This window comes from Prionailurus viverrinus, chromosome B4, assembly GCF_022837055.1.
Source record: "Prionailurus viverrinus isolate Anna chromosome B4, UM_Priviv_1.0, whole genome shotgun sequence".
NCBI lineage: Eukaryota > Metazoa > Chordata > Mammalia > Carnivora > Felidae > Prionailurus > Prionailurus viverrinus.
The window spans coordinates 76,084,674-76,154,352 of record NC_062567.1 but is presented as its reverse complement, the minus strand read 5'-3'; the positions used below and the strand labels follow the sequence as shown (position 1 = coordinate 76,154,352).

Genomic DNA, 69,679 nt, shown 5'->3' with positions numbered 1-69,679 from the left:
AACATGTGGGCGTAACATTTATCTTAAAAATTTTTTTTAATGTTTATTCATTTTTGAGAAATAGAGACAGAGTGCGAGCAGGGGAGGAGCAGAGATAGGGAGACAGAATCTGAAGCAGGCTCCAGGCTCTGACCTGCCAGCACAGAGCCCAACGTGAGGCTCAACACATGAGCCATGAGATCATGACCTGACAACCAACTGAGGCACCCTGGTGCCCCATCCATTCTCTTGAATGGTTTATGTAACACCTTAGTTAAGTAGCAAGAACAGATGTTATTGTCACCCCATTTGGGCAGGTGACAAAACCGAAGCTGAAAAGCCCACAGACACGACACTGGGAAGTAATGGGAGTGGAATAAAGAACCGGAGGTATAGATCTTACATCCCACGTCACTTCCATTATACCTCACTCTGTTTTCCTCCTTTGCCTGGATCTCCTCCCGGTGATCAGATTAGGGTTGTTTGTACAATGTGGTGGGGCCTGGCCGAGCAGGGAGGGTACAGGGTTAGAGGGTGGGGGAGACATCTCAGCTTCTCAGTCTGGGTCTGGAGAGGAAGCCAAGTGGGAGAGATCGCTGAGCCCTGCCTGTGCATGTGTGAATGCTCACGTGTGCTAGGTGCCTGCTATCACACCTGCAGATTCAGGGGGGAGAGGGGAATTAAGGGCCTGAGATGGGGCCGCTGGTCAGTGTGGTAACCTGCATTTTCCTGGCCTGGGTGACAGGTAGTAAGAGGAGCCTGAGTCCACATATGCCCTTGGGTGGCTGCCCTCATAATTACGGGGTGACCAAAAGAAGAGACCAGTGTCCTTGGCCTGCCTGAGCATTTGCTAAAGGAAGGGCTGTTTCATTTCCCGGCAGAGGGGTTTGGAACATCACGGCGCTTGATACTTTGTATTACAAAAATAACACCTGCTCATTATTTCAAACTTAGAAATGTAAAAGGTGAAAGAAATTTTAAACCAGCCATTACATGAAATAACTATTGTTGAGACTTTGAAATATAGGTATAATATTTTGAACATATTTTTCTAAAGTATTTAGCTTTAGGGGTGCCTGGGTGGCTCAATTGGTTAAATGTCTGTCTGACTTTGGCTCAGGTCATGATCTCACGGTTCATGGGTTCGAGTCCTGTGTCAGGCTCTGTGCTGACGGCTCCGAGCCTGGGGCCTGCTTTGGATTCTGTGTATCTCTGTCTGTCTCTCCTCTACTCACACACACTCTCTCTCAAAAATAAATGAAGAAACATTAAAAAAATAATAAATGTATTTAGCTTTAGTTAGTTAAAAAAAATATGTATATATAGCTGCTCTCAGACTCTATCTCCAATCTTATTCCAGGTCTAATTCCAAGATTATTCAATCTTGATTGCCCCTTTTCTCAGTTAACAATAAAACAGAAAAAAAAAATTCTTTTGCATAAAACCTGTAACCATCATTTAAATTATCTAAATGATATTCCATTTATGGATGCAGCTTATTTAAATACTTTCTATTCTGTTTTGGACACATCTGTTTTGGGAACACCACACACACACACACACACACACACACACACACACCTGGCCGGGTGGGTGGAGAAGCAGAAGTGATTCCCACCAATTATCGAAAACTCCATCGAATAGGTCTCTCTGAATCACCATTCTTTCCAGATCAGTTTCTAATTCAGTGTCACTGTCTAAAACCTCTAGAAGATGTACCTTGAGCTTCAACACCACTCTTCTAAAAACTAAAAGGTTGAAACACGATGGTCTAAGAAAACACCTTATCTGAGAGCTTTTTGCATGTAATCATACGCCCCTTGTATTGCATAGGTCAACAGATAGCTGATACTTAAATAATAAGAAACCCCTGCTCACTAAGCGAAAATTATCTGACATACTGTCCCCAAGTAGAGGGTATCGGTTTTTTTCTTGTCACTTTCAGCTTCAGGGGAAACAAATCGAAGAACTTTTCCTTGGCCACCTGGCAACTCGAGGAGATATATGAGGGGATCCCTCTGCACCCTAGTGGAGAAACATTGAGGCAGCCTCTTCCCGCCTCTTCAGTGCCACTCACGTCCCTTGTGTCACCATGAGCTGGCAGGTCTATGCCTTGAAGTGTCAGAGCAGAAGCTTTGGCAGAGGCTTGGCCATCCTGCCAGGATGGTGCTAGAGAGGGACAGAAAGCTCACTGTCCATCTGTAAGAGTGGTGGCTGTTGCCAAGGCCATGCCAGTCTGCAAGGTTACAGTAGCTGGAATCTCGTTAGCTTTGGTGGGAGCAAGAGCATCTCCATCAGTATAGCTGGAGGTCTGGGCCATGGCCGCAGTCTGGGGAGCTATGGGGATAGGCGTTATGGGGTGGGCAGCCTCGGTGTTGTTGGGTTTGGCTTTGGTGGTGGTTTTGAGGGGCTGAGGTTTGTATGTCCAACAGTCTTCCCTGGGAGCATCTCAGAAGTTGTAATGGATCACTGGATGTGCAGATTGCCCCTGAGGCCCAGGAGGTGAGCAGCTGGAGAGGGGGCAGATCAAGGAAGTCAATGACAAGTTCACAACCTTCATTGACAAGGTGAGTGCTCATGCCTGGGGGGTCAGACAACCAGCCCTTGATAGCTTCAGGGATCTGCAGAAAGATCTTTCTCCTAGGACAGAAATGGGCTAGTGACTACCATATTGGACTGTGCTGGTCTAGATTATTTGAGGTCAGCTAGCCCAGTTTCTGTCTCTTTTAACTGGCCCTGGAGGAAGGTGTTTACTTTATTCTTCATGTTCTCCAAGCCTCCCTAAGAGGTTGGATCTGACCTTCAGCTACTTGTCACCACCCCATCAAACTAGGGCCTTATGGTGTTACCCTGAAATAAAGCAAATCTGTTCTGCATGTATACTGAATCAGAACAGGCTGACAGGTTCAGTTTTAAAGAAGTCAAAATAGTCAATGGACGTCTTGTAAGTGGACACATTGACTTTGGCAAATGGTTTCTTCCCCATAAGTTGCCACGTGATTCTGGGTCTTGGAGTTTCTTTCTCTGCAGACCGGCATTTCCACTCTGAAAGCCAGTGAGTGGAGACCACAAAAAATCAGATGTTGTCCAGTTAATGGGCTCTTGGAAAAGGAGCACGGGGCCATTGCAAATGATTTGGCCAAGTGTTTTTCAAATTCTGTTGGCCAGGCTGTAAGTGGTGAACTATATTTGTAGCCCAGAAGAATCCTGACCTTCAGATCTCATCTCGTCTTAGCACCAAAAGGAGGTCAGACTTCTTATACTAACTGCACCAAACAGTGCGCTCCTAGAGCAACCTTGGATTGAGGTTTATTGTGAATAGCCCTGGGAAAGATGAGGCAGGCAGGGAGGTTGCATCTTGGGTTTGTGCCAATGGGACGCTCAGGATTGTCTGGAAAGAATGCTGTGGTTCTGCCTGGCCCCACCCTTCTCCGGGTGCTCTTTCTAAGGGAGGAACAACTATGGATTAGCACTACTGCATAGACTGGGAGCTGGGAAAACATAAGAAGAAGACAATAAGAAGAAAAGTAGAACTGGTGAATGTGCCCAGAGCTCTGGATTTAAGGCTGTCTTACCAGCGTAGATGGTACAGTAAGGAGCTATGTTCTATCCTGATGATTGTAGTTGGTAACACTGTGTCTATCGTGTAATTGAAATTTGCTAAGAAGGTGAAACTTAAGTCTCTCTCTCTCTCATTCTCTCTCTCTCTCTCTCTCTCTCTCTCTCTCTCACACACACACACACACACACAAAGAAAACATGTGAGGTGAAGGATGTGTTCATTAACTCAAATGTGGGAAATCCTCTCACAATGTATACATAAATCAAATCATCATGTTGTACACTTTAAATACATTACCATTTATTATATCTCAATTATACCTCTGTGAAGTTGAAAAAAAAGGTGATAAGTTGTATGGGGCTCCTGCGTGATTAAACCTCCATCTTGGAAAACATTAAACTCAGCTATGTTCTTCCTTCATTGCCTGATAAGGGCTGCCGGGGTGAGAGGTAGGGGCAGAAACTGAGGGATGAATAGGGGAGGAGGTTTGCTGCAGGGAGACAGTGTCTCGTGAGCTTTACCAAGAAGGTGCTCAAATTCAAGATACTGATTATCAGTGAAATTTTTCTCTTTTGCTACTTATTGTGGCTGTCACTTGCAATGTCAGAAATACAGACAGAATCATGGGAAAAAGGAAATATTTTGTCCACATCAAGTAACTCTGGCTATGTGGTAAAAGAATATTCCCGAAAGTGAGTTATTTTGCTGGCTCATTGATGAGCCTTTTCCTGACATCTCTTCCAAATGATGCAGGCCAGTGGTTCTCAAACTTTGGTGCAAACAAGAATCAACTAGGGAACTTGGTAAACATCCAAAGGCTCAGTCCTTATCCTACGTCAGGAAACCTGGGCCTCTATGTAAACATACCAGAAATCTCTACAAATAATGGGGTGAACTAATCTCTAGCATAGCATGTTGGGATTAACACCAAACTGGAGTCACTTGTCACTCTCACCAAGCCCAAGCCCACTGTGGCTGTCTTGTGGAGCTGAGCCCTTGGACTTACTGTTTTCAGGTGCGGTTCCTTGAGCAGTGAAACCAAGATTCTGGAGACCAGGTGGGTGCTGCTGCAGCACCTCCAGCCTGGAGCCCAACTTTGAGGGCTAAGTCAAGGTGGACAAGTTCACAGCAGAGAAGATGAGGCAGGAAGCAGAGCTGAAGGTCACCCAGGGTTCCATGGAAGAATATGAGAAGTGAGTGGTGGGGGGAAGGTGGGATACTTGGTGTTGGGCCAAAATGCATGTGGATGTCTGGTGTGAGAGCAGTGCTAGGGCATAGAATTGGCCTCTCCTTCCAGGAACTTGTGAATCTGTTTGTGGATGTGTGTTCAGAGTGTAGGAAAGCAGAGAAAAGGGAATGTCTTGAGACTAACAGTCTCCTCTTCTATAGACTCCTGCCAGATGTGAAGCAGAGGTCAACAGCAGGACAAAGGCTGAGGGTGACTCCATGGTGCTGAAGAAGGTGAGAGGCAGCTGGCTTTGTCCCTCAGGTCTTGAGGGACAGGGCTCTTGCAACATTATGCTCTCCAACCTTCTCTGTACTGGGCTCACTTTCCTCAGCTGTGAAGCATCCCTGGCCAATGCAAATGACCTCCAAGTCAGCACTGGGCTTCAGGCAAGACTGTCAGAAGTAGTAAGAATGAAGGCAACCCTGATTTCTGGCTCCAAAGTCTTGTTTTTCAATTTCATAGGATATCAAATCCACCTGGCATTGTCTCCACTTTGTTAGTCTCCCCCAGTGCCTGCCCTGTCAATGTCACTTTCCCTCTGGCATCTTGAGGCCACTGGACCCATTGCTTCCTTTCTTTCAGGATGTGGACAGTGGATGCTTGGTCAGAGTGGACCTCAATGCCAAAGTGGACATCATGCAGCAGGAACCTGAATTCCTCCAAGTCTTCTATGCTGCTATGAGTTTGGGGTCTGAGCTCCCTGGGAGCCCCTGGGATAGTTGGAAAACTTAGAAAGAGAGAAAAGTTCCCCTGGTCTTCCCCTGAGGACATGGCTGCTGGCGAGGGCACTCAGGGAACCTCTTAATGTGGGTACTGAGCTTTTCCAGAGGATTGATCTCTGTTCTGCTGCACAGGAACTGGCCCAGGAACTGCAGACAGTCTAATGGTACCAATGTGGTGACAATAACCAGCACCTGGACCTGGACAGCATCCTCTCTGATGTCAAGGCCAAGGCATTGTACCAGACCAAGATGCCCACCTGGAGAACTGTCCTGTCCTGGGTTATGCCCAGAGAGCATGTAGGATCCTCATCCCTGACAATAGAGATTGACCTGCTCCATTGGCCTTGTGGTTGGTAGGGCCACCTGCCTTCATATGTCCTGTCCTGGAGATTAGTGGGGAAGGAGCCCATGAAATCTCTGGCTCAGCCATCACTGGAAGTTTCTAGGCTTCCTGGGGTCTTACCATTCCTATGTTGGGGGAGCTGACCCAACACCGCAGACCCAGATGCCTTTAGAGACACCAAGGTTTTCAAACTTGCACAGCCAGCTCTTCAATCCATGCATCGTTGTAGCCCGTGTCTTACCCAGGCTGGTTTCTTTCTACCAGCACATGCTCCCACTTCCTTTCCTGCCACATGTCTGTGGGAGCACGTCTTCAGGGAGCCTGATCTTCCGACTACCTCCCTGAGTGGAACATAGTTGAAGGCAGTTCCTTAACATCAATAATAATTCCAGGTCCACACATGAAATAGTTGCTGCCTTCTTCCTATTGTGGGTTGCCTGTTGCAACTCCCCTATCAGAGTCTTGCTGGGAAGGACAGACCAGAGATGTGTTCCTGTCCAGGATTTGGCTCTGTGATCTTTGGCAGTTGCATATCTATGGTGGTAGGAATGTTCTTTCCTCAGCTAGACCCTGCATTACCAGCAGACAGGAACATGTCTCCTCTATGGGTTGGTTTCGTCCACAATGACCAGACGGAGCAGGGCACAGGAGTCCTGGTTGGGTGAAGATTTGAGGTCTGGGGTGAATTTCCCTGGGTTTGGTTCTCCCTGTGCTACCTTTCACTCCTGCCTTTTCCTGGTTTTAGGGTTAGGGGCTCCAGGAAGCTGCCAGGAGAAAGGGTGATGACCTCAAAGTGATTAAGGTGGAGGTCAACCCAGCCATCCAGAGACTTCAAGCAGAAATTACCAACCTCAAGAAACAGGTGGGACACCAGCGTGGCAGTGGTAGCTTTTGAGGGGGTCGGGTTAAGATAGATTGTCTTATTTCTTTATTTTTCTATATTTGCACATCTTCCATAATAAATTATGAAAGTGGACAAAAGAGAAGCCCAGCAAGGAGGTAGGTATCTGGTCTTCCGTGTCCCACTTACTGTCTGCTGATGGGTCCTGGCAGAGTGCTGCCCTGCAAACACCTTCCTGGGGGCAGAACAAAAGGGTGAGGTGGCCCTCAAACATACCCAGGACAAGCTGGCCGAGGTGGAGGCCGCCCTGCAGCAGGCCGAGGAGGACCTGGCCCGGCTGCTGTGTGACTACCAGGCTGCTGAGGGCCAAGCTGGCCTTGGATGTGGAGCTCTCCACCTACCACAAGCTGTTGGAGGGCGAGGAGGGTAGGTGGGTGACTCAGAGGAGAGAGAATGAGTGAGCGTCCATCAGCAGTGACCTGTGTCAGCCTTACCATCTGGATGCTGGGCAATTATTTAACTCACTTCTTCCTGAAACACAACCTGAGCTTTGTCAGGGGTGGGGAAGGGGGGTGTCTGGTTACAGTGTTTCACCAGAGTGTATGTGATAGTACAGGCCCCAGCCCTGTATGCTGGAGTCCCTACCTCCTCCGAACTTTCCCTCTGGACCTCTGGACCAAAGGGCAAAGTGGGGAGGTTGCCCTACCATTGAGAAAGACAGAGAAAAAAAGGACTAGTTTTCCTTAGCTTTGCCCAGTCCGGGCACGGCTGCCCTGAGCCCAGGCTGGGGAAGGGTCAGAGAGGGATGCTCGGTTACCTCTGCTGGCGGAAGCATGTGTTATTTCTATTTAGCTTTGGAAGGTGGGCAAAAATGACACTTCCTTCCCCTCCTCTTTGAAGAAGCCCGGCTTCCGTTTTTAAAACAATTAACTTCAGGTCCCTGAGCCTTGCTTGGCAGCCAAGCAGGTGTCATTATTGCCCAATTAAGGAATAACAGTATTATTATCGTTATTGTTATAAGAATTATTATCAGGTAACGGCCAGAAGGTGTAGAGTGGGAAGCCGCAGCCTGGGGGCTCAGGTCACAAGGGCACTCTGCACCAGAATGTTGTTCCCAGCACAGCACACATGGAGTCCAGTGGAGTGGGATTGGGAGGACAGTCTCATCAGTTCCCTGTCATGAGGTCTGTTGGGAGCGCTGAGAGGAGGGAACATGGCCAGGCAGGGGATGGGCATAGCTCCTCGTTTGAGCAGGCACTAGGTGTCTAGAGAGGCAGCATTCATTCATTCGACAGTCATTTATTGAGCACCTACTATGTGCTACATCCTGTCCTTGATACTGATGCAAAAAAGATGACCAGGACCTATGTATGGGGAAGGCAGGCAAGAGAATGTGCAGAGTCAGGGATGTAAGTGTTATCTAGGGGAAGTCCCTATCAGGAGCAAGGGGCCAGATTAGCAGGATGGGGGGAACTTCCTTGATGAAGAGTCCTCAAGCTGAACCCTCAAACCTAAATGTTAAGGAGGAATTAAGGGAGTGTTTTAGACAGAAGTGCTATCTTCTGGCGATGGGAGCAGTACCCGGCACATAGTAGGTGGTCAATAAATATTGGTCGAAGGATTGAAGGAGCTTGACAAGAGCTCGGCCCTTCGGTCTCTTTCCCAGAAGTGCAATCTGGGGCAGCTGGGAGGAGGTGTGGCAGGAGAGGTTGATGAGGACCTTTCTGGGTAGAGTGACCAACTTGCTCTGTTTTCCTGGGATATTCTGGTTTTAAAACTGAGCATCCCATGTCCTAAGAACCCACTATGTCCCAGGCAAACCAGGATGGTGGCTCATCCTGCCACTTTGTTAGCTCCAGCAATTTGGACTCCATCCCGCAGCATAAAACAGTAGACTAATAAAGGGGCAAGAGTGTTTATCTAGAAGACAGAACGTGCCTGAGCCTGCCAGTTGTCCCCTACTACCCTCTCCCCTCTTCTCCTACAGAAATAGAAATTACAGATGAGCACATGGCCATACATACAGACTACATTTTCAAGCCTCCTTTGCAGAAAACTGTGGCTATGAAGCAAACTTGTGCACAACGGGATGTGAGTTGAAATCATATCATGCTGTGCCCTTAAAAGGTGGGGACCTTGAGTGTGGATTCAGTCTCTGAAGAAAAGAAAGTATGAAGAAGCTTAAGAAACTCTATAAGCTCAGGCTCTACCCCAAGCCTTTTGAATAAAAATCGCAGGGTTGAGTTGTTTTAAAAAGATTTCAGGCAATAGTAGGTAAGAGTGTGGGCTCTACAGTGAGCTGCCTGGCTTCCATTCTCAGTTTCCAGCTGTGTGGTCTTGTCCAAGTAACTTAACCTCTCTATGTCTCAGTTTCCTTATGTATGTTGATCTTGCAGCATTTATCCAGCACTTAATATGTGCCAGGTGTTGTTTTGAGACTATTAATGTGGAGAGAATATTCTGCATTTGTTGGGTAGAGTATTCTATAAATGCCAATTAGATCCTGTTGGTTGATAGTGTTGGCAAGTTCTTTTATATCCTTGATGATTTTTTCTCTCGTGGTTCTAACAAGTGTTGAGAGATGAATACTGACATCTCTAACTTTAATTGTGGATTTGTCTATTTCTTCTTTTGGTTCTATCAATTTTTTCTTCACATATTCTGTAGCTCTTCCATTTTGTGCATACACATTAGCATTGCTGTGTCTTCTTGCAGGATTGGCCCTTTTACATTATATAATGCCTCTTTATGTTTCACAACTTTTTTTTGCTCCAAAGATGACTTAATCTGATGTTAATATAGCCACTTCTATTTTCCTTTGATTAATATTTGCATGATGTATATTTCTCCATCCTTTTACTTTTAACTTGGATATATTATTATACTTGAGGTAAGGTTTTTTTTTTTTGTAGATAGCATATAGTTGGCTAATGTTTTTTAATAAGCCCTGACAACCTGTCTTTTAACTGGTGTATTTAGATTATATTTAATGTAATTATTAATCTGTTAAAGCGTAGGTCTGTCATTTTATTTTTTTGTTCTCTGTGCTTCTCATTTCTCTCTGTTTTCCTGCCTTCCTGTGGCTGCTTGAACATTTTTTAAGAGCCCATTTTGATGTATGTATAGTGTTTTAGAGTATATGTCTTTGTATACCTTTTTTAGTGGTTGCTCTAGGTATGATATATATGTAACTTATAACAGTCCACTGCTGTCATCATTTGACCGGTTCAGGTGAAGACACCTTAGCTCTTTATATTCCTTTTCTCTCCCTCCTTCATAATATAGTTTCTTAAATATTTCCTCTAAATACATTTAGAACCACATGAGTGTTATAATTTTTGCTTCAATGATCAAACATAATTTAGAAAATTCAAGAGGAGAAAGAAAGTCTATTGTATTTCCTCATATTTTTTTATTACCATGTTCTTTCTCCTCTTTCCTGATGTTCCAAGATTTCTATTATTATACTTTACTTTCTACTTAGAGAACTTCCATTAGCCATGCTTTTGAATTAGGTCTGCTGGTAACAAATCCTTTTAGTTTTCAATCATCTAAGAATGTTATGATTTCCCCTTCATTCCTGAAGGGTATTTTTGCTGGGTATAGGAAACTGTGCTGACAGTTTTTTGCTTTCAAGCACTTGAAAAAAAACTGTGCCAGTCTCTTCTAGCTTCCGTGGTTTCTGACAAGGCATCAGCTGCCCTTTGAAATTGTTTCCTTTATAGGTAAAGTGTTGTTTCTCTTTTCCTGCTTTCATAATTTTAATTCATCCTCAGTTTCCAGAATTCTGACTATGATGTATCTTGGTGTATATTTTTTTTTATGTATTCTTTTTGGATTTGTCACCTTCTTGAATATTTAGATTTATATCCTTTGCTAAATTGGGGGAATTTTTAGCTCTTATTTGAGTACTTTTTTAGCCAGTCCTTTTTCTTCTCTCACAAAACTCCAATGACATGAATGTAAGATCTTTTGTTATAGTTCCTCAGGTCCCTGATGCCCATTTCCTTCCTTCCTCCCCCCCTCCCTCCCTCCCTCCAACTTTCTTTCTTTCTTTCTTTCTTTCTTTCTTTCTTTCTTTCTTTCTTTCTCCTTCTTTCCTTTTTCTCTCTCTCTCTGTCTCTCTCTCCTCTCTGTTTTTCAGGTTAGGTAATTTCTGTTATTATATCTTATAGTTCACAGTCTTCTCTAGTCCCTATATCCTGCTGTTAATCTCGTCCTTTGAGTTTTTTTTTTACTTTGGTTATTGTATTTATCAATTCTAAACCTTCCACTTGGTTCTTCTTGATATGTATTTCTTTTCTGAGATTTCTATTTTTTTTCATCTGCTTAGCATGTTCTTAATTGCTCTTGAAGCATTTTTATCATGGCTGCTTTAAAATATTCATCAGATAATTCTAACATCTTTGTCACTTTAGGTTGACATCTCTTAATTGTCTTTATTCATTCAGCTTGAGATCTTCCTTATTCTTGGTCTGCTAAGTGATTTTTTATCAAAACCTGGACATTTTGGGTATTATGTTATGTTATGATCTTGTTTACGTCTTCTGTTTTAGCTGTCCTCTTCTGACATTGCCCTAGCAGGGGAAAGGATTGGGTGCCACTCTATTATTGCCAGGTGGGGGTGGGAGTCAGGGATCCCCATGTGGTATCCACTGATGTTGGATGGACCTGGGACAATTTTCTATTTGTGGGGATGAAAGTCCCAGCTTCTGCTTTGGCCTTCCCTGGCATCACCCAGTTGCCAGAGGAAGGGGGCAGTTGAGGTGCCTCATTATAGGCTGGTGAATCTAGACTTCCTGCTCAGCTTTTGTTGGAGTAGGTGGGGGTGGGACCTCAGTGTTCTTTGTAATGTTTGGCTAGAATAGAGTGGTTTCTGTTTCTGAGTTTTGTCTTTCTAGGCTGCCCTATTCTTGAATATTTCTCTCCAGAGAGTTAGACTTCTGCAGGGTTTTTGAAAAAATTTGTGCCCTTCCAGGCTGTTGCCTTCTTCTGCCCCAAGTCTGGGATGTATGAAACAAATAGGAACACCAGAGAACTCACCACCATGCCATTCCTTGGCTCCCAAGATCCCTATCCAGTATGACTTTTTTTCTCCACCTTTCAGAGTCTTCTCATGTCATATATATATATATATATATATATATATATATATATATATATAGTATTCAGGTTTTAGTTATAGTTAGTGGAAGAAGAGTGTTCACACTATTTCTTCTGCTCTAGTAGCATCAGAAGAAAGGAAAAGTATGTCTATTCCATCTTTCTGAATTACAGATCCTACATATTCTTCTATAACATGATTTTAATGCCTCTGTGGGTGATGGGAGGTTGATTTCCTGCTTCTTGTGTGCTGCACCCATCAGGGATGCCTGCCTAGACGTGAGCAAAGGCTAATGGCAGCACTGACCTCTGTGGGAAGTGGGTGAAGGTTAGGTAAGTGTTCAGCTGGCATCAAGTTTCCCCTGGCAAGGGCAGTAGCAGGATGTGAAGCAGAAATGGCCCACTTAAGGGAGTTTTAAAGACAGATGCTAAGGATCCTGTCCTTAGGAGGAATGATTTCAAGGGGGCATTGAAGAGTCTTTGTGTCCCTCCATGACTTCCTGAGAGTCCCTCACTCCTGTGGTCCTGGGATGGAAACAGGGAGGATAGGGTGTGGATCTCATCCTTAAGAATGTTTCTGGCTATTGAGGGAGATTGGTACACTTAGGGGACACATGTGAAAAAATAGGTACAGTCTGGGAGGCCGACCAGAGAGGAGAGTTGAATTGAGATGTGACAAGAGATGTTTTGCCGGGGTATCCATATGTCAGGTTCATGGGGAGGAAAAACTGGTGGGAGAGGGGAAGTGAAGGCCATGCAGAGTGGAGGCTGGCTGCCCGTTAGCACTCACACACCACCCCGCAGAGCTGACGCTCACAGTGTAGCCACTGGCTGTCAGCCTTGAGGGAGGGATCTCAAAGCTTGTGACAGCAGTCTGTAGTTTTGCCATGGGTCTGAATCATGTCTACTCTGACGCTGGTGTGCTGAAAGGAGCCAATTAGGGAGGGATTCTGGCTGGGACACTGTATCCTCATCACAATACAGCTTTGTTGGTGTTCACTCATCATGCCTTATAAAGAAATCGCAAAGGGATAAAACCTTTGTGCCTAAGTGAAGAAAGATGGAAAAGATGGAAAGATGGAAAAGAAAGCCAAGTGCTATTACTGGTGTGAAACTGACATCATCAAAGAAAAAGATTATTCTTCTTTTTTCAAATGTTTATTTTTTGAGAGAGAGAGAGAGAGAGAGAGAGAGAGACAATGAGTGGGGAAGGGGCGGAGAAAGAGGGAGGCACAGAATCTGAGGCAGGCTCCAGGCTCTGAGCTGTCAGCACAGAGCCTGACATGGGGGCTTGAACCCATGAAGTGCAAGATCATGACCTGAGCTGAAGTCAGTGGCTTAACTGACAGAGCCACCCAGGTTCCCTAGAAAATGATTATTCTTAACTAAAAATAGTTGTTTTGTATAAAAAGAGAAGGGGAGGTTGAATTTGGCAATTGCTTGGTTCTACAGTAGAGACATAACATGGGCGTATTATAATATATAATTCAGAAGAGGGCTAGAGTATCTGGACAGAAGTAGAAAAGAGGGATTGGTAAACTGTTCATTCAAGCACTCTGGCTGCTAAAATAACTGCATTTTTATGGAGGATATTATATACTGTGAATATACTTGGGATTTGGGAACAATGAAACATTTGGGTCACATACTTTGGTGTTGTCAAGGCTCTAATGAAATGTCAGTGTCTGTCCTCACCCCTAGAATTGTGAGCTAGGCTTCTGTCTTACAAATTTATGACCCCAGAACCTAACACAGTAACTGGGACAGAGTCAGCCCTTAACAGAGGGCTGTTATGGGATGGATGGATGAATGAATGGGTAAGTCAGTGGGCAGGTGGACAGACAGATGGACAAATATGGCCTTCATAGCTCTGTATGTAGGGTCAGAAGACCAGACCAGGGACTCTCAAAGTGAAGGCTTTCATTTTGTTGGGTGTTTGCATCCTCTGGGATTCATACAAAGAAAGAGCTCATGAAATGTTTGCAATCCTCAGTTCTCTGAGCCTCAGTTTTCCCATTTGTGAAATGTGGGTTATCATACTCCTCCCCAAGCTGACTGAGTGGACTCAGTGAGATTCAGTGTGCAAGGAGCTCTTTTAATGCTGTAAAGTGCTTTACTAGTGTTGGCTATTGTGAATTGTAGCAATGCCATTATTTCAAGGTCAAGGGTGGGATGGCGGGAACGCACAGCAACAAAGAAGCCTGACTGCACAGGGGAGCATATGACCTGCCTGGGAGGGCACAGCAGAGGCCCTGGATTCGTAGTGGGTCAGCCTTGAGAACTGTCTCCAGGAGCCCTGGGAAGCCAGGCCACAAAGCCTTTTCTTAACCACATAAAAGCAGCTCAGTCAGGGTCCCTGATCTGATGCCGGTAGAGCTGTGAGATCTCTCACAGATGACTCTGTCAATTAAAGGTCTTCCTCTGCGCCCCGGCAATCCAGCCTCCCCACTCCCTGGGAAAGGGCAACCGAGGCTGTGACAAATCTCCCAGCCAAGATCTTTCTAGGGATAATTTGGTTAGGCTAATTATCCCATGTTAATTAGATAAGACTCAAATTACATGAGCAAGACATGCAAACCCAGCACTTTGGGGATTTTCAAGTTATTTGCCTGGTGTCTCTGATTTTGCTAGGAGAAAATGATTTTTTGCTCCCAGGCAAACTAAACCCTCAAATTAGGGCAGTGGTTCCTTCCTGAGCCTTATAAAGGGTGAGCCTGAGACTGTAGGCTCATGAATTGCGTCTCAGCTAAGGGTTAGCGTATTATTCCATCTCTCTGGCCTCCCCAGCATGAACCGCCAGTTCACCTACAAGTCGGGGGCTGCCGCCAAGGGGGGCTTCAGCGGCTGCTCAGCAGTGCTCTCAGGGGGCAGCTCGTCCTCCTATCAGGCAGGGGGCAAAGGGCTCAGTGGGGGCTTCGGAAGCCGGAGCCTCTACAGCCTGGGGGGTACCCGGAGCATCTCACTCAACATGGCCAGTGGCAGTGGGCGGGCAGGGGGCTATGGGTTTGGTCGAAACCGGGCCAGTGGCTTTGCTGGCAGCATGTTTGGCAGTGTGGCCCTTGGGCCTGTGTGTCCAACTGTGTGCCCTCCAGGAGGCATCCACCAGGTCACTGTCAACAAGAACCTCCTGGCCCCCCTCAACGTGGAGCTGGACCCTGAGATCCAGAAAGTGCGCAGCCAAGAGCGGGAGCAGATCAAGGCTCTGAACAACAAGTTTGCCTCCTTCATCGACAAGGTGGGTCTCTTTGGAGCAAGCCAGGCATAGACCCCCTTCCTTCTTCTACTTCTGCTGCCCTCAGGTGGCTTTCTATCTGAGACAGGCACCTCCCCAAGATGCAGACACAGCAAGAACTGAGTAGGGAGGAACTGGACCAACCTGGACGTCAGGACTGAGGGTGGGGGTGGACAGAGGGGCAGGAAGAGCCAGGGAGCTTGATTTGGGAATGTTCCCAAGAAGCAGGGCAAGTGGCCTCAGAGTTGAGAAGTAGGAGAATGACAGTTTATGAAACTAGGAAGCCAAAGGAGAGGCTCATGGCAGCCGAGGATTTCTATAAAGCCATGAGACCCAATTTCTCTTCTCATGGGACCCAGAGCAGCTCAGATCCTGGTTGAAAGATGGACTCATAGACTATAATACACCCAATCTAAGGGGGAAGGCAGATGGGGAGGAGCAATGTACTAGAGCAGTGGTCCTCAAAAGTGCTCCCTGAACCAGCAGCATCAGCATCATCTGGGCACCTGTAGAAATGAACATTCTCAGGCTCCAACTCATACCTACTGAATCGCAAGCTCTGGCAGTGGGGTCCAGGAGCCCCCAGGTGATGTTGATGGCCACTTGAGTTTGAGAACCCCTGAGGAAAAAAGGGGTAGCAGGGCCTTGAGAAATAGAGACTTCCTGAGCTCAGGGGAGCAGGGGAAGCTCACCAAGGGTGGCAGTGAGTAGGGTGGCAAAGTGTGAATAGGAGTTCACTGGATGGACGTGGGGAAAAGAAACCTAGAGAGAGGGAGAAGTCCCGTGTAGCATGGTAGGACTTGTTTGAAGAATGGGGAGAACTTGCCTTTGTGTGAGTATTGGGTGAGTGGTGGAGGAGGGGGAGGAGGGGTGGGCACACGGTGAAGAGCACAGGGAGGAATTTGGACTGGACTCTGCAGGTGATGTGGAACCATCGGACCATTTTGAATAAGGGAATGGTATGGTATTTGTAAGCTACAGCTTGAGAATGCTGGTTCTTCCCCCAGATTAATGCTCTGAGACCAGAGAGTTGGACATGAAAGCAACATGGGAGGGCCCAAGATCCCCAGTCAACTGAGTGCTTGCCTCTGGCTGGGCTGGGAGATGCCATGATGGAGGAGACAGAGAGCAGGCAGAGCACAGTCCAGGCTACCTGGCCCTGAGCAGAGGTGCCCAAGAGTGCGAAGGCCAGTACAAGGCCAGCTTACACATCTAGGGACTTGGCTGCCCATGGACACAGGTCCCTGCAGATTTAGACATTTACTAGTGGTAAATAAAGATGATGAGCCCCTGCCCAATATCAGAGGCTGTCCCCACAAAGAGAACCTCAGTCAGACAAAGGGCCCTGGATGGGGAAGGGTGTGAGGGACATTTTCTAAGTCTGGAGGCCTACGCTTTAAGCTAATGTAGTGTAGGACGACATAACCACAGCCCAGGAAAGGAAACCCCACAGGCCCTCCCTATTGACAGAGTGCCTGTTGATTTGGGTCCCAGGTGCGGTTCCTGGAACAGCAGAACCAGGTGCTGGAGACCAAGTGGGAGCTGCTACAGCAGCTGGACCTGAACAACTGCAAGAACAACCTGGAGCCCATCCTCGAGGGCTACATCAGCAACCTGCGGAAGCAGCTGGAGACGCTGTCCGGGGACAGGGTGCGGCTGGACTCGGAGCTGCGGAGCATGCGGGACGTGGTGGAGGACTACAAGAAGAGGTGAGCAGGACCCCATGCCTGGGCTGGCTGGCCTGCCAGAGCTGGGCTTTCCCAGCAGGCACTGGGACACTTGCTCAGGGGCACTGATCTTGGGTGACAGTGCCCCGTCCTGAGTTCCCCTGCCTTGGCAAGATGAGGGCCCTCTCTGGGTGACTGGGCAGTCTGGACAGTGGATAGTCAGTCTCTCAGGCAGTGGTAGGGCTGTTCTTGCAAGTGGCCACCTCCTTGGCACACTCCCTTCTGCTTCCCACTTGAGAAAGCCTCTCAGCTCCTAAGCTCGCTCAGAGGTCCCCCAAATTTCCAGGAACCACCCCTTCCCCAAACCAGCAAGTCAGGGAGGTGGAGTTTCTCTCATTGTCTTCAGGTCCTGGACATTTGGGCCATGCTCCTTCTTCCTGTCCGGGACAGTTCTAGGTTCCTTTAGATTCACACTTTGGGATGGGGTGAGGTTACTAGCAAGGTGTCAGGCAGCTGGAGTGACGCAAGAATCATGGCTACAAGGGATAGCAGCATGTTCCTGTGATTTGGACACTGAATGGGAGGAGGAAAAACCTAGTTACTCCCCAGGCATCAGGGGGAATCCAGACCCAAAATCATCTGGTCCCCTGACCTGGGAGGGAGTTACTTTCAAACCCTGTCTACAGCGCTGGCCACATAGTCCTAGTGAGTGGGACAGATTTGCAAAGATGTAGAATAATAGTTGCTAAAAGATACATAGAGTGGACACCTCTTTTCTGTTTTTGTGATGAGAACACACACACACACATACCTTGCTCATGTTATGCTTTTCCTATAGGTATGAGGAGGAAATTAACAAGCGCACAACTGCCGAGAATGAATTTGTGGTGCTTAAGAAGGTGAGGAGGAGGTGCATATATATGCCTGTCACCTGGCGGTGGGGCATGGAGGGCGGGGGAGGTAACAGAGAGGAAACTGAGGTCTGTGCTCCTTGTAGAACGGCCAGGATCTGAAGTGCCAGAAGAAGATGGAAGGATGTGTTGCTTGGGATATCTTGGGACACCTAGATGTTTACCTAGAATACATTACCTTGTCAGCTTTAAAAAAAAAGTTTTTTTTAACGTTTATTTATTATTGAGAGACAGAAAGAGAGCATGAGCAGGGGAGGGACAGAGAGAGGAGGAAACACAGAAGCCAAGGCAGGCTCCAGGCTCCGAGCTGTCAGCACAGAGCCCGATGCAGGGCTCGAACCCACCAACTGCGGGATCATGACCTCAGCCAAAGTCGGACGCCCAACCAACTGAGCCACCCAGGCACCCCTACCTTGTCAGCTTTTTATATTTGGCATCGATGGGTGGGAGTCCAGATATGGATAGCCAATGTCCAAGTTATGTCCACTTTGGCTTGGGGAACAGGATGTGCTTTGGGGAGGGCTGCACGCTTACCTTCAGGCTCTGCCTGTCTCCGGCAAAGTGCTGTGGCTGCCTTGGGCTCTGACTGCCAAATGACCCCCTATAGGAGATATCTTTCCCTCCCGTAGCCTCTCTTTGAGAAATAGGGGGAGGAACAGGATTCCATCTTGGATGGGGGCAGATGATTTCCAGAGGCTCGCAGTGAGTCTTGGGTGGAAGTTATGTTCCTGCCCTCTGAGGCCTCACTCCATTCCCGGGGGCAGCTCATCTCAGTGTTGGTGCTTGGGTGTCAGTTCCTGGGAGAGCACTTTCTGGGCTTGAAGAAGGGCGATATCAGGGGGTCTCTGGATTCCTTTAGGATGTGGATGCGGCTTACATGAGCAAGGTGGAACTGCAGGCCAAAGTGGATGCTCTGGATGGAGAGATCAAATTCTTCAAATGTCTGTATGAAGGGGTAAGTCTCCATCCCCCAGCCCCATCCCTAACTCTCTCTTCTGGAAGACAGACATGTGAATGAGTGGTTACTCGTTCCTTGTAACTTTAAGAACCCAGGGGATCTCCAGCATTTGGATGCTGGGGGGCATGTAGATCAAAGGAAAGCATGACATCTATCCTGTTGCCTTCAAATGATGTGGACCATCAGTCCCAGCCTGGGACTCCCAGTCACAGTCTCACATCTTTGAGGAAGCCATGGGTCCTTGATACACTGATGTTCAGCTAAGGATATTCTCATTTCTGCCTGTCTTCTGTCTGCCACTTGGGGTGTCTCCCTGGGTCTTGAACAGGAATCTCTAGGGATAAATGTGGGGGAGTCCTCACACCCTTTCTCCTACCTCTGATCATCTGGCTTAAAGCCCGATCCTGTTGGCCAAGCATATGTGGGCTCCTGTGTCCTTAGTGTCTCTTGTGTGGTGGCCAGGCTGTTTCTCCTCTATATTTTCGACTCCTGACCTGTTTCAAGTGACAGATAGATGGACTGTTTTCTTCTTGGGCTGCTTCCAACTCATTCAGCAGTTTTCAGATGTGGTACTGAAACATCTGGGCTGGGGGGCTTTGGAGAATACAGCTTGTCTCTACTTGGGAGGCTCTAGGGGCTCTCTATGAAAGGGTCATCACCTTGGCCTTCCTCCATCCACAAATGGCATTTCATGTTTCCTTCCTTCCCATGTAGGAGATTGCTCAGATCCAGTCCCACATCAGTGACACATCTGTCATCCTGTCCATGGACAACAACCGGAACCTGGACCTGGACAGCATCATCACTGAGGTCCGCGCCCAGTATGAGGAAATAGCCCTGAAGAGCAAGGCCGAGGCTGAGGCCCTGTACCAGACCAAGGTGGGCTGAACACCTCCTCAGAGTCCATGGCCCACCATGGTCCACACATTTGTCGGGAGCATGGCACTGTCCTGGGTTCTGGGGTACTCCCAAAGGGAGGAGAAGATGAAGCTCTTGGACTGATCCACAAAGACTGGGGCAGCCATTGACAGACACCCATTGCTGAGTGCAAATGAATGTGGCATAAACAGAGTCCTGGATGCTGGGGAGACAGAGGTTAGGGGACCAACTGGGACAGGTCAGTACTGACTTCCTGAAGGCTGAGGGGTTTGAACTGAGTCTGAGAGGGAGGAAAACATGGGTAGTTAGCATCTCAACTCTTCCATTAATTACAATAAATTAGGGGGTCTCTTGAATGTCATCTGAGATCAGGTAATTCCTACCTTTCATTCAAGTCCAATTACAAGGATAAAGGGGGAGTATGATCTTAACTCCTTTAATGGGTCGTGGGTGGGGAAATGATTCTTTAGATAATTTAGTTTCTCAGATCAGATGGCAACTTCCTAATTGTTCCATGCTATTTATCGGGTTCCTTCCCAGGGGAAATTCACACACTTAGGACCTTATCTTATCTCTCCCCCTGCCTCCTTGCTACCATAGGGACAGAAAGATGTGGTCAGCAGGGTTGGGAGGAAGAGAGGGAGGTCCAGGCAACAACACAGGCCAGGGCTCCTTGATAAGTGTTCAAACCCAAGTTTCCAGTTCCCAAGTCCCTCCACGTGACTGTTGCAAGCCAGTTTCAGGGACGGCCATGTGGCCCAGGCACTCTGGATTGTCAGTGGCCAGTGCTTAACCCCAAACTCCTTCCAGAGGAAGTATGGGGTTATCCATATCTGCAAGTCTCCAATTGGAGCTAAGCCCTTACTGACCAGAGTTTCATTAGTGTAGTTCTAGCAACAGAATTAGAAGGGCTTCTTCTTCTTCCCCTTTCAAAGATGAAGAAGGCAGGGATCAGGGCATTTAGGTAATTTGCCAAGGTCACTTAGCTGGGAATAAATGGAGCTGGATTTGAATCTAGATGACTGACTACAAATTCCACAGTGTTCAGACAAAAGATCAGGACATGACTCTGTTGAGAAACATTTATAGTGACAACTTAGGATGGGCCAGGAACAGAGTGGAGAAGGACACTGGTCTGTTTGCTTCAGAAGGAGCCTGCTTGGTGTCAGAACTTAGGGAATTAGTGCCTCCCTCCCTGTCCATTTGTAGGGAGGGCCATCCTCCTCACATAGCCTTGCAGAGAAGCAGGGAAAGACCACCTGTTCTGCCCCAGTGTTTATCATCCCAAGATTAGTACCAAAGATAAAACACAGGAACATAGTGAGAAGCCTCTTTGTCTTCCAGGGGACCTGGCATTTTTAAGAGGAATCCTGACTCTAGGGCCTTGTTAGGGTCAGATATGACAACCCATAAGGCCAAGCACCAGTTACACAGAGAGAAGCAGTGTGCAGTCACCAGAGTTCTGAGTGTCACACTTTTCCAAGTTTCTCATAAGCCAGATTCTGGGGTAGAACTAAAATATTCTCTATTGACTGTTCAGTGGATGACATCAAGGCGGGAGTGATCCCAAACTAGTAGATGACCTCAAATTCATGGCTAGTGGTGTTAGACTAGCAGAATATACCAACACACACGTGTGCGTACACGCACGCGCGCGCGCACACACACACACACACACACACACACACACACACAATGTTCCTCCATTCCCAGAAACAGTTCCAGTAGCCCACGGCCCAGCTGGGCTATAAATGGCAGGAAGTCACAGAGAATACAGGTCCCTGTCATCCAGTCATGCTAAGTCTGATGGGGAAGACACAGAAAGGTGTGCTTATAGTACAGTGTGGTAAGATCTATGAACTGGAGTGGTAGGAACTACGGAACCCGAAGTACACCCAATCAAGGAAGATCAAGGAAGGCCTTCCGGAGGAAGCTGATCTGCTTTGGCTGAGTTGGAACTAGCTAGGGAAAAAGGGAAAATGGATGAGAAAGGGTTTTCCAGGTGGAGGTAGAGCCTCATGCAAAGTCTCAGAGACTTCAGAGCACAGGGACATTTAGGGAACAGTTCAGCACAAGTGTAGAGGCAGATGGGCAGGGGTAGCGAAAGATGAGTCTGGAGAGACTGGTGGATGCAAATCTCAAAGCACCTTGATGCCATGCTCATGGTTTGAATTTGACCTTGACTTTGAAGGGCTATCAGTAGAGCAGTGTCATAGTTGGAGTTGTATGTTATATGGTTGCAGTATGGAGAGGAGAAGACTTTCAACAGTCCTTATGGCCAAATGTAACCATCAGTGAGAGAACTGTGCTTAAGACAAACAAATAAATCCCGTGAACAGATAGATGTTTGAGTGGGGGGCTGTTGACAGGCCTGGTGAAGTTGGGGACCCCTACCCACCTCTGTCACACTCTGAAGGCAAAGGCATGGTCTGCCAGGCTGAGCTCTACCAGGCCTGGGTCAAGGTCTCTGATTTGCCCCCTGTCCTTCTAGTTCCAGGAGCTCCAGCTAGTAGCTGGCCGGCATGGGGATGACCTCAAGCACACCAAGAATGAGATCTCCGAACTGACTCGGCTTATCCAAAGGCTGCGCTCAGAGATTGAGAGTGTGAAGAAGCAGGTGAAGGGGCTTTGGAGGTTCCTGGCTCACTCTCCAGGGAGGTGTGAATGGTCTATCACACATACTCCCCCAGGTCTCTCTCCTACTCTACATCCTTCATCTCAGAACCCACTTTCTCAGGTGGAGCCCGTGATCTCATCCTCCACACTTACCTCCCATCTGAAATCTGGAACAATTGGAAAGGTCTTTTCAGAAAGCCAAGTGGCTAAGAGTAAGAATCTCCCCTGACCCAGTTGAGGGGACTCTATCTATCACCATGGATGTGGCTTTGCTGTAGGAATTGGGGCCAGACAGAGGAGGGTCCGACCACAGTCAGCACATGGAGGATGAGGAGTGAAGTGAGGCTTGGAGTGCCTGCCCTTAGAACTCAGGGGAAAATGCTACCTCCTGTCCCGCAGTGCTCTAACCTGGAGATGGCCATCGCCGATGCCGAGCAGCGGGGCGACAGTGCCCTGAAGGACGCCTGGGCCAAGCTGGACGAGCTGGAGGCCGCCCTGCACCAGGCCAAGGAGGAGCTGGCCCGGATGCTGCGGGAGTACCAGGAGCTCATGAGCACGAAGCTGGCCCTGGACGTGGAGATCGCCACCTACCGCAAGCTGCTGGAGGGCGAGGAGTGCAGGTGGGGGGCGGGGAGGGTCTTAGAGCTGGAAGAACTTTTGGACTTTTCTGACTCAGTTTCCCAGAGTGCGGGGGAGGTTGCTGGAGTGGCTGGAGATGCTTTTCAGGTCATGACAAACAGCTTTTAAACAGCATCTGGTCAGTCAATGAGACAGCAATCTCCTTTATAGTTTTCCTGCCAGTCTCCAGACCACAACAGGGAGAAAGTCTCAGGATGGTTCTGTTGTGTCTTTAACACCGCTCGGACCCTTGCAAATATCCCTATAAGTAAAGAGATACTAGATCCTAGGTTCAGAGCCTTGGGAAGGCAACAATATCTAGCCCTAAAGTTTTAAACTGCTTTATTTTCATTATATTTATTTTTACTGCTACTGGTTTTTTTTAATCCTTTTTGATCAGGTAGTGTTGGTTTTCTATTTACCCTGGTGAAGGAAAATGTCTTAAAACAATTTTTTTAAATTTATTTATTGAGAAAGAGAGAGTGAGCGAGCATGTGAGTAGGGGAGGGGCAGAAAAAGAGGGAGAGAGAACCTCAAGCAGGCTCCACACTGTCAGTGCAGAGCCCGATGTGGAGTTTCACCTCACAAAACCATGAGATACGATCTGAGCCAAAGCCAAGAGTTGGACGCTTAACAGACTGAGCCACCCAGGAGCCCCATAAAACTTCTTGTTAAGAGAAATGCATTTTTTTTGGTATAAAAGGCAGAGTCCATGAAAAATACTAAGTATGTAATGGTGTGAGTCGTACAGGTTCATAGCACGTCAGAGTGAGGTACATAAAACACTGACATGTGAAAAGCTTGCTCTGAGTGCCATTGTAGTGCTGAGACCAGCAGAGGAGAAGTTACTGGTCCTAAAATCAGACGGTTATTTCCTTAGGGGCACCTTCTGATGCTAGCATTTCCACACGTGTATTTATTCAGGCAGTAGCCTCCCAGGAATGAAGACATGGGATAAAGAGAAACCCAGAGGAGGGGCCCTGAGAGGTGCTGTTGTTGGGGCCCATGTCTGATGTGGGAAGGGTAGACTGGGGGGCCGGGCAGAGCAGAGACATGCAGGTGCAATGATGACATCTGGCCAGTTGGAGGGGTTCGTGGAGGCTGGGCTCATGTGGCTGATGATCTCAAGCTGCGGTGTGGGGAACTTGGATTCCAAGCGTTGGAGACTTACCTCCCCTTTTCTCTCTGCACAGGATGTCTGGAGAACACACCAATTCTGTGAGCATTTGTGAGTATTTCATGCCTCTGGGGGAATATTTGTAGCCCATTAATGAACACAGAGGAAATGGGTGCCTGCCTCCGGGCCCCCATGGGCTCTGCCTGGTAGATCACCTGGTCACAACCCCCTTCCTCGCTAAGACCTGTTCCCTCTTCCGCCGTGGAGCTCCCACTGACAGCTTCCCGTCACAATCTGATATTTCACATGGGCCCCTTCCCCAGAGATCTCACCTATGCTGGGACAAAACTCTCAGCCCACCCTCTTCTGCCTCCCCCGTCCCACGACAGCTCTCCTGCATGATGGAAGCTGTGAGCAGCAAGAGCCCACCTCCTCACTGAGAGCAGAGACCTGTGCTCAGGCACGCTGTGCACGACCAGTGTGAGTGCTGGCTCCACAGCGGTCAGCCTGGTCTCCTAAGACGGGCCAGCAAACCTTCCCGAAATCAAGCAATCCGGAAGTTCTTTGAAAAAAATTAAGAGCATATTCTAAAGTTAAATGAGAGCCCTACTGGCTTATGTGATGCTTCAGGGGACACTCTTGGTACTCCTGTTTGTTCAGAGAAGGAGAACACGCCCAATTTGGGGATCCTGTGGGATCTGGGCTAGTTTTTCCAGTGCCTGAGCTGCTCAGGAATTGAGCATATATCCTTAGAGTCCACAGTTGACGTGAAGCGTTTGCTTAAGAGGGAGACATTTAAGCTAGTTGCAGGTGGGAGATTGACTTGGTGTCACCCCTGTCCTGGGACATACACTTATCACTCCTCCCTCCACCCCCACAGCAGTCATCAGCAGCACGGTGGCCGGGACCACGGGCACAGGAGCTGGCTTTGGTTTCAGCGGTTCTGGCACCTTTGGTTACCGGCCCAGCTCTGTCTCGGGGGGCTACGGCATGCTGTCCGGGGGCTGTGTCACTGGCAGTGGGAACTGTGGCCCCCGCGGGGAGGCCAAAACCAGGCTGGGCAGTGCAAGCGAATTCAAGGACGCCCAGGGGAAGACATCAGCTCTGAGCTCCCCCACCAAGAAAACCACAAGATAAAGTGAAAGTGTATTTCCCCACTGTCCACCTCACCCTGGTTTCCTCTGGACTCCCTTCTCCAGGACACTCCTGCATCACATTTATCATTGTCTCCTTCTTGCTTTTCCTTGCCACTGACATTCCCTCTCTTCTACCTCCTGCCTTAGTCTTCCTTCGTTCAGAATCTGGATTCTAGCCCATCCTGCTGCCTCCATACTAAGAGACTCCCTAACTCAGGCTACCCTTCCTGAAGCATTGCCAAGGATGAAGACCCAGATCTTTCCCTGGCCCGCACAGCCCCTTGCAGAGAAAGGTCTCTCTCAGCAGTCCCCCCTGCCACAGCCTGGCCTTAGGGAGTTATTTGGCCACATGCTGCCTGGGTTCATGAGATTACAGGGCCACCGACAGACCCACAAAGACTGTCTCCTGTTACAGCAACAGCAGCTCAGGCAAAACACTAGGTTATGGGTTCTATCTTGCGTGGCCCCTACACGTTTACAGAGCTGGGAGTAGCCCTGGAGATTGGTCTTATCCATGAAGGGATTTGTGCCTTCAATATGTGAGTTCCTGTCCTCGTTCAGGTTTTACCTCTCTAATTCCCGAATCTCACCAATAAACTTAATAAAACTCATGCAGGACCAGGCTGCTTCTCTCTTCTATGGGAATCCTCATCTCAGACCACCTATTTTCTTCTTCTTTTTTTAAATGTTTATTTATTTTTGAGAGAGAGAAAGAGAGAGAGAGAGCAGGGGAGGCACAGAGAGAGAGAGAGAGAGAGGAAGCAGGGTCCAGGCCCTGAGCTGTCGGCACAGAGCCCAACATGGGGCTCGAACCCATGAACCATGAGATCATGACCCAAGCTGAAGTTGGACGCTTAACCCACTGAGCCACCCAGGAGCCCCTCAGACCACATATTTTCTATCTGTGGAGGTAAATGACCTGAAACCTGGGTCATCGAGGTCTGGTGTGTTCCACAGCACCCCAGAGTATCTTTTAATCTGAGAGAAAGATCCTTGCATGGACTGCAGGATCCCACTGGATTTTGTGATACCCTGGATTTTGTGATACCCTGGAGTCATTTCTTACCCCATCCCCAGTAGCTGCGCCTTCAAGTCATGTTTTTCTCAAGCCAGTGCTCCAGTGAACAGGCGATCTTGAAGAACGTGCTGCTTATCAGCAGGGGGAGGGAAGCAGCATTTATCTTGTGGCAGGATTTAAAATTGATCAAGAGACAGAAGGAAGCCAGTTCTGGAAAGTCTGGGGCTCGAGTTATGGCTGCTCCCTGATCTCTGGGAAAATGCTGAAGTAGATGGTCTTCAAAAAATTGTTTTTCAATGTCTGTTTGTTTTTGAGAGACAAAGAAAGAGTGCAGGTGGGGGAGGGGCAGAGAGCAAGGGAGACACAGAATTGGAAGCAGGCTCCAGGCTCTGAACTGTCAGCACAGAGCCAGACACGGGGCTCGAACCCACGAACTGTGAGATCATGACCTGAGCGAAAGTGGACGCTCAACCGACTGAGCCACCCAGGAGCCCCCAATTGGTTTCATTCTTTAAAAAAATTTTTTTTTCTTAACATTTATTTATTTTTGAGAAGACAGAGACAAAGGCATGAACAGGGGAGGGTCAGAGAGAGAGGGAGACACAGAATCCGAAACAGGCTCCAGGCTCTGAGCTGTCAGCACAGAGCCTGACACGGGGCTCGAACTCAGGAACCATGAGATCATGACTTGAACAGAAGTTGGACACTTAACTGACTGAGCCACCCAGGTGCCCCGACAGTAGATTCTCTTTAAAACAATGAGCCGTGTTCCATCAGTCTTTGGTGAAGTGAATGCATTTGTGTATGAGTTGTGTTGAAGCATGTGCCATCTCTGTTATATACACTGTTCAGCTTCCAAAACACTCCTGTGCTGAGAGACTTCTGCCAGGTTCCCAGGCCGTGATGATGCTGTCAGGATGCAAAGAGCCAGTGAGAGGCTGGCATTCACGCAGGCTGTGACTCACAGGTGCATTTGAACAGGGTCACTGTGGGTCTAGAGAATCTTAGAGTTCAAGTCAATGGTTTTGAATTCAGATTCAGACTCTGCAACTGACTTGGGATTGTAAGCAAAGCTCTCAAGGCTTTTGAGCCTCATTTCTTTAGCTATAAAATAGGCAGACCAATCACCCCTGGATGATTATTATGCCCAAATGAGGCAACGTAAGCATGTCTTATGCAACTTCTGGTACAAAGTTCATACTTAACAAATGTCAGTGGAAACAGGATCTTGTCCTCAATTTTCTTGGCTCAAACACTTGACTAAATCTGCTCACCGAAAAGAGGTGTTTAGTGGTGGCAAAGCAATTTGCAAGCTCCAAACTTTAAAGAGACCACCTCAGGGCGCCTGAGGGTGGCTCAGTCGGTTAAGCAAGCGTCCAACTTTGGCTCAGGTCATGATCTCACGGTTCGTGAGTTTGAGCCTTGCGTTGGGCTGTGTGCTGACAGCTCAGAGCCTGGAACCTGCTTCAGATTCTGTGTCTCCCTCTCTCTCAGTCCCTCCCTAGCTTGCACTCTGTCTCTCTCTCTCAAAAAATAAATAAATAAACGTTAAAAAAATTTAAAGAGACCATCTCATAAACTATATGCCAATTTATTTATTGCCCAAAGGAGAATCGGCTGGCAGAATAGCTAGTTTCAGAGAATACATTCTCGGGGCCAGTAAAGAACTTATAATCAGTCCAATGAGTGTTTGTTGAGTATCTAGCATGTGCCTGGCACACAGTTAGTGTTGGGGATATAGTGGTAGGCAAACCTGGTCCATGCCCTTGATGGTGACATGATGGTAATAAACGTAACTGTAACACAGTGAGATGCTGGTAACAAAAGGAGATACAGAGACAGCACAGAGGAGAGTGAGGAGCTCCAAGGAGGTCAGAGGAGACTGCTGGAGGGATTATAGCAGGTGGAGAGGGAGGGTGCAGTGGTGCTGGGGGGCTGGGGAGGGCGGCAGCAGCCACATCAGAGAGGCCCTCTCAATTGGCTACAGAGCTGGGATTTTATACCGTAGTGCTCACAGGAGAAGCCAACACCTTGGGCATCAGACAGACCCAGGTTTCAGTCCCCCTCCGCCACTCACAATGTGACTTAGGCTAAACACTTTTGTTCCATGAATCTCAGTTTCTTCATCGGTATAAAGAAGTTACTATTAGAAGTTCCTGCATAAAGTTGTCATGAGAATTAAGTTTAGCTGAAGAATGCACAAGAATTATTATTTTGTTCAATATCTGGCACATACTGTGTGCTCAATAAATAGTTGCTATTATATGATTGTTACTACTGTCACTCTTAGCATTATTAGGATAGACTAGTCTTTCAAAAAGGCTGAGATGTGAAGTGCAGAAGGTCTGATAGCAATCAGATTATTTGATGAAAATGTGAAAATGAACTAAAGAGAAAAACGCATTGGCTATTAAGAGATATTTCTACCATCGTATGCTTAGATCAGAATATGAACACTGACTGACTCCATGGACAAACTCTGAAGTCTCAGTGTCTCAACACAATAGAAGTTCATTTCTCGGGGCGCCTGGGTGGCGCAGTTGGTTAAGCGTCCGACTTCAGCCAGGTCACGATCTCGCGGTCCGGGAGTTCGAGCCCCGCGTCAGGCTCTGGGCTGATGGCTCGGAGCCTGGAGCCTGTTTCCGATTCTGTGTCTCCCTCTCTCTCTGCCCCTCCCCCGTTCATGCTCTGTCTCTCTCTGTCCCAAAAATAAATAAACGTTGAAAAAAAAATTAAAAAAAAAAAAAGAAGTTCATTTCTCACTCATAGGCCGAGACCGATTTGGGCAGCAATCCCACATGATTCTCCCAGTGGGTGTCCCACAGAACTACGCACTTCTGTCTTGAGCCTGGCCACATGGGACATGTGGCCTCAAGGTTACTTACTGGAAAAGGGGAAATGAGAGGTGAAAGAGACACATGGACTATTAACTGCCTCACCCTAGATGCCACTCACATTTAACTGGCCAATAGGGTCCCAAGCCCCAACCAAACCCCAAAGGAGGCTGGGAAATGAGGACAAGAAGGTGGATACTTGATAAGCACTAGAAGTCTCTGGCACAACCTTTTTGGTTGGTGACCAACCAACCAGGTAACCAGCTCGAGAATTCTTTTCCCCATGAGCAGTGCTTAGATGGCACCAGCACATGTGCCCTTGTCCAAGCAAATAACTTCCCTTTGACTTTGACAGTGTCAAAGACACTGTGCTTAGGCACAGTGCCATAGACCAGATGAGGCTGCACGCTGTGGTAATTATATTTAGTTCTCCTTCATGTTTTTAAGGAGATATTGGAAGACTATTTGGATTTGGGAAATATAAGTCTATCTAATTGTGAAATAGAGATAGCTTGTTCAGTGTGTCTTAAAGCACATTCCTTGAAATGCTGGTTCCTATAAAATATTTGGCCAAAAAGAGGTCTTTATGGTCAAGCAAAAGCTTGGGAAACACACACACACACACACACACACACACACACACACATGCACACTTTGGTTTTTTTTTGGACAAAAACAGTTCTTTATTTCTGATACTGGAATCGGCCTACCTCCCTTTCTTCTCTAGTTTTTTTTTTTCAGTAACTCATCTATAAAAACATGATATGCTCACATGAGAAAATTTAGAAATGTTAAAAAATAGAAAAAAAACACTTCCCAGTCACCATCTTTGGAAAACACTGAGTTTCACAGGATCCTTTGGTGTAGCTTTCCTAAGCATAGTGATGGATCTAAAAAGTTCCACAATATGATGCCCTGCTTAACCTTTTTTTTTTAAAAACCCAACAAAGAATCCATCCCACGCTTTTTTTTCTACACGGTACCTATTAATCTCCTAAGAACTACGGTTCCCAGGCAAACGAGAGCCAGTTTAATTGCAATATGTTTGCAAAGCCTTGCTTCAAGGATCCATCCATCCGTCCATCCTTTGTTGTTGAGCTCTTGTTTCAAAGGGTGATGCTTCTGGCTTAGTCTACCAACCCAGGTGTTGCTCCCACCTGGAACTAATGGCAGAGGTAGTCACTGGAGCCCAAATGACAGTAGGCTGCTGTCAGAGGCACCTTCAGTGTGAACCCTCCTCCCAGACCTCAGCCACCTTTTGACCTGCCCACATCCCCACACATCCCATGCCTTCCAAACCTGGTTGTATCACTTCTGTCTCTCCATAATCTGTAAGGAAGGTAAGCCTGGGGCTTCAAAGGAATTCCTGATTCATCTGGCCAGTCAACCCCTCAAGGGAAGATGAGAAAAGGTCATCCTGCCTGTTCCCTGACCTTGGGCAGAAGTTGCTTGGTTCCAGATGCCTGGGTGTCTCAGCTTCTTAGAAAGTGTCCAGAAAAAAAAGGAGACTTCAAAGGCTCCCTTTGAAACCCAATCCTATGTAAGTTTCTTCTGTTTCAATAAATACTTTTCCTCTCTTCTATTCTCAATGGTCAGAGTTAATAAACTCTCTCTTGTGCTTGTGGGGGACAAAAACCCGGCTACATTTATGGGGCATAAGAAACAATCTCATGAAATAATGGAAAGCCTAACCTTGAACTTCTCAAAGGGCTTGCTGGTCACCCAGCTTCATTGACATGGCCCCTCTCCTCTTCAGAGGGAATAGACTGTAGTGTCTCCCCTGAGGCAGCATAGAGAGCCCACTCTCTTTTCCACCCAGGACCTTCTAGACTCCTCTATCTGTTTATCTGTGGCTGGCGCCATCTCTATCACTCACCAATGTCCCCACAGCCTTGTTCCCTGTGGGGTAAACACCTTGGCTGTTATTATGCTCTGATTGGTTCAGTGGAGGCTGTGTCACTCAACTACACCCAGGTACCATCTGGCCATTCCACGAGGGTTCCAAGGGGGAGTCCAGGCTCCAGGGTATAACTGAGGGCACAGCAATGAGCCTTGTCCTAAGCACCAGTCTGTTTCACACTCACCCTGAATGTCCCTGGTGCCAAGGCTGGGACTGAACACCAGTGAGCAGGGGAGGGAAGGGTTAATCCAGAAGGACCTGCTAATCTGTTGGTGGAAATGGGACACATACTCAGGACTCAGACAGACTGAGCAATAAGAGTGATGAAGCAGAAGCCCACCAGGGTGTCAGAACAGCATTATGGGAAGGGAGTGAGAGCAGGGGAGGGGCAGAGACAGACTCCCAAGCCCACTCAGGCTGTCAATGCAGAGCCAGATACCGGGCTTGAACTCACCAACTGGGAGATCATGACCTGAGCCAAACCCGAGCTTCAGTCAGCTGCTTAACCAACCGACACACCCGGGTGCCCCTGAGAGGGGCCGATTCTAACAGAAGAGAAGAATTAGAGGCAACTTAAGTTGGAAAAAGGAAATTGGGTTCGATTGGAAAAGATACTCTTGAACTTATTTGGAATGAAGTTCTAGAATCTAGTTCTTAGTTTTTCAGATTGGAGGAGTCTTCCTCAGCCCTTCTCAACTTGTTCTTAATCATCAGTCACATTTTGGTCCAGAATCAGAAATGCCAAGGCAGCAAATGTCCCGATCAGGGGTTCCTTGCATGGGACGAATGATCATCTTCTGCTATCAAAGTAAAAGAAAACACGCAAATCCCACGAAAGACCATCTTCCTAAAGCTTTCTTGTTCCATCTCCTCTAGCATCTCCCTCACTTTTATTCCAGAAATGTTTTTGGAGAACCCTTTTAGCTCTGGGCCAAAGTCCTCACCCTCCACCTCTTGTGACCAGAGCTCCCACTGGCCTTAACTTTGTCATTGTGTCTGATCTGCCTCAACAGACATAGAATTCCTTGTAGACAGACCAGAAATCTCCACCCTCTGGGACTTCCTTCCAGTACTCAGGTCAGAGCCGTCTTTATCCAGAAGCCTTGGGAAAGCAGCAGCCCACAAGCTAAGGGTGATCCTCTGGAATATTCTTGACCCTGTTCATGTCCTTCGGAAGCAGAACCCGCCTGGCCATCTGCTCCATTGTACCACACCCCTCCACCTCTAAAGGGTGTCTCCCCCCAACCCCAGCCAGACCCACTGGAAGCTTCCACCACAGATCTTGACAGTGATAACCCCAGTAATTGGAGGACAGCAAGTGAAGATAAGGTAGCCAAATTATTATAATGCAGGAGGTGAGCAAACCAAATGCGGGGTTCCGAGCCATTTTATAGGGGATTCATGGGGAGTTCACGGTTGGGGGGGGGGGGAGACAAATCTCAGGGAGAGGTGGTAATCTCCTATACGGAGAGGCCCCAGGTGGCTAATAGGTGTTCCCGACCTACAAATTAGGCTGCTTCCAGCCGCCTATTTAAGGGGCTGGGGGCGAGCCAGGCCGACCAGCGCAGCCGCCCTCCGCGCCCCTATCCCGCGTTCCGCACGCGCCCGCACCCGGTCCCCACAGCATGAGCCGCCAGCTGCACCAGCGCCCCGCCGGCGAGCGCCCCAGCTTCAGCGGCTGCTCGGCCATCATCGCGGGCCGGGTCAGCGGCAGCTCCGCCTCGTTCCGGGCCGGCGTCAAGAGCACGGCGACCTTCGGCAGCCGCAGCCTCTTCAGCCTGGGGGGCGGCCGGCGCCTGGCTCTGTGCGCCGCGGCCGGCCGGGGCGGCGCCTACGCGCTGGGCCACTGCTCCGGCACTGGCGGCCGGCTGGGCGGCTTCGTGGGCACCGTCTTCGGCAGCGCCGGGCTGGGGCCCGCGTGCCCGTCCGTGTGCCCACCCGGCGGCATCCCTCAGGTCACCGTCAACAAGAGCCTCCTGGCCCCCCTCCACGTGGAGCTGGACCCCGAGATCCAGAAAGTGCGCGCCCAGGAGCGGGAGCAAATCAAGGCGCTGAACAATAAGTTCGCCTCCTTCATCGACAAGGTGGGTCCTCAGGCATCTGTGCGGCCTTGCGTTGGTGACCAGTGTGCACCGGGCTGCTGGCTCTGCCACTGACAGCTGTGTGAAAACTTGGGCCAGCCGGTTATCCTTTCTGGGCTTCCCTTGGCTCCTCTGTAAAATGGGCACACTGTGGCTCTTACCCCACATGAGGATGTGAGGGTGAATTGGATGTTTCTAAAGTGCTTGGAACAGTGCTAGGCACCCCCACCCCCCGACCCACGACCCATGGTAAACAGAAGCTTCATTTTATCCTTGTGGACAAGACCCGGGGTCCGAATGGGGGTGTGCCACAGGCAGGAGACTTGTGAAATGGCCCTCTGAGAGCTCTCAATCATCACACAAGGAGATGGGTACATATATCCAGGACAGGAGCACAAGAGGGACACTGACCAGAGAGTATCACAGGACGTGATGCTTGGTGAAGGGAAAGGACTTAACAAAGTAGGAGGTAGGATGGGGGTATAAGCCAGGAAGGTGTCTAGAGGAGATGAAAGAAAAGGACCAGAAAACTGAAAGCTGGGGCTGGGGGGGGGGGGGGGGGGCGGGGAGAAGGGAGATTGAGAAGGAGGGCATGTCGAGTTACAGGTGTGCATTCTCTATGTGTCTGTGGGGATGGGAGCATGCGGAGGTTAAAAGGGAAGCTGTCTCTGGTGACTCAGAGGCAGTGACCCCAAAGAACGAAGAGGAGAGAAGGAATATGCTTCTGTATCCAACCTGGGGCAGAAGGTCTAGGCCATGAGTCACAGGGGACATAATACTGACAAGAGCTGATGTTACTCAGTGCCCGGTGCTGTCCCAAGGGGTTCCCATATATCAACACACAACCCGTGATTGTGTTATCATTCTGCCTTGTGGATGAGGAAACCAACATGGCAGGAGGCCAGTAAACATGCCCAGGCTGATAGAACAGCAACAGAGGACTGTGTCCCTCACCGCTGTGCTCAGGAAGAGGAAGGAAGTGGTTGGAGGGGAGAGGGAAGGACTGGAAGAAACAGAGCTACTGTCCCAGAGGACAGGGCTCATTTTCCTGTTCAAAGTCTGTTCTTCCCCCTCATGTTTCCTTCTCTCCCTCAAGCTAGAGGTAGGGAAGAAGAGGAAGGCTAGCGAGTAGCAGAGGCTTGAAGTTATTGAGCCCAAACATGTAAGACTTTTGGTCAAGCATGAAGGAACCTTCTAAAGATGTGAGAACCCGCTTTGAAATGAAAACTGAAGAAACCAACCAAGAGCGACTTAGGTTGCAGATAAGAGAGAACGTGTTAATGGCCAGAGTGACTTTCCAATGCCATTCCCCACCCCTGCACTGTTCCTCCCTTGCTTCCCATCTTCCTTCACTCTGAAAACACCAGCATTTACAGCAAAAGAAGCTACTTCCATCACACGATAACTCATGGTGGCAGTTATAGCACTGTGTAAGCCTACTTCCCGATTTCTTTTAGACTCAATCTGATTTCTCGTCTTGGAGACCCAGAAAGGCACGTCCCCCTGGCTGAATCCATTCTCTGATGAGTCTTGCTCTTTCCTCCGTCCCATCCAAGACCGACTGTATCTGATTTCTGGGGCCCTCTCTCCCCACTGTGGAGAGGCAAGAACAGAAGGGGGATTCTGTGCTATGACCACCTTTGGGTTCCAGGTGCGGTTCCTGGAACAGCAGAACCAGGTGCTGGAGACCAAGTGGAACCTGCTGCAGCAGTTAGACCTGAACAACTGCAGGAAGAACCTGGAGTCCATTTATGAGGGCTACATCAGCAACCTCCGGAAGCAGCTGGAGACACAGACAGGCGACAGGGTGCGGCTGGACTCGGAGCTGAGAAGCATGCAGGATTTGGTGGAGGACTACAAGAAGAGGTGAGTGGAGAGGTGCAGAATCCGCCACTGGAGGGTCTTGATGACAGATTGAGGTTTCGATTTGCAGCCAGCATTTTTGCCTTCTTAGGTCCTTTGCTGATACCATGTGCGATTTCCTTTCCCCTGGGGAGGGAGGGAGATCCAGACAGGTTGAGACATAGGAAGAGAAAGGATCTCTACCCAAAGTGGTGCCCTGAATCGCCTAGGAAATGGTGTGCCCATTCTCACATTGGAAATGGAGACATGGGGACAAGAGGGCTGTCTCAAAACCAGATGGACAGCCCAGGTGGCATTGTAGCTCCTCCTGTGTGAGGGGCCTTCCACGGGAGTACCTAGGATGTGAGCCATCACGCCAATCCCAGAGCAAAACCTAAAGCTGAGCAAACAAGGGTTTTAAAAACTTTTTTCATGCTGAGGCATATCTGTGCTGCTGAATCCCATTAATTTCCCCCAGGCTTGAGCCATCCCGGCTCAGTGTGATCTGGTATTTTGGAAGCTGGCTTTCAGGTGCCAGGATCTCTAGGGAAAGGTGACTTCTTCCACAGTTCAAGGGGATGGAGATGGTCAGAGCCAAGTGATTTCTCTTGCTCCATGTTCAGTCTGCCTGTCCACCCCTGTTCTGAAGTAGCCCCAAGCGGAACTCTGCCCTGAGACCTGCGTGGAGTCCTGAGGGAGGAGGTGACATAGTCTATAGTCCGAAAAGCACACAGATTATGGGGACAGGCTTAAAGAACACGCTCAGAGACAGGCTTAAAGAACACGCTCAGAACACGCCCAGGCAGGGGAAATGAATACAGTGTGAACTGAGACTGAGTGGCGTTAAGATGGAAATGCCACCCCATTGGATATTTGGGTAGAATTCTGGAGGAAAAGAGGGGATTTCCAGGCAGAGCCCAGATGTCCAGGTCAGAAGCATCCAAAGATCGTGCTGCCTCTGGGATTTTCAGACCAGGGAAGCCAGGTGTTCTGGAGTCACCACCATGACCATGAGTCACTCAGTCCTCTGAGAACTTCAGCTTTAATATTTATAAAATTCAGATACTGCTGCCTGCCTCACCACTTGCACGAGCTGTTGAGAGAGGGTAATGCCAGAAAGTAATGTATTAACAGCTCTTAAAAGAACGAAAGTGCTAGGCAACACTAAGGCCTTGTGTCCTGATGTCATTGAGATCCTAGCTTTACTATTAAGTAGCTTTATGTCTTTGCCTCATGTATAAAATTGGGGGATGATAATAATAGAAGCTATTTTGCAGGATTACCGTGGGGATGAAATGAAATAATGAAATGAATTGGGAACTATTGTAAAATCCACTTGGCAAGAAATGAAAGTCTACATCTTGTACAGTAGGTTATTGGAAGCATTCAAGATTAAAGTGATAGAGATTTAATATAATTAATATATCTGTGTTCTAAAACAAAAAAATCAATATGCATTTGGCTGTGGCTTAACTTTTATGTATGCATTATAATGTATTTTGTAAATTATAAGTTAGTTCCAAAGTCAATAGTGCTATGAAATGCGTTCTTTTTCTTTATAAAAGGGTGTAGATGTGTATGTTCTGCTCTTTGGTTTCTAGAAGTACCTAATGAAAAATTATGGCCAAATGAATGTGATTAATTTTGATAGCCATCATGATCAAACTTTTTCTATGTATTTTATGGAATAGAAAGATCGGCTAAAAACTAATTGGTCTGCAACTAGGGTATACTCTTACTTGTTAACGGGAGGAAGAAAGATTGAATATTTTCTAAGATAATGTGAGATAATGATAAATTGTAATAGAAACAACTATTTGATAAAAAGAAGTATTCAATTGTCTTTTAAGTAACCCACATGGAATCTGAGATAAATCATATCAACTGTTTTTTATGTATTTTATCCAGTGTGACTGACAAAATCCGGCAGGCTCAGAAAATGTGCCAGTCACATTTTAAAATAACCCACTTCACTAACCTGTACTACTTGAGTCATTCAGCAGGACTTTTTCCCCCTTGGCAGCCAGTGGCATGCCTTAGGAAGAAGGAAAAAGTTGAAATGGATTGCTCGTGTTAAATCATGTGGAAACAAGCCATTTTCTAGCATTAATTAAGATTCATTATTCAACATTCTTTGACAACAGTGAGAGGTGGCATAGGTCTTTGAGTCATCTATACTCTTGTCTCCCCAATCTATAATATATCTGCATGAGGAACATCCCAGCCCTATCCAAGCATCCTGTTTCTAAGACCTTGCTTCATCTGGAACAGAAATATGTATATATATAAAAAAAAAAACCCAGTAGAAGCAACTCGAAGGTGGGGATAGTGTTTTGTTTGGTGCCTGGGACGTTTTGCACCATGGGCTAATGCACTGTGCTAAGGGGCCGGATGGCAGAAGAGGTGCGTCTTTCTGCTGTCAGGAGGGTGGAGGTAGTTGTGAAAACAGAGGAGGGACAGTGAAGCCCCCCACAGGTGCATTCTAGGGCAGCTGCACGGCAGGCTAGGTCACATGTGAACAAAGGAGCTGGATGTGAATTCCTTTAAACCTGTTCCCATCACGTCCCCTTTAGAAGGCTGTGCATGCCCCAGGGTACGTGAACCCCAGTTTGTAGGCCATTGCCACGCAGCTCTGGGCATGGCGGTGATCACCAACTGCTCAGGGAGCATTTGCAGAACTGAATTATCCCAATGGCAACACCACCTCCATTCTCTTGCCGCACACAGGTATGAGGTGGAGATTAACCGGCGCACAGCTGCTGAGAATGAGTTTGTGGTGCTCAAGAAGGTGAGAGGGGAACAGGAAGGGCTGGAGGAGGCCTAGGGAAGCTCCCTGAACACCTGACACAGTGATGTCGGTAGGCTGAGGAAAGGGTGACCGGGGTTCTAATTTCCCTGCTCTCCTAAGTCCCCTTGCCTGGGATGCATGCTCCCAGAACCTGCCAGCTTCCAGTCCACACATTTCGCCACACTTCTGGCACGGCCATTGCCCCTCGCATTGGTTGGTTTGCTCTCAGCAGCCGGGCCTCCCTGTGAAGGCCAGGGAGAGGGGAGTAGAGCCCATAGGGAACCTGAGGCTCCTTGTGGCAGGGAGGGAGGGCAGGGGAAGGCAGCTGGCTCCTCTCTGTGTCCCCCAGGACGTGGATGCCGCCTACATGAACAAGGTTGAGCTCCAGGCCAAGGTGGACTCCCTGACGGATGAGATCAAATTCTTCAAGTGCCTCTATGAAGGGGTAAGGATATCGCTGAGCTCTCCTGTGTGGTCTGTGCCACTCACAAGTGGCTTCTGGCCCTCGGCCTGCATGGACGTGTCGACCGAAGGTTGGCAGCTCAGTGCAGCTGACGTTTGCTGAGCAATGAGGTGGGCTTGAGGAGGGCCTGATGGAGAATAAATGATCCCTGTCTTCCAGGAAGTCGCAGTCCGATAGGAAAAACAACCTGCAGATGAGCTCTGGCGGGGAGCAGAGGAAGGTATAGGGAGTTCTGCCTGAGCTGCCAGGGAAGGTTCCCAGAGAAGGATGAGGAAAATCTCAGGGGGTGCTGAGAATGGCACGGGGGTCTTGCCTGAGGGAGCTGGATGCGTGGCCTGAGTTGTGCTAAACCGTGAGGGGCCTGGGGAAGGGAAGGTGGTCGGTGATCCTAGAGAAGCTCTGTGTGCCACGCTCAGATCTAATATTCCGGATGAAGTCATAGAGTGTGGAATAGGGGTAGGTGCAGGCCTGAGTGCATGATGGAGAGGGCGGTCCCACCTTGGGGCTGAAAGCCCAACGCTCTCCCCTCGTGCCTGGCACACACCGGCACTGGTAGGCTCTGTGGAAGGCTGAGGGAGGGCAGTGAGGGATTGGCCAGGGAGGGTTGGGAGATGTGCTCTCTTCATGGGGATCCTCTAACTGGCTCCACTTCCCTAACTGTTGTCCAGGAGATCGCTCAGATGCAGTCCCACATCAGCGACACATCTGTCGTCCTGTCCATGGACAACAACCGGGACCTGAACTTGGACAGCATCATCGACGAGGTCCGCACCCAGTATGAGGAGATCGCCCTGAAGAGCAAGACCGAGGCCGAGGCCCTGTACCAGACCAAGGTGGGCTGTGTGCCGGGTGTGCAAGGCCCAGTGACTACGGCTGCCACTCTCTCCTTGTGTGTGCATGTGCATGTGTGTGTGTATTGGGCTGGGTTGAGACCTCTTTTGTCTTGGAGTTGGGCCTTGTGGAAATGCCCCCCTGTGGTCCAGGGAGGGCAACCACAGCTTTGGCATGTGTTAGGGGCATATATGGGCTTGGCTGTCGGCCCTAGCTGACAGCAGAGGTCACATGAGCCACAACCCAGGGAAGACTCTGTCAGTTTCTGTGGGTAATCCATCCATCTTGGCTTTTCTTTGTGTTCCCAACTTCGTAGAACTCCACCAAGGCTCTCACCCTTGTGGACCTGAGGACCCTGTTGAGCTGGAGCAGGGCCTTCCTGTCTGAAAGGAGAGGGTGGTCTTTCTCTCCCTTTTCCTTCCCTCCTAGTCCCTCCCCCCCCATCTCTCCTCCTAGTACCTTTGCTGCTTGGGCAGTGAGAACAGCATGTGGTCCCCCTCCCCCTCTCCATGCTCAGGACCCTTGGGAGGTGAATTCCCAAAGTTCCTCTGCTCCTCCTTCTCGCCCCCCAATGTCAGATCCAAGAACTGCAGGTCACAGCGGGCCAGCAAGGGGACGACCTCAAACTCACCAAGGCTGAGATCTCAGAGCTCAACCGCCTGATCCAGAGGATCCGCTCAGAGATAGGGAATGTGAAGAAGCAGGTGGGTTCCATGAAATGAGTCAGCTGACGGGCTGTCTTGAGCACCAAGGGTATGAGACTAAATACGGAACAAGGATAAGACATGGTCCCTCCTGAGGGCATTTACAGTCCAGGAGGAGAGAATAGTCTGAACCCGTATAAAAGGATGAAGCATTCCACCCACTGTGAAACATGCTTCCTAGGGCTGTAGGGGTCCAGAGTGGCCAGAGCGGAATGAAGACCCCAGGGAGGCTTCCTACAGGAGGTGGGAGGGGATGGGCAGAAAGGAGAGGGAAGGGAAGGGGTCCTGGTGAGGGAGCCGGCACGAGCAATGGATCCAAGGTGGGCGCTGCATGGCATGTGTGCAGGGGTGAGAAGCACCTAGCTCAAGCACAAGTTCTGTGATGGGTGGGGTGCGAGGGGGCGGGACCCCACCGGGTAGCACGGGGCAGATTATGGGCACCTGTAAAGCTGGGCAGTGGAGTTTAGACCCGACACAGTAGGTGAAAAGGAGGTTTCATGTGATGATGAATCGGTGCTAGAGGAAGGAGAGCCCAGCAGTGGAATTTAGGAGAATGGGAGAGAAAGAGCTTTCCAACGTAGACTTGGCCCAGGGCTCTGCTCTGTGTTTGCGCCCTGCTGTGGCAGTGCTGTGTGTGGTGGCCTGGCACTGAGTGACCCCATGACCCCAGGTGCATCATTTGGGTTATCTGAGTCTGTAGGAAGCAAACCCAGGAAATTCCCAGAGTTGGTGGAGGCTGGCACAAAGGCTTCCTGGGCAAGTCAAGTGGCCCTGTCCCCTTGTCCTCTTCTTTAGAGGCCCCTCCCTTCCCTACACGCACACACACACACACACACACACACACATGCTCTTCTTCTGTGCACCAGGCTCCTGGTAGCTGAAAGAAGAAAGACCACATTACACAAGAACTCATGGCGTTTTTCATTTAATCAAGTTCTGCATACATGAAAGAAAAACAACAAGGTGTTTGAAGCTGCCCTCAAGTATCAGATTATAATGTGTAGCTGGCAAAATGCCGTGTGTTCACGGTTGGGTGAGCTTATTACCAGAAAGTGACGTCTGCAATCAGAACACCACCTAGGAGGTCAGGGAAGATGTCCTCCGTGGGGGAGCCCATGGGGGTCACTCTCGATGCTTGGTCCCCTTGAAGCTCCTCCAGAGGGCCCTCAGTCAGGGTGCTTTCTGGCCCTCTGGCCTTCCCACCAAAGAAGCACATAGTTTCACCTGCAGACTCTCTTGACATTTGCTGACCCCAGGATCCATGGGATGATTGTTGTCAAGGATCCCCCAATTTCATGCCCTCTCCCCTCACGCCACATTCACGAGACCCAGAAGCCTCCTGGGCTCACCGTGCGGGACCTCAGTCAGTGAAAAGGAGCAGAGGCCAGCTTGGCAGAATTTGGCACACTTTCCTATCAGACAGGAAGGCCCTGCCCCAGCCCAACAGAGTGTATTGCCACGCCCTGAATGATTAGACCTCCACAGTCCTGAGGATGGGACATGGTCTTCTGTAGTCGGGTGGCTGGGTCCTGAGGCTGTCAGCCACTCACCCGAAACACTATGGGTGTTTGCACGGCTGGGGGCCTGCCCGGCACAGGGGTGGTGCCGGCTGGACCGCAATCTAGAATTCCGTCTGGCCTTAGCATCAGCTGCTTTCCTTGGGGTGAAGCAAATTTGACTGCAGAGGAAGGGGACACACCAGAAAAGAGAAGCCAGAGTTTTAGATCCCACCAAAACCTTAGCCTAGTGAAGGAACACACACCAAGACTAAGAGGTCCAAAAGCCCACGGCAGCCATCCCATGGCTGCAGCCCAGAGCCTCATCTGCAGTTTTGTATTGCACGTTAGCCTTCCACCTGATAGCAGCTGCCTGCCCGCTTGGGAAACCTGGTAACAAGAGTATCTTTTGAGGCTATTACTCCCCTAGTGTGATGCTCTGTGGAATTTTGGAGGCCAGACTCAGTGTGGCAGGTTTACTGGACAGAAATTTCATCAGTAAGGAACTTTATTAATCCCTCCTTTTGTTTTTGGTTTTCGTCTTGGGTTGGCATTAGAATCTTGCAGCCAGTGTTACAGACCAGGAGGGAGAGGGCAGGGGCCACAGGCCCAGGGAGCTTGCCTTCTCAGTGCCCTTCCTCCTCTTTCCCAAGGTAGGGAAGCTCCAGCTTCACATGCCAATGCATGAGCGGAGGTGAGCCACGCTGGAGTTAGGAGAAAGGACAGATTCATCTGTAGCAATGTCCAAAGCGGGGGACACTGGGAGGACCTCAGAGCATTTACTATCGGTCAGGACCAAATGAGGGGAAGGTGTCTGAGCAGGATCTCAGAACTGCGTTCTGGCTCAAAGCACTGGATGCACTTGCTCCGCAGTGCTCTAACCTGGAGACGGCCATCGCCGATGCCGAGCAGCGGGGCGACTGCGCCCTGAAGGACGCCCGGGCCAAGCTGGATGAGCTGGAGGCCGCCCTGCACCAGGCCAAGGAGGAGCTGGCCCGGATGCTGCGGGAGTACCAGGAGCTCATGAGCACGAAGCTGGCCCTGGATGTGGAGATCGCCACCTACCGCAAGCTGCTGGAGGGCGAAGAGTGCAGGTGGGAGGCCAGATATCTCTAATCTGGAACAGTTCCCTATCTGCGTGAGTAGAAAGATTCAGGGCAAACAGTTTGGGTCGGTTCAGGTCCTACTGAGGCAATGGGTTTGACATGGTGCAGTAGGAAAGACCAAAGTTAGACTCTAGGAAGGACTGAGTTGTAAAAATCCCAGAGAGGTAGTGGGAGAGGAAATATTAACATCTGTAGCGGTTGCAAAACAGAGTGTCCCTGGCCCTTTGTGCTGTGCGCTTGAAGGTGAGTCCGGGGAGGGGGCGGGCAGGATGGCTGCCAAGAGTCATCTGAGTGCGAGGTAACTCTGGCAAAGCCTGAGGCCCTGCGAGGATGTGAGCTCGTTCTTCTTGACTGTGTGAGGCCACTGGCATAATAGAGGGGAGCAGGGACATGATCACTCCAGCCACCAGACCACTCCAGAGCCGCTCTGATGGAGAAGGGAGACTTCACAGCAGATTTTTTTTTGTCTCTGTTCCTTTCCGGAGAGGTCCCGCTGGGTGTGTGGGAAGAAGGGATGGATGGGCAGTGTGCATTCTGAGGGGCATCCCTGTGACCCCCTGGATAGATGTAGTGCTGCTTTACAGAGGGTTTATCTGCCTCCCCCACTTTCTCTCTCCAGGATGTCCGGGGAACACCCCAGTTCCGTGAGCATCTGTAAGTACCAGGACCTGGTTCTGCCCTTGGTCACCTACCAGAAGTCTGAGCCTCCAATTCCATGACACCAGAGAGAAGTCAGGACAGCAGGGAGGGTTCAGGACAGATGTAGGGGTGTGAAGAGGCTTTAGTAGCCAATGAGAAGCAGCGGATGGAGAAAAATAATAATACCGTGAAAGACAGAAGCACAATCCATGGAAAGATCAAATGATGCCCAGTAGTGTATAATCCAAACGCCTCTTGTAAGCATGAGGCTTCCTGGAGACATTCTATTGATCTTGAGACCAGCGCACAATCAAGGCTCTAGCTTGCAGTCGGTGGGGCGGGGGGGAGGGTAGTGGTGCTGGGGGTGGAGGGGGCTGGGGGGAGCCTGAGGGCAGGATGGTGGAAGGAGCTGAAACAGGCTGGAAAGCTAGGGACGGTGCAGGGGAGTTACTGTGGGGGGGGGGGTACTCCAGCAGCCCCTTCCTTGGGGGCCGCACCGAAGGGTCTTTGTTTCTGTGGGGGAAGGTCCCTGCCAGAGCTCGCTGGAGCTCTAAGTCTGTCGCTGGTGGATGGACGCAGACCGATAGGACAAGGTCTAATACGTGCGGCCAAATACTTGAAAAATGATCAGTGCTGCTGAAAACCTCTTTGTAAACTAAAAGCACACTGCAGAGAGAATCTGTCCCCAGGGGGAGGGAATTGAAGGAGTGGCCGGGATGCCACAGGCCGGGGGTCTTCTCTCCCCGCCCCCTTCCAGCTGTGATCAGCAGCACTGGCGCTGGGGCAGGAGGGGCTGGCTTCAGCGTGGGCTTCGGCGCCTCGAGCAGTTATGGCTTTAAACCCGCGGCCGTGGACGTCAAAACCAAAGGCAACTGTGGCAGCGAGTTCAAGGATCCCCTGCCCAAGACCTCAGGCAGCAGCTGTGCAACCAAAAAGGCCTCGAGATGAAGGGCTGTGCGCAGAAAGCTGCAGAACCCGTCTGCTCCACCCCCACTCCCTGCCCGCCCCCACCCTGTCCCAGCCTTGAAGTGCTTCCTCTGGAGCCCCAGTCCCTGAGCTGTCCCCTGTCCCTGTGGTCCGGGTGGTGCACGCTCTTTTGTGGGAAGTCCGGTCACGAGTGCTCTCGGTGACCTCCTTCTTGGCCATTTATCATTGGGTCGCTGCCCCCAGTGCAGAGATGACGCATCTACGTAGGATGTTTACCCCTGGCCAGGTGTGAGCCCCTCTGTCCCCATGCCTTTCTTGGGCCTTTGTGGCCCAGGGGGTCTCTCTGTCCTCTGCTTCGGGTCATGTCCGGTTCTCCACTTCTCCTGCAATAAATGATCAGTGCCATTTGATTCCCATGTTGAATCTGTTGCCCAGGAAGTTGATGTTGGCAGCGCGCCTTCTAAAGTTCCTCGGTCTAATTCTGGGGTGCCAGGCCGGATGTAGGTCTCTGCCGTCTGGTTGTGGCCAGGTAGGTACTGCTGAGGGCGGCTCCTGGTCAGCAGCTGGGGTTTGTTTCTGACATGCCTCTGGACAGGCTCTGCTTCCGGGGCACCTGGGCACCTGTGCACACAGTGTGAGGTGGGCACTATCACCCCTGTTGCGGACAGGCTCACATCGCGGTCACGCCAGGACGCTCAGGCACGCGAGCTTCGGCGTGGCTTCTCGCCCGGGTTCTCAAAGGCACCCACACTAAGTGCCTCTTATTTCCTTCTTTTTCCTTACCTCCTCACTCTCCTGCCAACCCAGCTTAACTCCACTGCCCCACAGAGGGCCTCTTTCTGTTTTTCCAGCCAATTCTTTTCCACCCCAAAGTTTGAGGCTTGCCTGTGTGTACGTTTCTGGATGCGCTGGATCTGTTGGGTGCAGAAAGTAGCGGCTCACCAAACCAGTCTTCAGGTACTGGGAATACTGGAGTAAACAAACAGGCACAGACTGTGTTCTCAACAGAGCTTACAACCTATGAGAAGAGTAAAACCACGCAACTAACAGAGACATCCATAACACACGGTCAAGCAGTGATTATTGCCACGAGTGGAAATTAAGTGAAGAAAGAAGGGTGCTCTCTGAGGCACGCGCGTGTCTCTGCAGGGGTGTTATTTTCTCGGAATCAGTTCCCACCGTTGGTTCCAGCAAGGTGCTAAGAGTGAGACCACCTTCCAGGGATGAGTCTTGTTTGAGGGGGGCATTCGAGGTGCCCAATGACGCCTTCTCTTCCCACATCATCCCTAGCTTTAACCTTGGTTTTTCTTTCCAGCAGGCCAGGACTTTTCATACCCAAGGATCTTTGCAAATATGATTTTTTCACTTGCAGGTTCCCGTGCCCCATTTAGGGAAAGCCCGTGTTCATCCTTTGTGGCCTGGCTGAAATGCCACCTCCCACGTTCATGGTTTTTCTGGTCCCTCCAGGCAGACTCCATCAAAGTCATTGAACATTAAATTTTTTTTTTCAACGTTTATTTATTTTTTGGGACAGAGAGAGACAGAGCATGAACGGGGGAGGGGCAGAGAGAGAGGGAGACACAGAATCGGAAACAGGCTCCAGGCTCCGAGCCATCAGCCCAGAGCCTGACGCGGGGCTCGAACTCACGGACCGCGAGATCGTGACCTGGCTGAAGTCGGACGCTTAACCGACTGCACCACCCAGGTGCCCCAAAGTCATTGAACATTAAATGAGAGGGAACAGGGGCGCCTGGGTGGCGGTCAAGCGTCCGACTTCAGCCAGGTCACGATCTCGCGGTCCGTGAGTTCGAGCCCCGCGTCAGGCTCTGGGCTGATGGCTCGGAGCCTGGAGCCTGTTTCCGATTCTGTGTCTCCCTCTCTCTCTGCCCCTCCCCCGTTCATGCTCTGTCTCTCTCTGTCCCAAAAAATAAATAAACGTTGAAAAAAAAAATGAGAGGGAACATTAGAGCTGGTGGCCAGACAGTTCTCCCTGTCCCCTTACTTAAAAAAAAAAATGTTTATTTACTCATTTTGAGAGAGAGAGAGAGCACAAATGTGAGTAGGGGAGACACAGAGAGAGGAGAGAGAGTCCCAAGCAGCCTCCATATCGTCAGCATGGTGCCCGACATGGGGCTCGACATGGGCTTGATTCCACGAAAGGCGAGATCGTGACCTGAGTTGAAATCAAGAGTCGGATGCTTAACTGCCTGAGCCACCCAGGCATCCCTCCTTGTCTCCTCACTTTATAGGCCAGCAAATGGAGGCCTGGATGGTTCTGTGCTCTGCCCTGGTTCACAGCCCCACACATCCACAGCACCATTCCAGAATCTGCATTATAGTTGGTGCTTTATTTTCCTGGTGTCCTGGTAGTTGCACACACGTGTGTCACCTCACCCCACTCCCTCTCAGCCCCGTGTTTCAGGGTCCCCAGTCTGTGTCACAGTTGAGACTCAATACACGTTTGCTGCAAGAATGCATGGCTTAGTCTAGTCCACCTTCGCTGGGGAGAAGGGGCTTGGGGTATACACAGGTGCCCTGATGACTTGGTTTGTGAGTAATGAAACATACTTGTGTTAATAAATTTGAGTTTTATAGACATCCATGTATATGAAGTTTATATAACTTATCAACCAATCTGGAACCCTTTGGATCTGGACACTTGCTAAACTGGATGGTCAGATGACAGGCATAAGCCAGCCTGTCTCAGGCAAACGGTCCCCCTGCTAGCATACCAGTCGAGTGTCATAAGCGTGGCTTCCCATCCTGGCTCTTCTAATGGCTAGTTGTGGCCCTCGTGCAAGATCTTGCCCTTGCAAGATAGGATCGACACAAGCTGGCCATCACTGAGCCTTTCCTATGACAGGCACTGTTCTCGACCCCAACTCTCCTGAGCACTTTACGTCCGAAAACTCAGTTAATTCTTCCAACAATCTGATATAGGTGTTATTGCTACAAGATGCAATGATCATAATGCACATCTTACTAATGAGAATACTGAGGCTCAGAGGAGTGAAAGAAACCATCCAATGTCACATAGTTAGGAAATGGCAGCGTTGGGAACCGAACGCCAGCCCAACTGCAGAGCCCATACTTCCAGACAGGACACTTCGTTACTGACAAGGTTCTCATTGTAGAGGAATAAGTGAAAAAGGATCATGGAAGAACTACAGTTTGCCTGGAATATAGTTTGCAGCCAACAGATGTTGGTTGTTACAATATTATTGCCCGTGCAGGGGCCTTCTATGCCGGCTCTGCACTGGTTCACGACCCATCAGTCCACCGTAGGACTGTGCCCAAGGACCTGGCTGAGAGGGGTTAAGTGCAGGACAGGGAGCACTGGGTCTTCTCATTGAAACACATTTCCATGCGGTCACGAACTGCTGATTTCTAAGCAGGAGAAAGAACTCCTTGGAGCCTGGATTTTGTGCACACACACTGCCCTCTGCCAGCAGCCCCAGGTACTGCACCTTCCTTTTCCGCGGCTCCAGAGGAGACTTCCCTTTAGTGCAGAGGGTGTGGAATGATCTGGAACAAGGCTCTGTGCCCGCCACAGGGTGCCAGCTGGAGGAGATGCTGTTTCACTCCCTGGCGCGCCCAGGCTGGCCCCAGCCTCCATGTTGCCCAGACCCTGGCTCCTGCCCCCTCCCTCTCCTCTCTGACCTCTCACTCACATAGGGTGAGGGGCGCTGGCTGCGAAGCCTGAACCTCCTCATCTCTACTCAGAGATCTTGGGGCTTCCAGCCAGCTCTTCCTCAATGAGTGCCTGAGAATCGTGGTGCTGATCTGGAGGTCCTGGGGGTGAAACCCGCATCCCTCAGCAATATGCTCCCCCAGCCCCATCTGTACTGTGTGCAAATCCCTGCCTTGATGCAGGGCGGCCCCCTCTGAGATCTCTCTCTTTCTCTGTCTCTCTGTCTCTGTCTCTCTCAGTAGATGATACAGGCATGGAGGTGCTGGCAAGGCACAGCCAAGGGGTAACAGAGGAAGGAAGAGATCAGAGCTGAACACAGACATTCTGGGAAGGCTTCCTGGAGGAGGTGGAAAGGGCATCTTAAAGACCTTTTATGTCACATTTGGCAGCTGCTCTGAGATTTCCAGCTGCCCTTTGCTAGCTGTGTCCAATCTTTCTTCCAGGGCCTCCACCACTTCTACCACCTTCAGGATGACAACTGCTTGTAGGACAATCGCTTTATTTGGCAAGTGCTGTCAGAACCGCCAGAGACAGTGAGAGTCTCTTCTCTCCTGTGAACCACTTTCCATGGCCTCGCGCATCGCTGCCCTCTGGTAAACGTCCACACCACACCCCTGTGTAGATGTGGTCCCTCTTAGAGGCTTGTTGCTTGAATCCTTCCTTCTTGCTTCCAATCCATCCATCCATCCATCCATCCATCCATCTTCCCCAGGAGGGCTCTCAGGGGGTCCAAACACTCCAGATGCAGCACCAAGTTCCAGATTAAAGCTGCTCCCAACAAGTGACCTGAACCATAGCACAGTGGACCGAGGCTAGAGGGGACCTGTGTGCAGGAAGTCGCCCTGTGTGGAAGGGCACAGTCTGCAGTTGGCCAGTTGAGTATTTCTTTTGCCACTTATAAAACTGTGACTTGGGCAACCCCGTTTGCCTGCTCCTTTGTTTTCTCATTTGTAAAGTGGGAAAAATAAGAGTATTTATCTACAGGACTGGTGTGAGGATAAAATGCATCAAAATGCACCCAGCAAGCCCTCAACAAGCGAGCACTCGGTGTCTACACCTGAGCACAGCTGTTTCACTGTGTGGATTCCAATCCCTGCTGGATTCCCTGCTGGATTCCAATCTCAGGCCAGCAGCTCTTCCCCGTCTTATTCCCTTCAGCCCTTCCAGCTCACATCGGTTTCTAGAAGGTTCTCTCCCACAGCCGCTGGTCCTTCTCAGCCCTCTCCTTGGCTCTCAGTTATGACATGTGGCCCCCACCCTTGTTCCATGCTGCCCAGCTGTTCCTCTGCCCTAATGGGAACCAGTGCGCCCCGTCTCTTTTGCTCACTGGCTCCCACTTCCAGACCGTTCCTGTCCTGGTATGCGGCCCCGTCCCCCACTCTCCGATCTGCAGTCTCTTTTCACAACCAGCCTCCTGAACCCACAGCTGTGTATTGCACCTATAAGCTTGGCCATAAAGTCTCACGTGCCTCAGTGGGAGCCCACAACACAAAGGAGAGGGGGACTTGGGGTCTCCAGTCCTCTTGCTCTGGAAGGGAGGGTTGACAGAATCTTATAAAGATGCTTCACTCAGGTCTCAGCTCTGAATGGAGCTCTGACCTCAGCCTCAGGTGCCAACGTGGGGCGTCACCGAAGCCCCACCTGCCTGAGGTTCTAGGTCCATGCCAGGCTGGCGTTCCAGACAGTGGTACTTAGGACCTCCCAGCACAGTAGCCTGCAGGTAACTGTCCCCTTCCACCTGGGCTGGGGCTGGATGGAAATGCCTTTCTTGGAACAGCTCAGTTCAAGCCTCTGCCTCCAGAGACTCTTCCTGTACCCTCTCTATATGCCTTAGCCCCTCCCCCCAGGACCAACCCATTCCCTCCGCCCCCACTGACCCAGTCTTTTCCAGCTTCCTTTTCCTAAAACAACAGCTTCTCATTTCTTGTATTTCTTTCCAGATGTCCCATTTTTATATTTTTTCCTCCCACTTCCTACCTTGCCTATGGTCACCCCAGACCCCTTAGTGCTTCGGTCCTGCCTGGATGCCTCTTCCTTTCTCCGGTCCCCTTCCCAATGCCCTTCCCCAGGACCCCCCAGGCTCAGGTATGATTAGGGCACAGGGAAGGGGGATGGCCATTCCTCCCACACCTGAAGCAGGTGCCCATCCCCCCCAGGCCCAGCTCACCACTCACTCCTGTTTCTCCCTAGGAACCGGATGGGGGTGGGGAGGGGTTTCCCCTCCTATTTGGGCAGGGCTGCACCATGCTCCGATGGGAGATAGAGAGCATGTCATTAGTGAAGAGTGGCTTAATTACAGCCCACTGCACAGCCCAGCCTGTTTGCTTTGGAAATGGGCAAAGGAAGAGGCAGATCAAGCACCCAAGTTCACAGTCACGATGGAAAGATTAAGACATTTCATTTCCTCCAGCTTCTCCATTGTCTTTCAAAAAAAGAATCGAGCGATAAAGGGGACCAGGAAATACCTTGCAAACTTCTTCCAGAAGCGGCTGGGGTGGAGGGGTCTGAGGTAAGGAGACAGATGAAGTAATACAGGAATGGGGGCCCAGTGGTATTTTCAAACAAGCAAATGGAAGAAAATGTGTCCTCTTCCAGAGCAAGACTGTGCTTGTCTGCACATACCTCTGTGCACTTGAGCTGAGAGGAAAGTGCCCTGTGATGACTAGGTGGGTGGTGGGGTGGAGCTGTAGAGAGTTTAGAGAGCTTTTCTTTTTAAAAAGGTGGGGGGGGGGGGTGGATAAAGAGCTACCGAGTTCTTGATCGACACTAAAGGACTGGGGGTCTGTCCAGCCATTACAGGCTTAGGAGCCAGGGAGTAGGAAGAGAGAGAAGGAAACAAGAATGGAGGAGTTTAGTGAGACACAGTCCGGGATATGCTGAAGGCAAAAGGGTACTCAGTCTGCTAAAATCAAAAACCAGACTGCAGAACCAGTCAGAGGGAAGGAGGGAAGGACAGAGTTCCCTGTGGATAGAGCCCAGAGTGGACAGGGGTGGGAACTGGGGGACCACCGCCCTCTCCCAGGGGCTCAGTGAGGAAGAGACCCAGGGGACTGGATGACAGAGCCCAGCCAGCCCTGGAGAAGCAGGGGGGAACTCACAGGGAAGCCAGGACTCTCTGGCGACCCTCCTGTTGGGAGGAGGGAGACTTCTGGCCAGAGGCTCCGACTCACCGTACATCATGAGCCCATCCTTGGGACTCAGGCAAGCCACCCAAGGCTGCCCTGAGGGCCACGAGGGTTGTGCCCAGCACCGGGACCTGGTGAGGGGGCGAGTGGGGCTGAAATCCAGTGGTGCACCCGGGGGACGGGACTGCCCTGCCGCTTTTCTCCTGAGGAGGGAAGGAGGAGTCGCGCCCCTCCTGAGCTGGACTATGCCAGCAAGAAGGAAAGAGATGCTGGTGCAGAGGAGGGGACGTGGGGAAGGCCCTCGACTCAGAGAAGGGTGTTTGTGGAGAGATACCGAGGCGTGTCTGTAGAAAGTTCTATGAGAACTAGCAGGGAGAAGTTTCAAGTCACTAAACATCCTCTGTTAAGTTGTAGTCAGTAGAGGCTCCTGTACAGCGTCTTCTATGCTAACGTGGCACCAAGAAATGGCAGTGGGGACCATGGTGATGGCCCATCTGGGATTTCGCTGAGCACAGCACCTTATAATGGGGCAAGCATTTAAGTGAGTGAGTGTGGAATAGAGTTAAATTGATGTCATCTAGCTACCCGTCTTCTCAATAATCTGGGGTGGGGGGAATTCATGCTAACACTTGGGTAGGGGGCTGTTGGGGGGATTAGCAGAGAGAGAGAGAGAGAGAGAGAGAGGGAGAGAGACCAGAGAATTGCTTGGGTATTGACATTTTACAGACTGGGGGAGATGCAACTTTAGTGACCCCTACAAACTGCTGGAGAATTTGCTAGTCTGTACAGTGCGATATGGAGGGTGCTAGAGTGATCAACCATCTGGGTGTTTCAGAACTGCCCAGGGGGCAGCACTGAAGGACGCATGTTTTGGAAAAACCCTCCGTCCCAGGCAAACCAGGATCGTTGGTCACCCTACAAAATGGTCTTCAGCTACTTCTCCCAGCCGTCCTGTCTGGGGTGCTCTCCCTCATATCCTGTGCCCCTTCTTCCTAACGCAGAACTTTCTGTCTCAGTCCCTCCACATCGTCTGCCCCTCTGCCTCTCATCCTGCATCTGGAGCCCCAGATTGTCGCAGTGGGCTGGGCCCCACCTTGCAGGTGCATGTTCTATCTGCTGTCAGATGGGATCCTCCAGGATGCAGAGCATTTCATGTCAGGGAGGGGAAGGGTGCTGGGAGGGGGTGTGGTGAGGATGGCAGAAAAGCACATGAACTCTATTGTTGGGGCTAGCTAAATTTGGACAAGGATGGAAAAACAGCCTCCTTTCAAACTGGTTCAGACAGGTCAGGAGTCTTAGGTTTCTGCACTGAGCTCACTTTTAAAGGGAAATCAGGGAATTCAGTTCCAAGTGCTTTTGCCATTTCTAAGGTGCTGGGGTGTGTCCCCAAGTCTTGCAGCCCCAAAGTTCGGTCAAGGATCCTTCAGGTTTCTTCTTCCCTCCATTAATGGCCTTTAACTACAGAACACTGCTTCCCTAGACTGTGTTGAGGGGTAGTCCAAAGGCCAATGGACTAGAGGAAAATGGCCTTCAATATCCATTCTCAAGCCAGGCAGACGGGACTTTGGTTGTGTCCATTTGAGATTATTCAAGGCCCTGCTTTTGATTTACCTCCAGTGTGGTGTGCCCTGCAGAGTGGGCCTCTTACCCTCTGGAAGTATCCTTAACCAAGATGGCAGGAGATGGTGGTGTCTACAGGCTCAGCTCCCTGGGGGCTCCCCGGGGTACCTGTCTCCCGACAGTTCTCATGCAACACAGAGACTGCTCATTAACCTAAAGCGTGACGTCTCTTCCCCTCTTTACCCTCGCACGATGCCGCACTGTCCGCAGGGAGAAGGCAGGTGTCCCGGCCACTCCACCGTCTTTCCCTTTTGTCCCCTTTGCCCCTGTGCAGCCTGGCCCACCTCTCACTTCCCGACCCCCACCTCAGAAAGCCCCATGTATATTTTTTATTATTTATTTATTTTGAGAGAGAGAGAGAGAGAGAGAGAGAGAGAGAGAAAGTGGGGAAGAGGCAGAGAGGGAGAGAGAGAGAATCCCAATCAGGCGCCTTGCTGTTAGCTCGGAGCCCAACGCGGGGCTCAGACTCACAAACCGCGAGATCATGACCTGAGCCGAAGTCAGGTGCCTAATCGACTGAGCCCCCCCGGGAGCCCAAAGCCCCACGTATTTTATTCTGATTTTTTTTTAATCGGAATTTCAGTAACTGCTTGTCGGAGTCACACGTAATCCAGTGCAGGCATGTGGCATTAAAACTGCAAGAGCAACGAACAAACAAGTTTCACACGCTTGTATTTTGTCTCCTCCACTTCAGTTTCCGTTTTTTAGAGAAGAAGGAGAGTGTCTTAGACGTTTCTCTCTCACTGTCCCGCGGAGAGCGGTACACACAGTAGGAACTCAATTTTATGGCTATTGAATGAACTGATCTCTTCAGACTTTGGCATGCTCAGTAGCCCAGTGAACTCAAAGATTGGGGTGGGGAGCGTGGTGGCTGATTAGAAGGTGGCCATCACAGCAAAGATCGGGACTGCCAGAGATCCCACAATGTGGGTCGGAGACAATTCCCTGCAATTACGTTCCCTAGAATTCGCTGGGAGGGGCACCTGTGCGTGGCAACGATGATGACACCTGTCTGGAAAGTCCCCTCTGCCTCCTCCTCTTCCTTCTGCGTCACCACCCCCAGCCCATGGCCGTCATCACCGCCATCACTATCACTGCCCAGCCCCCAGCACAGAAAGCCCTGTGTCTTTGCTGCTAGCTGACATCTTATCCCATTACGTGCTGGTTGGGAATGTGGCCTTGAGACCAGACACATTCGAATTCCAGTGCCAGCTCTGACTTCCTAGCCCAGTGCCCTCAGGCAAATTCTTTATCATCTCTAAGCCTCCGGTTCTCACCTGTCAAGAAAAGTGTGGAAGGTCAGGGTTAAAGTAGAAATGCTGGTGGTCCTGAGCACAATGCTGGGCACATGCGGTGTGAACGATTGATGCGAACTCTTTTTGTCTGCTCTGTCACTATTACTACGGTGGGTGGGTTCTATCGCTGCCACCATCACTGCCACTACAAGTCATACGTCAGTCCCTTGGGAGCAGCTGCTGCAAACCAGCCCCCACCCCCAAGAGTGGTGGTGGGGGGTACTAGCCCTGCCTTCTGGAGTTTCCTGAAATCTATGGTCAAAATTAGCGTGCTTCCCCCATCATCACAGTGCTCTTCTGTCTGGAGCTCTGGCCCCAGATTAAGTTCTTTATGGAGATTCCTCTTATTGGTCCGCAGCTCCTTGGTGGCTGGGGCTGTGTGTTGGTCAAGGGACTCATTCACAAACCAGCACCTGCAATATGGCTTAGAAAGCCACAAGAAACCACTTACATTATGCGCCCCCATGCCCTGGGGCAAGGCCCTGCTGGGGTGGTGGGGGATGGGAGGGTGGGGGGCTGGGGAGACAGGGTCCCTGGAGAAGGAGCTTCCACAGTCCTGCATCAGGATAGCTACCAGATGCCTGGTTTTGAAGGAATTTTGTAACATTTCACCCCACCAGGACTGCCTGAACTAAGAAAGAGCTGCTCTCTCCCATCCCTTAATTGAGTGGCTTCCTGAAATGATCAGGAAACTGACAGAACTGAGATGATCAGGAAACTGACAAAACAGTCCACCCCGAACTCAGGGACTCCTGCAGCTTGGTCCCTGGGTGTGGAGTGTTTCTCCAGGGATCACAGGGGTTGGGGAGACCCAGTATGGGGTGGACAACCTTATTCGGGAGCAAAAATGTGGCTGCGGGAACTGCCAGCTGCCTGAAAAGGTTTTTACTGTTGAAAAGGCAACATCAAGGTCACTACCAACCACCAGCCCCCGCAGGCCTCACCCACAGAAAGCCCCAGACAATACCCCTGCTGAGGGCCATGCAGACTCTGTGTGGTTGCTTCCATTATCTTCCTATGGTTCGTTCCGTTGCTGAACAGCTGGGGTCCCGACAGTGACCCAAAGAATGACTCCTGGAACTTCTGTCTTGGATCTAGATCTTTGAAGACACCATGTTCTTTCCAAGTCTCCTCTTCTCTGGCATGAATACTTCGGCTCCTCACTACCACCACCCAAATAATGGGAGATGGGTTCTCTTGGGAGGAAACCTTGGGTTTTCAGATGGGTCTTCTCTGGATAAAGCCAGGTATTGCCTTTGCTCCTCACTGATAGATAAACAAGACGGAGGAAGCCCTGGAAAAATAAAGCTAGGAGATCTCTGAAGGGGATAAGTTTCCTGCTCCCTAATTAAGAGCACAGATAAATGCCAGATTAGACCACTCCGGCCTGCAAGGACAGCATATTCCGCTTGCTATCAGAAATGCTTTGTTCCCACGAAGGGTTGGAGATCTCTATTCTACAAATTGCCCATGGCCCCTGGCCCTTTAGCACCAGGAAAGGAGATAGTGGAGAGACGCCCTTTTCCGGTGTCCTGGGCTCGACAGGATAAAAGGAGGCAGCACTCTGGGTGTCCCGTCAGAGTGTTCTCTATCCGTTGGTATTCTCTCCAGCTCTGTCAACTCCATCCTTCCTACCATGAGTCGCCAGCTGAACATCAAGGCTGGTGGTGACAAGGGTGGCTTCAGTGGGCGCTCAGCTGTGGTGCTGAGGAAGGCTGTGGGCAGTATGTCTTCTTGCCGTGCCGCTGGCAAAGGACCTGGGGCTGGCTTCAGCAGTCGGAGCCTCTATAGTCTTGGAGGGAATCGGTGTATTTCCTTCAGTACGGCTGGTGGTGGTGTTTGGACTGGAGGTTACAGCTTTGGGCCTGGCTCTGGATATGGAGGGGGCCGGGCCACTGGCTTTGCTGGCAGCATGTTTGGCAGTGTGGCCTCGGGGCCCGTGTGCCCATCCATGTGCCCACCCGGGGGCATCCATCAGGTCACCATCAACAAGAGCCTCCTGGCCCCCCTCAATGTGGAGCTGGACCCTGAGATCCAGAGAGTGCGCACCCAGGAGCGGGAGCAGATCAAAGCTCTGAACAACAAGTTCGCCTCCTTCATCGACAAGGTGGGTCTCACAGGAGGAGGACGAGACAGTCCAGTGAGATGGGAACAAATCCCTGTTGCCTGGGAGTAGACAGGGCACAGTGGATGGAAAGGTGGCAGCTGGGTGTCAGGAAGGGCTCCCTGATCATAACATCTTGTAAGCTAGGTAGCACAAAGAGATGAATGAATGTGCCGCTTTCTTGGGGGGTTTTGCAAAGAAGGGTGGAGAATTGAGTGAAGCATAGCCCCACCTTGAGAAAGAAGTGCTGGGTTTCTGGAGGACAACTTGATGAATCTCCAGCTCTTTAAAGAAGACAAGGTAGGATAAGCACTATTGGGAGGGGAGGGCTCACAGTACAGAAGAAACCCTTGGCTGAGTCATCAGGGGGAGCATCTCCCAGGTGCTGAGTCAGGTGATGGAAGAAAGCTATGGAATTTCCTTCTTCCTCGAGATTTCAGGGATTGGTTTTGTCCAGAAGGCTATGGAATGACCACTTGTAAAGGTCTAGTTTGCATGGAATCCCATGAGTGGAGAGTCAGCACTTAAGCCAAACGACTTTAGAAAAATTCATATAACCTGGGAGTCAATGGCCCATGTCCATGGACACAATAGCCTCCATTGTGGTCCCAGGTGCGGTTCCTGGAGCAGCAGAACCAGGTGCTGGAGACCAAGTGGGAGCTGCTACAGCAGCTGGACCTGAACAGCTGCAGGAAGAACCTGGAGCCCATCCTCGAGGGCTACATCAGCAACCTGCGGAAGCAGCTGGAGATGCTGTCCGGGGACAGGGTGCGGCTGGACTCGGAGCTGCGGAACGTACGGGACGTGGTGGAGGACTACAAGAAGAGGTGAGCACGGCCCACCAAGGTCATAGGTCATATTCCCAGAGGCTTCTTGGCAAACCCAATCTCTGTGCCACTTTTTCGGTGGGGAGGGAGCAAGCACCAGGACCAGGGGCTCAACCCCCCCCCCCCACCGGTTGTGGCACAACAGCTTGCTCTGTTGATAAGAGCGTCCTATCTGGTTGATTGGAAGGAGTTCCATGCTCATTGATCCACCGACTGGTTCAGTGGCCAGTTTAGGGAGCCTAATGGACACTTGGATATTTTCCTAGGATCCAGAGAGTGGAATATAAATGAGGCAACTCAGGGACATAGTCCTGCCACTCCCAGCCTGTGCAACGCTAGGCAATCCAGCAGGGACTCTGCACCCAAGCATTTGCCCGGACAGTGGGAAGGGAAGGTTACTTGGCCAGTGGGACTGAGGTCTCTGCTATCCTCTCTCCTTTCTCCCAGGTATGAGGTGGAGATTAATCAGCGCACAACAGCTGAGAATGAGTTTGTGGTGCTCAAGAAGGTAAGGAAGAGAAGAGCCTATGGACCTGGGTCTCTTGCACCCCCATCTGAACCGCCTCCACTCAGGACTCCAGCCCAGGCCTCCTCGGGAGGGGCTTACACCTAAATGGGGACGGAGTCATTGTTCTGGCCTCTAGCAAGTTGGAGAGACAGGACACACACCCAGGGGATGGGCAGAGAGACAGACAGCAGAGAATTCTGGCCTGGGAGTCAGGAAACTCTGGTCCAGCTTGACCTTCCTGTGTGACTTGGGGAAACTCATTCTACCTCTCTGGGCATTGTTTTTCTTCAGTGTAACAAGCAACATTCCCCTTTCCCTATTTTCAGAGAGTAAGTGAGTATGAGAAAAAGCAATATTGAGTGATTTTATTCAACCATATGCTTCCATTTGCAGGCAAAAAAATAGGAAATCAGATGGCTCTGGGATCAGGGACAGGGAAAGCTGATGAGATGGGATGGTATTGACTGAATGTTCTGGGCACCTCTTGGCAGGATGTGGATGCAGCCTACACAGTCAAGGTGGAGCTTCAGGCCAAAGTAGACTCTCTGGATAAAGACATCAAGTTCCTCAAGTGTTTGTATGACGCGGTGAGGATACTCCTACCCTTTCCCCACCCTGCCTCTTGCCAGCTGGGGGCTTCACTTGGCTCTTCCCTGGGATGCCAATTAGAAGGATTTAGAATAAATAGAATGAAGTCTGTTTTTATAGAAAGGTGCAAAACTCTGCACTGCGAGACCATGGAAGTGTAGGATCTTGGTCCCCAGAAGCCATATACATAAGAGACAATCCCACCTGGGCTATGATAGTGACCTTGTGTGCAGGCAGGAAAAAATGACCTTGTGAAGTTCTACTCAAGCACAGGTTCTTAACCCTGTGAGTTATGGGAAATGCCGTTGACTGCCTGCTGCCCATGTGGGGTATATCCTGCTGCTGTGAGCCTTCTCCCTTGGCTCCAACAGACAGATCTGGAGCAGGCACTTCTTCCCACCACGTCAGCCCAGAAGACTAATAAGCAGCAGAGGGAGGCTGGGTGACACTGACTCTCCTCACCTCTCTATTCAGGAGATGGCCCAGATCCAGACTCATGCCAGTGAGACCTCTGTTATCCTGTCCATGGACAACAACCGGGATCTGGACCTGGACAGCATCATCACCAAGGTCCGAGCTCAGTATGAGGAGATCGCCCTGAAGAGCAAGGCAGAGGCTGAGGCCCTGTACCAGAGCAAGGTAGGCACCAAGGGGATCGCTGTCCTCCACCAGCCTCTCCTTTCCTGGGAAGGGACACCTCCACCAGTGAATTCAAGAGCCATCTTTGTAGATGTGCTGAAAGAAAGAATGGTTACAACCAATGCTTTAACCACATCCTACTCGAAAAGAATTCTTAGTAGAGACTATCATCCAAGGTAAAACATAAAATTGGTGTGGATGGGCATATTCAATGGAGAGGGACAGGCAATCCATTGACGGAAGAAAGAAGAGAGGTGTTCCTGCTGTAAAACAAATGTGTTTCCAGGGATTATGGCATGTCATTATGGGGCAGAAGAGTAACAAATATGGGGGAGAGTAACTAGGGAAGACCCAGGGTGGGGTGGGGAGGGAAGAGGAAGCCCCGAGCTCTTTCCTAATCAGTGTGGGGAGACTTCCAAGATGAGGAAGTGAAAGTCTAGGCACCTTCTGGGCAATGGCAATTATGTTTGGAGGAGACTCTACCTGGGTGCTTTTCAGGGCTTCACACCTGCCATGCTCTGGCCCCCCTTTTCATGTTTGTTAAATCCCACTAACAGCAAAGATCACAGATTCCTCGTCCCCTGTCCATGGATATGTCATCCCCTCTTCTCTGGAGGACTGGGCAAGGGGAGAGGGGAAGATATGAGCTACGAGCCCCGAGCCAACAATCCCGCCATCTTAAGGGTACACACGGCCGTCAGTTTCCTGGCTCTCCACTTGTCACTGAGAAAGGGCTATGGGAGAATTTATGTTCTGTGGGGACAGGGACTTCACCTATCCTGCTCACTGCTATGTCCTCCAGTACCTGGAGCAGACCCTGGCCTATGCAGATGCTTCTGTAAAGAGGTGCTAAACAAGCTGAAGCACTTCTTAGATTTTGAAAGTGCTTAATAAATGTGACTTACGTCTTTCTTTCATCCAGCTGAGGAAAGAACACAAGCAGAGCAAGGAGAAAGGACGGACCCAGCACACGGGCTCTGCTTAGAGAAGGGGGTGGACTTCTGGGCCGGAACCACCACAAAACCCCTGGAAGGGTGCCCAGGCCCCCGCTCTATCACTTCCTGCTCTGGAACCACCTCCCCTGGTTGGTCCCAGCCATGGGATTGTTTGCTCAGGACCCTTCCCCTACTTCAAGTCGGGGGACAGGGGATGCAGTCCTGTCTCATAACCAACTTTCTATCTCTGGGAAACCAGATCCAAGAGTTGCAGCTGGCAGCCGGCCGGCACGGTGATGACCTCAAACACACCAAGAACGAGATGTCAGAGCTGAACCGGCTCATCCAGAGGATCCGGTGTGAGATTGCCAATGTGAAGAAGCAGGTGGGCAGCAACTTCACAAAGATTGTCAAGTTCTTGGTGAAGTTCAATTTCATCCCCTGCGATGGAGAAACTGGAGCCCACCCTTTTGCACAAAGCAAATCTCCCAACCTGGGCGTGGGAGCCCCTCAGCCATCCACTGTCCCTGTTTCCCACCTGCCTCTGTACCCCTGTGGTCAGAGCTGGCACTGTGCTCAGGATTGGGAAATGCCTTGAGCTTACCTCATCTGACTCCCAGTTCATAGGTAAGGAAGATGAGCTGGAGAGGGAAAGTGACTTGCCCAAGGTCTCCAGCCAGTCATCAACAGAGCCAACATTAGAAATCAGGTTTCCTCTTTCTTTTTTCCCTCTTTCTCAGACCTTTTCTGTGTGAAACAAACCTGCTGTACAACCCTTCAGATGTGCCCTCTGGCAGCAGCTCCCACACCTCCTCCTCCCAATGGACACTCAACACATGTGGGATGCATGGGGAATGCATCCCGGGCCCCTCCATGGCCATGTTAAGTTCCTGCCCTCTGGGTGGGGTGTAGTCCTGGTGACGGAGGGAGGACAACAGCAGATGAAGCCCTCCTGGGTGGCCCTGCCCTGTACCACGTGGGATGTCCACTTCAGCTGGGGGATCCTGTCTCACCTGGAAGCAGCAAGACTTAAACACCATGTCAGTGGGGAGCTGATTTTAAGGTGGTGGGGAATCCTTCCTGTCCTGGTTCTCCCCAAAGAACCAGGTCAATTCTGCCAGTGACAGAGTCACCAAACTGAAAGATCAGAGCCTACTCTCCTCCCCGAGGCCTCTACTCCAGGTGATGTGGGGGAGCCCGGGGACAGCTTTCCTCCCCATCAGTACATGACATCACAGTGCTGCTAGGTGTTTGTCAGAATCTAGTTTCTGAGGTTGTAGTTGTGATTTCAGACCTTTAACCTCCTGCTCTAAGGGAAGCCTCCTTCACCCAATTCAGGCTGCCAAGCGGGGAGCACTGAGCCAGACTCTCCCTGCAGAGTGCTGGATTGGTCCAGAAATGCTTGCTCTTGGTGCTAACAGGTAGCAAGCGTCCTGACTGGGAGCTGTCCTGCAGGCAGGAATCTGACTACAGTGGCACCTTGGCATGCTGTCTGCTCCTTAGAGGTGTTCTGGCTGGGGTCTCAGCATGATTCTCTTGGACCTGGTGTCCTTTGAGTTTATAGCCACTGGTGGCCTCCAACCCCAGGGACTAGACAACTTTGCAAACATCAAACTTTTCTTCCTATACTCATGACATGTAACTGCTTCAACAGCTTCTCACACCAATTCCTGTAAATATCCATCTGCGACAGAAAATAGAGGAGACCCAGGGTCGAGTGCTGGCTCTGCAGCTTTTAATTGCTGTCACCTCGGGCCTCATCTGTAAAGAATGGGGGTTGTGCTACCTAACCCAGAAGATCTAAAAACTATCTTGCATTCTGATGATCTCCCTGGTCTTTGGCTTTCAGTGTGCCAACCTGGAGACGGCCATCGCCGATGCCGAGCAGCGGGGCGACAGTGCCCTGAAGGATGCCCGGGCCAAGCTGGACGAGCTGGAGGCCGCCCTGCACCAGGCCAAGGAGGAGCTGGCCCGGATGCTGCGGGAGTACCAGGAGCTCATGAGCCTGAAGTTGGCCCTGGACATGGAGATCGCCACCTACCGCAAGCTGCTGGAGGGCGAGGAGTGCAGGTGGGGGGGTGGGCGGGGGGAAGCAGGGGAGAAGGGGCTGTGGGTGGCTCGCTGCTAGGCTGGGGACATTTGGGAAGTGGAAGATGAACAACATGAGCACAAGGTGGTGGTTTGACTGGGGAGCTCAGCTTCCCTTCCTTCCTGTGATGGAGGTCAAACATGAAGCAAATAGCATGAGGGGTGCTCTGAAAATACCAGGTGGGGTCGCACAGAAACCCCAGATTGGGTTTCATCACTAGCTTTGCCACACACAAGCTCTGCAGTCCTGGTAAATCATTGAGCGTCTCTGCATCTTTATGTTCTTACCTGTAAAATGAGAGTATAATCCCCATCTTGAGGATTGTTTTAAGGATGAATGAAAATAATCTACGGGTTAAAGCAGGTGCCCATCAAGGTTTAGCTGAATGTAGACACTTCCTTGAGGTTTTATCCTTCTCTAACTTTCTGTCTTACAGGATGTCTGGTGAGACTCCATCGTCTGTGAGCATCTGTAAGTGTCCCTGAGAGATGGGTTGGGTGGGGACTCTGGCTGGATGGGAAAGCTGTGGACACCAGGATAGGGCGATGCCACCTCCTTTAGTGGTTCTGCCCCACCCTCAGTCTGGGAATTTCTGCAACTGTCTTTTGAAGCTTCTCTGGCTTCAAAGGAAACCTATTTCCCTTTGTCCCATGGAAACAGTGCCTGAAGTCATGCCTACCCCATTTCCTTCCTGTCTCTTCCCAGGGCATTGTCATCCAGAGAGAGGGTTAACAATGTGCACAGGGGCAGGGATGCCTGGGTGTCTCAGTTGGTTAAGCGGCTGACTCAGGTCATGATCTCACGGTTTGTGAGTTCGAGCCGTACGTTGGGCTCTGCACTGACAGTGTGGAGCCTTCTTGGGATTCTCTCTCTCTCTCTTTCTCTCTCTCTCTCAAAAATAAATAAAATAAACTTTGTTTTATTTTATTTTTTTTAAAAATTTTTAACGTTTATTCATTTTTGAGACAGAGAGAGACAGAGCATGAATGGGGGAAGGTCAGAGAGAGAGGGAGACACAGAATCTGAAACAGGCTCCAGGCTCTGAGCTGTCAGCACAGAGCCCGACGCAGGGCTCAAACTCACGGATTGAGAGATCATGACCTGAGCCGAAGTCGGATGCCCAACCGACTGAGCCACCCAGGCGCCCCAAATAAAATAAACTTTAAATAACAAGTTAAAAAAAAAAAGAATGTACACTGGGCGCCAAACAGTCCAAGAATCTCCAGGAGGACAGGGACCGTGTCTGTGCTGTGTGGTCCTCGCCTCACGCGGAGCCTGGCACATTGCAGGGTGTCTGTGGGTCTTTGTGATGTTTCCAGGCTGCTGAAGGTTGCTGGGGGTTGAGGGGGGATGGCTTCTTCGCTGACTGACCCTCACTGCCCTTCTCTGTTCTCGGCCCTTCCTCCTCAGCTGTCATCAGCAGCGGTGGAAACAGTTACTACCACCCCAGCACCTCTGGCAGTGCTGACACGGGGCCCAGTGGCCTGGCGGGCAGCTCCAGCAGCACTTGGGCCGGACAGTCCAGGGCCAAAGGGGCACGAGTGGGAGACCTCAAGGATGCCCGGGGCAAGAGCGCCCCTTCCAGGAAAGCTACCCGATAAACTCCCGGCACCTGGGAGAAGAGAGATCCTGGCCACCGCCCTACCTGGAGTTGCCTGCTGTCCCCCACCCTCCACCCCTGAGTCCCAGGACTGTCTGTAGTGCACTCGGCCACCCGTGCCATGCCTCCCCTGACTGTCCTGTTTCCTCAGGTACCGCGTGGACTCTGACTTCTTGTTTCCCCTTACTGCCTTCAGGAGGCTTTGGGGCACAGGCTCCAATTACCTTCTTGGCCCTGGGAAGCTCTGGTTCTCCCCAGAAGAAGAGGGGAAGGGGGTGGCGGAGAGGGAGGGGAGGGGGAAATAGTCTTGCTGTGTGCTGAGGCTGAGGCTCATTCCATGTGCACCCAGGAGGCAAGCGGTCAGCCAGCCCTTGCCTGTCCCCTCAGAAAGGTCTTTGCCGAATGACTCCATTATTTAGGAGAAAAGGTGTCCTCTCTCAGACCACTAGCTGTATCTGTCTCTACAAAGCCAAGTGACAGAGAACGTAGGGATCTCCTGCCACCTTGGGTCACCCACCACTCCTCCCTTACTGGTAATAGCTACAACCATATGCTAAGCACCTGCTACGTGCCAGGCTCCCCGCATGCCTGTCTTTCTTACCCAACCTGCTGGGTGGATGCAACCAGCATCCTCAGGACAAAGGAGAAGCCCCATCCTCTGAGAGGCTGTAGAATCTGTCCCTGTGACCCACGAAGTACCAGGGCTACGAGTCAAGCCCAGGTCTGGCTGACTCCAGGGTCTATACACTTTCCATGGCATATCACTGCCTCTTTCACAAAGGGAGTTTTTTTGAACCCATGGTTCTTTTGATGAGGGCAGCATGATTATGTTGCCTTTTTGTTGAGGACTGTGGGTGTGTGACTTATCTTGAGTGCTCTCTCTGGGGCTGTATCCTGCTGTGCTTGTGATTCTCAATTCTTGTTGCTATGAGCTGTGCTTGGTGGGGGGAGCTTGATCTATCTCTGATGGTACTGCCCAGGCCAGAAGTCATGGCTCTTGATGTAAATATTCCTAAAAATGGTCACACCCAGTCCCTTCTTTGCTTGAGTTAAGAACTCTGGATTCCTGCTGTACAATCAATAAACTGCCCTTGAGTAATATCAGAGGTACACTCTTGTCAGTGTGTCAATCTCACCAAATTGCCCACCCCCTAATGATAATGGGCCCCGCCCCACCCACATGCACCAGCCTTTAGAAAGTCAGGAGGCAGATCAGAGCAAGCTGCTCTGGAGGCCATCGCAGGCTGATGGGACAGATGGACATAGATGCAAATAATGTCCTCGTATAAATCAGGGAATGGCAGTCCCATGCAACAATGCTGAGAAGAGACCAGGATGTAGAAGCTAAGCAAAGAAGGCTTCCTGGAGGAGGAGGAAAGTTTAATCAAATAACTAGAAAGATAGGCACATAGATTCCTGGAGAGAGAACTTAAAGCACACCACCACGGTAGGTTTGGGGATAGCTTTTGTGTGCTTATTTTGGTGGGGAGTGGGAGGTCTTAGATTTTCCAAAGTGAGCAGTGGGGCTGGGTGGGGTTCCGAGTCCCTCAGCTTTGGCCTGCAGAATTCAGCCCTCTAGTTGGCTTTCTGATCCATCTGGTATCATAAATGTGCCTGAGATGTTTGCCCCTCCAGCCCTCAGGGTAACAGGGGCAGGCCTTGCGAGGGCGGGTCCTCTCGTCCCAAGCTGCCACCTCCATTGACCTCACTGTGCCTTTCATGTATTAAGGAGGTCCCCTTCTGTGTGTGCCAAGATGCAATAAACCTTGGGAAGCACAAGAGCCCAAGAGTCTGGTGGGCTTTCCGCCCAAATGCCTCTCTCTGATGTCACCGCTGTTGTCACTGTAGGTACTAGAAATAGTGCCCTGGGAGTTATGGGGGTTCTGTTCTGGCTCAGCCACTAACCATCACCTGTTGCACTCAGACCAGCTGATAAAAGCTGTGGACCATCCCCCCTGAAAAAGGGTACAGAAATGTGTCTGCGTGTTCAGAGGTTTTCAAACCCACAAAGCCCATCCATGGACTCTGTGGGTCATGAACCGCAGGACCAGAAAACCCTAAAGCCCTTCACAGCACTGATGCTCTGCCTTTCTCCAAAGACCAAATTCCCAGTGACCCAGTAAGAGAGGCTGTGGGGAGGGGATGGGTGGATGGGATCTGTAATGTGAAACAGCCTTCAGAGGAACCCATGAGCCATTCATGGGGTTTACCTCCTCTAGGGCCACAGTGCAGGCATACGTCTGACCATGGGGTGGTAAGGCCTGGGTGCTGTCCCCGGTCCTGGGTGCACAGTGAAGGAGTCTAGGTAGATGTGATTTTGAGGGACTGAGGCAACATGTCCTGTGCTGAGGTGTTGAGGAGAGCAGAGGGGCAGCTCCTTTGGTTGCAGTTTATCCACCTGAGAAATGGACAGATTCTTTGTTATCTAGGGCTGACTTAAGATCCTGAGAAGTGCACAGGGGTGACTGTGCTGTTGCTTTGGGACTCAATTTGGAGATCTCTGTGAAGCCCAAGAAGGAGAAATCGTAGAGGTAGGACCAGTGGTGACTGACTTCAATTCTGTAGGTCTGACTTCAGCACACAGGACAAAGAGACCAGAAGAAACAGGTGTGCATGGAACTTTTGGTTGGAGAGCAGCCCCGGGGAATGAGGGAGTGTCCACACTGTTTGGGAGGGTAAACATCTTGTTTACTTGCTCTGTGTAGACCTCCAATGAAGATGTATTTAGGAGCTGAATCATCTATCTAGGTGATGCTCGTACTCAGCTTCTGTGCATAGACTGTCATTTGCACCTTTCATTACCTGGACAACTCTTAATGCTCCTTTGAGATTCCATTCAGGTACCCACTCCTTCTGGAAACTTCCATGAATCCCTAGGCTGGGCTGAGTGCCTATTTTCTAGGATCTTGCAGTGCCCATTGCTTACTCCAACATGACATTTCCACACGTGATTGAGATGTTCTCTCTGTGTGACTGGTTCCATCAGGGCCAGACTTGGGAGCTTCAAGGGCAAGGACTGCCTTATTCTTTTCCGGGCTTTACACTTAAGGGAGGTTTACCTAAAAGAGGCACCTAGGAAATAATGCTCCTAGAATCTTTTTACCTAGTACAAATGCGTTCAAAAGATTTGGGGGAGTAAAACCCATGCATTTATGACCATTTTGACAAGGATGCCAATGCCATGCCTAGACATACTGGGACAATTGGCTAGCCACATGTAAAAGAATGAAGTTGGACGCCCACTTCTCATCATATACAAAAATTACATCAAATGGATCAACAAGCTAAATATAGGAGCTAAACCCATAACTCTCTTAGAAGAAACGTAGGAATAAATCTTCATGACTTTGTATTTGGTAAAGGATTCTTAGATATGACATCAAAACACAAGCACCTAAAGAAAAAATAGATGAGGTTGGACTTCATCAAAATTTAAAACTTCTGTACATGAAACAACACTATCAAGACAGTGAAAAGAAAACCCACAGAATAAGGGAAGATCTTTGTAAATCAAACATCTGCTAAAGATTTAGAATTCAGGACATATAAGGAACTCGTAGCACTTAACAGCAAAGGACAAACAACCCAACCAAAAATTGAGCAAAGGACTTTAATGGACTTCTTTTTTCCAAGATCTACAAATGGCCAAAGAGCACATAAAAGGGTGCTCAACACAATTAGTCATCAGGGAAATGCAAATCCAAACCATAGTGAAGTACCATTTCACACCCACTGGGGATGGCTGTAATAAAAAAAAATAATAATGGAAAATAAAAAGTGTTGGCAAGAATGAGGAGACATTGGAACCTTTGTACATGGCTGGTGGGAATGTAAAATGGTTTGTCATTGTGGGAAACAACTGGGCAGTTCCTCATAGAGTTAAATGTAGGGTTGTCATATGAGCAATTCTACTCCTTGGTATGTATATCCTAAAGAATTGAAAACAGGCGTTTAAGCAAATTCATGTACATGCATGTTTATCACAGCACTGTTCGCAATAACTAAAGGCAGAAACACATTGCTGTGGTCTGAGTGTTTGTGTGTCCCCCAAATTCACATGTTGAAATCCTAACCCCCAAAGACGGTGATGTTAGGAGATGGGGGGTTAAGAGGGGGGAGGTTAGGAGATGTTAGGTTATGAGGGGGGAGCCCTCGTGAGTGGGATCAGTGTTCCAATAAGACACCCCACAGAGCTCCCTAGCCCCTCTACCATAGGAGGACATAGTGAGAAGTAGGTGGCTATGAACCAGAAAGAGGGCCTCTTCCACAATGCGACCATACTGGTGCCTTGACCTTGGACTTCCCAGCTTCCAGAATTGTGAGAAATAAATTTCTGTTGTTTATAAGGTGCCAGTCTGTGGTGTTTGTTATAGTTGCTATAGCAGCCTAGAAGGGTAAGACATAGCCCAAATGTCCAACAATGAGCGAATAGATAAAAAAAAAGTTGTGGTATATCCTTGGCAATGGGATGTTATTCAGGCATAAACAGGAGTGAAGTACTGATACGTGCTACAATATGGACGAATCTTGAAAACACGGTGCTAAGTGAAGGAAGGCAGACATGAAAGGTCACACATTGTATGATTCCACTCATACAAAGTGTCCAGAATAGGTAAATCCATAGAGACTTGGTGGTTGCAGGGGTTGGGGGAGGGGCAGAGCCTGCCAGTGGGTACTGCATTTCCTTTTGGGGTGATGAAATGTATGGACCTAGACAGAGTGATGGTTGCACCAGAGTGATGGTGCATATACTAAATGCCACTGAATCGTTCACTTTAAAATGGTTACTTTTATGTTATGGGACTCTCACGCAAATAAAAAGTAAAATTTGGGGGTGGAGGGAAGCAAGAAAAAGACCAAAGAGACCATGTCCTTGGACTTTGCTCCCAGCCTTTCCCACCATATGGCAAATAGCAACCTGTGATAAAGATGGGGGAGCAGTCGGGCCCAGTAGGGGGACAGAGATAACTAACCCTCCATTTTATTGGTCAAGGACAAGCCCAGGGGATTTGCCAGCCTGTCTTCCTCTGTCCCCAGTATGTGGCCAATGCCTGGCCCAGAGCGGTTGCTAAGAAGACGGCAGTCAGTGTGTGTGTTCTGCCTCCTGGAGCCACAGCTGCTCTCCCCCACCTCTCCTCCCTGTGCCTTTTCCCTCTGCCTGGAACCCTCCTGTTTTCTCCTCTTCACAAACCTTCTCCCTCTCTTCCAAACTTGGTATCATGTGCGGCTCTCACTGATTCGTCCATGTGCATTGGCAGAGAAGCTCTCGGTGAAATGGATGGTCTGTGACCTTGAGAAGTCACCTTGTTCATCCTACTGCCCCCCTCCCCCCCCCCCCCCCCCCCCCCCGCCAAGGAAGAGATGTTCTTTCAGGCCCAACTAGCCAGAACCTCTCCTACTTTTGTGGTTTCAGGGATGTTGAAAGAATGAATGAATTTGATTCCCTCAAATGGTCACCAGCTGGGAGTCACCATGCTGCCCCTCATGGCTATTATTGAAAAGGAATATAATGAAAATGGGACACTGACCTGTGTGCCACCAATGGAGAGGAACAGAGAGCTAGTCCAACAGGGGCCCCTTGTCATCAGAAACCAGTGTATACATGCACAGACACATGCTCATTGGCCCACAGACCCATGTCTTCAGAAGATACCCAAAATACGTAACAGCCGGTACAGTCAAGCACTAGCCCATCACAGTGGATGTCAGCCACACACCACTGGGACAGCCAGGCCACTCCCTGCTGGCTGGCCACCCATTCTGCCCATATCCATGCTCACGACCACTCACGCACAGATGTGCACCTACACACGTCCTCCCACATGGGCTGGGAGAACATGACATCAGGGAAAAGCCGATATACGTGAGAAACACGTAGCTACCTCACAAGCACCCCCGCCACCTACCTTCGCCTGAGTCCTGACACTACATTAATGTTCTTCGGAAGAGCAAAGAAGGCTGAGAAGGAGAGCAGGAGTCAGATACAGCAGGCTGGAGGGTCTGTGCAGGAAGAAGAACAGGAGAAAATACGTTTTTCACACTGAGGTTGAGATGACAGAGGGACAGCAGGGACCAGGAACCGGAACTTGAGGGGAGTGTCCCTGCGTACCTGGAATAGGACAGGCACTTGTACACAGGAAAGCCAGCACAGCGTAGGGGCTAAGAGTGCAGATGGCCACCAGGCTGTCTGGATTGGACCCTGGCTTTGCTACTTATGAGCTTAACTTCCTTGTGCCTCAATATCTTCATCTGTAAAATGGGTTGATAATAGTGCCCACTTCACACGCTGCTGTGAGGACTAAATGAGCTACCACACACGGACAGCTTAGAGCGGTGCCTGGCAGAGGTCACAGTGTGTGTTAGCTGTTATCAGTAGGATCAGTACCATCATTATCGTTGTTATTTACAAGGTGTCTCCCATCCACCTCTGGGAGCAGGTGGAGCACATATGAGCATCCCCCTTTTTAGAGATGTGGAAACAGAGGCTTAGGAAGTTGGAAGACCTTCCCAAGGTCACCTGGCAGGATCAGGACCTGGTTCCTCACACTCCCAAATCCACACACTTCGTCAGAGGCTTCAGTGGGGCTGGAGGAAGGAGATGGCCAGCAAAGCTCAAGGGAGATGCTCCTGGCCACAGAGCTGAATGAGGAGGACGCCTCTCTGGCAGTCACACCACACAGTGGGAATGGAGCTGAGTGCCTGGCGGGACAGCCCTCCTCCATCCTTTATACCCCAGCTCCTCTGGGGTGAGCTCACCTTTGGCCTCACCAGCTGCAAACCTGCTGAACAGCTGTCCTGCCCCCATATGAGTGGCTCTGATTGCGGCCAAGTCCCCCAGGGATTGCGCTCCATCCAGCCACCTTGGGCTTGAGTGCCGCACCTGCTTGAAACTGCGGGGAGCACAAGGGTTCGAGGGGGACCTGTGGGGGGTCCACAGACCGCACGCTCACTTCCTGAGTCCATCTGCTGAGGATGGCTGGCAGGATCGGAGCTGATGTCATCCAAACAACCCAGCTCATTCTCTCTAATTTTGGACACAATTATTTTCTCCGAGAACCCTGCCCCTCTCAATGCCTCCAGCCTCTCCGCACCCCCACTTTTCCTCCCCACCCAGTAG

At 50.1% G+C, this 69,679-nt stretch overlaps 3 protein-coding genes across 3 annotated transcripts; all 3 read left to right on the top strand.

The window, feature by feature from the left end:
• Positions 1–14,566: 14,566 nt before the first annotated feature.
• LOC125170004 (keratin, type II cytoskeletal 73) lies at positions 14,567–24,913 on the top strand. The gene is made up of 9 exons (XM_047866043.1): positions 14,567–15,013; positions 16,505–16,719; positions 17,516–17,576; positions 18,448–18,543; positions 19,261–19,425; positions 21,917–22,042; positions 22,441–22,661; positions 23,853–23,887; positions 24,657–24,913. Exons 1-9 carry the CDS (start codon positions 14,567–14,569, stop codon positions 24,911–24,913), a joined length of 1,623 nt encoding a protein of 540 aa, XP_047721999.1.
• A 7,376-nt stretch (positions 24,914–32,289) lies between these two features.
• On the top strand, positions 32,290–43,964 carry KRT72 (keratin 72). The gene is made up of 9 exons (XM_047867423.1): positions 32,290–32,748; positions 34,397–34,611; positions 37,315–37,375; positions 37,725–37,820; positions 38,507–38,671; positions 39,248–39,373; positions 41,743–41,963; positions 42,595–42,629; positions 43,372–43,964. The coding sequence occupies exons 1-9, from the start codon at positions 32,290–32,292 to the stop codon at positions 43,560–43,562; spliced, it is 1,569 nt and encodes a 522-aa protein (XP_047723379.1). The 3' UTR covers positions 43,563–43,964.
• Positions 43,965–54,908: 10,944 nt separating this feature from the next.
• On the top strand, positions 54,909–62,715 carry KRT74 (keratin 74). The gene is made up of 9 exons (XM_047867422.1): positions 54,909–55,379; positions 55,989–56,203; positions 56,651–56,711; positions 57,203–57,298; positions 57,774–57,938; positions 59,133–59,258; positions 60,723–60,943; positions 61,399–61,433; positions 62,373–62,715. The coding sequence occupies exons 1-9, from the start codon at positions 54,909–54,911 to the stop codon at positions 62,561–62,563; spliced, it is 1,581 nt and encodes a 526-aa protein (XP_047723378.1). The 3' UTR covers positions 62,564–62,715.
• The last annotated feature ends 6,964 nt before the right edge of the window (positions 62,716–69,679 follow it).

Excerpts from the sequence above, each read along its gene's own strand:
- LOC125170004 (XM_047866043.1), top strand. The coding sequence starts at position 14,567 with ATGAACCGCCAGTTCACCTACAAGTCGGGGGCTGCCGCCAAGGGGGGC. Across the intron at positions 18,544-19,260 it reads TCAAATGTCTGTATGAAGGG|GAGATTGCTCAGATCCAGTC; the intron begins GTAAGTCTCCAT and ends CTTCCCATGTAG. Across the intron at positions 22,662-23,852 it reads CTGGAGGGCGAGGAGTGCAG|GATGTCTGGAGAACACACCA; the intron begins GTGGGGGGCGGG and ends CTCTCTGCACAG.
- KRT72 (XM_047867423.1), top strand. The coding sequence starts at position 32,290 with ATGAGCCGCCAGCTGCACCAGCGCCCCGCCGGCGAGCGCCCCAGCTTC. Across the intron at positions 34,612-37,314 it reads GTGGAGGACTACAAGAAGAG|GTATGAGGTGGAGATTAACC; the intron begins GTGAGTGGAGAG and ends TGCCGCACACAG. Across the intron at positions 41,964-42,594 it reads CTGGAGGGCGAAGAGTGCAG|GATGTCCGGGGAACACCCCA; the intron begins GTGGGAGGCCAG and ends TTCTCTCTCCAG.
- KRT74 (XM_047867422.1), top strand. The coding sequence starts at position 54,909 with ATGAGTCGCCAGCTGAACATCAAGGCTGGTGGTGACAAGGGTGGCTTC. Across the intron at positions 56,712-57,202 it reads AGTTTGTGGTGCTCAAGAAG|GATGTGGATGCAGCCTACAC; the intron begins GTAAGGAAGAGA and ends ACCTCTTGGCAG. Across the intron at positions 59,259-60,722 it reads TTGCCAATGTGAAGAAGCAG|TGTGCCAACCTGGAGACGGC; the intron begins GTGGGCAGCAAC and ends TTTGGCTTTCAG.